At 41.3% G+C, this 64,436-nt stretch overlaps 5 protein-coding genes across 5 annotated transcripts in view; 3 read left to right on the top strand and 2 right to left on the bottom strand.

The window, feature by feature from the left end:
- Positions 1–22,774: 22,774 nt before the first annotated feature.
- tbxta (T-box transcription factor Ta) lies at positions 22,775–26,046 on the top strand. The gene is made up of 8 exons (XM_083925706.1): positions 22,775–23,006; positions 23,354–23,618; positions 24,011–24,145; positions 24,236–24,297; positions 24,376–24,437; positions 24,566–24,739; positions 24,893–25,016; positions 25,269–26,046. Exons 1-8 carry the CDS (start codon positions 22,822–22,824, stop codon positions 25,525–25,527), a joined length of 1,266 nt encoding a protein of 421 aa, XP_083781832.1. The 5' UTR covers positions 22,775–22,821; the 3' UTR covers positions 25,528–26,046.
- Positions 26,047–37,110: 11,064 nt separating this feature from the next.
- nudc (nudC nuclear distribution protein) lies at positions 37,111–44,988 on the bottom strand. Its single transcript, XM_083925846.1, has 9 exons — positions 44,827–44,988; positions 44,141–44,218; positions 43,840–44,049; positions 43,664–43,744; positions 43,461–43,574; positions 40,845–41,039; positions 40,643–40,726; positions 40,441–40,559; positions 37,111–37,823 (listed from the first exon to the last, which is right to left on the bottom strand). Exons 1-9 carry the CDS (start codon positions 44,899–44,901, stop codon positions 37,772–37,774), a joined length of 1,008 nt encoding a protein of 335 aa, XP_083781972.1. The 5' UTR covers positions 44,902–44,988; the 3' UTR covers positions 37,111–37,771.
- Positions 44,989–47,031: 2,043 nt separating this feature from the next.
- On the top strand, positions 47,032–47,892 carry LOC310955920 (nuclear receptor subfamily 0 group B member 2-like; the record flags this gene model as incomplete). Its single annotated transcript, XM_083926000.1, has 2 exons — positions 47,032–47,557; positions 47,651–47,892. 2 exons carry the CDS (start codon positions 47,032–47,034, stop codon positions 47,890–47,892), a joined length of 768 nt encoding a protein of 255 aa, XP_083782126.1.
- Positions 47,893–49,050: 1,158 nt separating this feature from the next.
- kdf1b (keratinocyte differentiation factor 1b) lies at positions 49,051–57,498 on the bottom strand. Its single transcript, XM_083925320.1, has 3 exons — positions 56,563–57,498; positions 56,363–56,449; positions 49,051–52,653 (listed from the first exon to the last, which is right to left on the bottom strand). The coding sequence occupies exons 1-3, from the start codon at positions 57,491–57,493 to the stop codon at positions 52,559–52,561; spliced, it is 1,113 nt and encodes a 370-aa protein (XP_083781446.1). The 5' UTR covers positions 57,494–57,498; the 3' UTR covers positions 49,051–52,558.
- A 4,219-nt stretch (positions 57,499–61,717) lies between these two features.
- zdhhc18b (zDHHC palmitoyltransferase 18b) overlaps positions 61,718–64,436 on the top strand; it is an 8,188-nt gene continuing 5,469 nt past the window's right edge. Inside the window, exons 1-2 of the mRNA XM_083925400.1 lie at positions 61,718–62,517; positions 63,179–63,339. Of these exons, the coding sequence (XP_083781526.1) occupies positions 62,243–62,517; positions 63,179–63,339 (436 nt within the window). The 5' untranslated portion in view covers positions 61,718–62,242. The remainder of the gene's footprint in view (positions 62,518–63,178; positions 63,340–64,436) is intronic.

The following is a 64,436-nucleotide window of genomic DNA, read 5'->3' as shown; positions in this document are numbered from 1 at the left end:
TTTGAGAGCCGTTGCAAAGCAAATATGGCGACATATTAGAGCGGTACCAGGCGCATTATCTATCTCCGGAGGAAGCCATGGCAAAAGGAAAGGAGCACCCACACAAGAAGGATGATAGGACTGGTTGAGGTCTTGGTTTCTTCTGTCCAGACTAAAATGTAACCCTGGAATTTTCAAAGTTAAACAGGCAGCGTTTCATAATGTCTTTGTTTTCGGGCTTGGAAACAGCGGAGTATGTGATGATGTGCGTTTTTAAAATAAATGGTAGTATTGTGGATTTAGCCTTGAATGTGATAAAGTAGTGAACATATCTATCAGAGCTGATAGGTCTTCAACTTGTACGGTTTTCCAACTCAGTCCAATTTGAATCAACATTGTCCAAATTGTTGAGAAATATTATGGCAATCAACCAATGCAACCGTGAACATGGCTTTAGACAATTGAAAATGACAGTTATAATGTATGTTTAAATCATATTCATAGTTAAATTAATATATTTGCAATATATTCAAATATTTATAGTCATCAGCCATGTAGAGGTCCCTTCAGAATCAGACAAGACTTGGATTAATAATAACAACTGATAATATATATATTATTATAAACATCATGGTAACATGAGGTATGCTGCTGGAATATATAAGTTGAAAAATAATGAATTTCATCTGAATACATAACAGTTATGTATAGATTACCAAACTATGTATAATTGTAAGTGTCATTTTTAATGGTGTGAAGGTCTTATGCCAGGGGAGTGTTTCTCCCACAGCCGCTCTGGTGACAGCCATTACCGGTCGACTGGTAAAAACGATTACAGTGCAATATATCATGCCGGGAACCCGCTACCTTTACTGTCACCTGGGATAAAACAATCTCCAAAGCAAATAAACAGGAGGCCTGCTGTGGTGATGTGAGCAGCCACTGAGCCCGCGGCCCACTCCCAGCCTCGCTGACTCCCCCTGCAACAAAAGAGCAGACGGTGATTCCGAACTGGCTCTTTTGTCGGGGTCCGCATGGGGCCCTGATTAAAACAGTTCAACTCACCGAGGGGGTCCTGTGGCCCTCCCCTTCCCTTGACAGCAGCACTACCTGCAGCCTTCCCATGGAGGGCCTCAGGAAACTGGGGAGACAGGAGTGTTTCTGCCCTGATGTTGTTCTTATCGGGGTGGAAGGACATCTGAGGCCACTGTGACACACAAATAAATCAAAGTGTAAGCTCCTCGTAGCTTTCAGGAGTTGCCTCTGCTGTGCAGGTATCAGCAGGATCCAGTTGTCCCAGCAAGCGTGCGCGTGAAACAACATGTTTGACTTTGGTTGTTTGCATGTATCCGCGCTGTTCCCGATAGGATTATTGACACGCTAAGGTTGTTGATCGTTCTCTCCGCATAGATGCATTCTGTTGTCGCTGCATTTACCTCTTGTCACCTCGGAAGTTCAAAGTGAGGCAAAGAAGGCCTGTGATGGGGCACAGCGTGGAAGTGTGAGAGAGTGTGTATCCTCTCCGGCCCTGCTTCTCAAGTGTTGATTCCAGGCACTCTCACTCCCAGTTTGTTTGATTCTTATTCATAGTTTATTTTCCTTGGCTCGACTACAGTATGTGCTGCCCACAGGAACTATTAACGCGTCCCCGTATTTTACTAAAGGATTTACCAACAGAGTCTCAAAATCAAAAGTCATCTGCAGGACAGCACTCACATAAGACAATGTTTCAATGCACTTACTTTACAGACAGAACTACACAGAGATAGAGTTTTTATTTGTCACTGTGTGTCACTGTGGTTTGTTAAGTTAAACAAACCATTTGATTTATCTTAGCCTAATGAAAAAGTTTATGTTTTGGAGATATGTGGTTTTCACAGCTATAGTTTAGATGCAAATACAGCAAATGGGGCTATTTCCATCAGCATTTCTGATAAATATAGACTGTATTCACTTTATTCATGTGTAATACACGTACAATGGGCTCATTCAAATACATAGCATAACAGTACTTTAAAGGGAACACCACCTAAATTAAGAAGAAGAAGAATCAGAATCAAAATCAACTCAATTGCTAAGTATGTAAGAGATTACATAGATTACATACCAGTAATCTGACTTTGTGCATAGCAGATACAGATACAAACAATAACAACTAAATAAAAAGAAGACATTAAAATGGTATAAATATATTTATATATAAAATATAAAATTAAAATGTGCATGTGTGCAAGTGATGGCGTTAATGTGACGCACCATGAGTTTGTGGACATTGGTTAATATAATGTGTAATGGTCAGGGGTGGGGCACTCAGGGGGCAGTGAGAGGTAGGGTGAGTGTCAATGGGGGGCCCGGGCCTTGGTGTTGAAGAGGCCAGTTGCAGAGTGGAAGAATCTGTTCTTGTGGCGTGAGGTTTTGGTCTTTACAGATCTCATTCCAGTATGTTATTTCCATGACCTAGGAATATTTTAATGTGAAATTCCTCCTCTTCCCCTCTTACCTTGCTGTCAGACACATTCACCCCGCTCCAGCCTGTACAGATCACTGTAAATATTGTATTATCTCCTCTGGCACTGGCATACAGTACACCTCATCTCTGCTAGTGTTCATTTTAAGTCAAAATCTTTATTTTCTACGCGGCACAAGGCTCTCGTTGTCAGTGTTTAATCAGGATTCAATCAGTACTGTCACTTTAGAGGAATTTCAGAAATATGAACTTCTCTCTCCTCTCCTGAATATAAGCAGGGGACGTATGCCCCTCAACATTTAGAGCATGTGAAGATGAGGACTTTTAATTTGTAGAGGAACCGCTAGAACACCACTCATAGACGCAATGATGCCTCTGGTAAAGTCGGCAAATGAAATAAACACATTGAAAAGCTACAAATACTGTTCAAATTAAAGTTAAATGGCCAAATTCTAGGCTTTCAACTACGTGGGGAATTAAGACTGCAATATATATATATAGAATATAGTCATAACAGAATAGGCTGCTTCGAGGCATATTATTACATTTTTATATTTTGAACTGGCACCTGTGTGTTTTCCTTTTCTTCAATGACAAAAAACACCTCCACCATAATTAGGCACATTAAAATCCGCCCAAATGCAGGAAATGAAGTGCTTCCCATGTGCCCCACGCTTCCTATGTGAATCAAATATTAAATTATAACTATATACTGTATGTATAACTGTGAAATCTGCCTGTACTTTTTTCTTCTCGTGACCTACTCTCCTATCAACCTATTCTCATCGACAAGTTTGTATGATATCTTATAAAAACGTACGCACCTTATGCACAACAAACAGTATGATATTTTATAAAATACGATGTTCTATTGAACGCTGTGACGCGGCAACCTGTATGTGACTGTGATGGTTAAGTTTAGGCACCAAAACGACTTGGTTAAGATTAAAAAAACAGGTTGTGGTTTGGTGTGGTACTTCCAGGACACGATCACCAGTCCCCTGGGTGAAAGTCTTGTGTTTTGGGACCCATCCACCACCACGACCCTTCCCATGAGGATTACAGCGCTCTCATACTACGTCACCTGATTTCCTTCTTTGATCCACACGTAATTTCTACAGTAATAAATACAAGGATTACATACAAGTTACAGTGTATTACTTTTTCTAGGTATATGTACAAACAGTGAATGGGAGACAGTCAGTGCATTTCCATGCGGTTTAAAAACCTGATTATAATCTGGTTAAGGGCTCACTCACGGGCAAAATCTGAGTTCTCATACCCAGTTAACAGACCTAGAGAACTCCTTTAGTAAACGGAGTTCTCCTGCATGTAAATGCTTTACCGCTTTAAACGCTTGATTGTTATTAGGTTTCTCGTCTGCGCATGTGCCCTCCTCACTCTGCGGCAGTGGCTTTTAACCCATAAATAGAATAAACCAGGAAGCAACTGCGCTGAAAACAATGTAAAAAAATAAATAACAACAATAGAGTGTTACCTTTAAACCGAGGGAGGAAGTAACATCACTACCAAGAAGACCCGTTTCTGTCGTAATTCTGTCCAAAAGTCGGCCGTTTGTGATTTTGACAAAGGGGAACCAGGAAATAAAGCTGTATTCAGTCCAGCTGTATGTTGGTGGAGCGCCACCTACTGAACCGGAGGTCCAGTTACTCCGTCATTTTCCCATTCAACCCCCTCTCATGTATACAAGGGGAACTTCAATAGACTGATTATTCCCTTAACCGGGGAAAGGCCATTTACGGGTTACTGATATGCATGTAAACACAAAGAGTTATTCTCTGCACTGATCAGACATGTCCTCCTCAAAGGTCAAAGGTCAGGGGAGTCTCAGACCCTGCAGTACACACACTGCTCTGATGCTTTGAACCTGTTGGAAAGTAGTGGATCCTGAAAATGATATTATTGTATATATATAAATGAGTCGTTTACACTATTTTCTTATACTGAAACATACATTTTAAAAGTGGATAAAGGGGTGTATAAATAAACAAGAGTTTGGTGTCTGCATTATAAAATCATTTACACACAGTCCCTACGTGTAAGTGTATTTACCGGTTTTTGTGAACATCTCAGGGACAGACAGCTAGAGAGTGATTGAGCAAGAGAAGTAGGGGGGGTAAAAAAAAAAAAGGAAAAAGAAGAAACACTCCAAGATGAAGGGCCAGCAGAAGAAAAGGGGCAATTACTGTTCCTTTCTTATGGAAATGGTAATGAAGTGGGACATGGGGCTCGGGACAATAGAGGGCCACAGGCAGGTTGAGCGTCACCGTGTAAACTGCTTCCTGTTAGGGAGCCATTTAGCCCTCACTTTTACTGACTAACAAGCCATCTCCAGGCCAACTACAAAGAGGCTTCCCCATCAAAGCTGTAGGCTGCTGCTGTCTGTGGAGTCCAGATAGGCTTTTCCCAGGCTAACGGCGTGCTGCTTATAAATGTGCGTGTTGTTTTTCCTTTTTGCCAGGACGAGCGATGATGTGTCCCAGCGTCCCACATCTTCTGACTGGTGCAGAAATGCGCGCACAAGTAATCCCCTGTGACTTTAGAAAGCTAATTTCCAATTCAAAGTTTACATGAGAGAGGCAGGCCCTCAGCGATGTAGTGGATACGAGGATGAGGAAGGCAGATATAGCACCGGAATGGGTTTTTGAAGTTGTTTTCCCTGTAATGATGGCTGGCTGCTCAGAGAGAAATTCTAATAATGACTTTATTACAACGCTGTTAACTTTGTGTATCATTACCATCAGCTGCACATCTGTCAGGCCTCCGCGCTGACAGCTGGGAGAGATACTCAGCTCATAGTGAGAAATAAATTGGGTGGATAGAGCTCCACCTTTGGTGTATTTATACCGAAGATGATTTTCTATATTTACCTAGGTGGTTTCACTGTGAAGAACATTTATTTTTCAAAAACGGGAGAAGAAAACCCTTCAAGGAAATGACAGGAAAATGCATTATGAAAATGAACTACAAAATAATAGTAATAAAAAAATGAGATACCATTTCAATAAGAAAAGGAGAAGCTATTCTATGTTCTTCATTCACGGGTGTTTGTGGGTTATTCCCCTATCTACAATTTTTTTCCCTGACCATTTCAAAAACATGCATTTTTATACAATTCCAGAGTTCTGGAGCTTTGATTTGTGAACATATTAGGGAACTCATGAAATGACTAGTCTGCTCTGCGTTACTTAAATAATGTCACTCACGAATATTAAAGGGGAACACTGCTGAAATGAAGAATTCCAAAATCAGTGCGTCAATATGCAGTTTAAAATCCTGATTACATTCAGGTAAGGGCTTACTCCGGTTTCTCAAACACCGTACCCCGGGTAAGAGTTTTCATACCCGGGATAATAGACCTTGATGACTCCTTCAGTATCCTGATTATTCATGCATGTAAACAGCCTTCTCGGGTAAATATCAGGTTTCTCGTCTGCGCATGCTCCCTGGGTTAGAACTCCCCCTCCCCACTCTGCGGCAGTGGCTTTTGACCCGAAAACAGAATAAACCGAAAACAACGTGAAAAAAAACAACGTTACCTTTAAACCTAGGGAGGAGTTTGCCATAGCAAGAAAAATTACTACCAAGAAGACCCGTTTCGGTCATAATTCTGTCCAAAAGTCGTCCGTTTGTGATTTTGACAAAGGTGAACCATAAAAAAGGCCAAGTCCGACCACCTGTATGTTGGCGGAGCACCACCTACTGAACCGGAGATCCAGTGACTCCGTCATTTTCCCATTCAACCCTCGCTCATGTATACGAGGGGAACGCACTCAATGTTATTTCCATGGTCAGTTGTGTGTGCTCTCATACTCAGAACATCACCCAGGCGGCTCTCGGGAACATCCAAAACATTTTTCAAAATTAAATGTCTACGGAGCAGCTCCAAACATAAACCTTTAAAAACAGGTCACAAACATTTACTTTCTTTGCAATAAATAAGGTTAAGGCATTTAGCAAATGCTTCTCAAATAGGAGGATATTGTACATTTGTGGGGGACTATTTTCACCAGTGGATTAATACATATTTATTGTTTGATAGTGTATGTGGGATTCAATCAAGATAACCTAAAGTGACATGGTAATGAAGTGCAACAGTGTGGCCCATTAATGTGTTTCTTAGGGTATATTTTTCCTTATTTTCTTCCACATCTTTACATAATGAGGTAAACTATGAAAAAGTTTGTCAAACCTTTATACAGTCCTCTGCTCCAGGCACATTACTGCAGTGTTTCCATTTCACCTACAATGCTACATGTAGCTACAAGCTAGCGTCAAGGAAACCTGTAGTCTTGGTTACAGATGTTAATTTCTCCCCAGTTTTAGATCACATTCCTGCATGTCCGGTTGTTTAGTTTTCGGTTTAGAAGCCTATATTTCAGAATTTCATTCCACCTTGCTTCCGCCTTGCGCCACTCATCCATCTGGGATCGTTCCATAGAAGAGGTGTTTCAGGAGGCTGGGCCTTATCAGAAATCTTTGCATATGATTGGATAAACCACTTGTCTGTCATCTTTATTGGCGTGCCACTTCAATCCCTCACATCAAAACCATATATATATATTATATATATTTTTTAATTTTTAATTTTTTTTCAACATATATATTTCAAGCTTTAGGAGGATTTCTTTTTTTTTATTTACATGAAATAATAAGATAGAAGAGATTCCCATAAAAGTTTCTGATTCCCATAACTCCTACCACGACACACTAAAGTATTGCACCAACTGCAAAGCTATGAAAACCAAAGACATTTGTAATGAATTTGATCTGTAATGATCTATGTACTTCAATGTTTTATTTTATTTATGATATATGCACTACCTCGAGCGATATTGTCATTGTTACTATTGTTATGCTGTTTGAAGATTGAACAGCAATCACTGTTGTAAGTCTATTCGTGTGAATAAAGTTACAAAACAAAACAAAAAAGAACCACGTGAATAAAACTATGCTTTTTTGCAGTGGTTGTTGCGTTAAATCTTACCTGATACAATAGTGATATTTTCTGATTGGCCATTGTGTAGCCCCCGTCTTTTTTTTGACTGGCTGGCTCGACTGAGCTCCAGAGGAGACGCGCTCGATTCCTGCCGGTTCTATAGTGAGAGCAGCGCTGCAGCTGGAGTGCGTGATAAAATACCGAAAAGCGTGACACTTGAGAGCCCTGACACTGGGCAGAAGGGGGCAGTGTGGAGGGAGGATGCGGTGCAGCTGGGAGAACTGTGTGTTGTGGTGAAAACCCTGGCAGGACTGGGTGGGGGGCAGGGGAGATGAGGAGGAGGGCTGCATCTATTGTCTTTTAATGAGAGCCTTTGATGTGGCCCCACTGTTTGCTGTTTGTACACCTGGGTCGCTGCGCCTGCATTCAGATTGGCTGTCTGCTGGTGGAGGGGGCGGCTCAGCATAATCCAGGTAACACTTTCCAGTCAGCTGCTGCTGCTGCCTGGCGTGGGAAGGCAGTAAAAGCTGCCCGGCCCCCTTTGTTTACCCCCCTCCAATTTACGGTGCAGCCCGCCCCCCCTCCCTATAGTCCTGCCTGGCCTCCAGACTCTGCAGGCAGACGCTGGCTGCCTCTCTGGGCCCCCTGGACACCCGTAGAGGTATAGCTGCATGCTGGGGCTCACAGGCAACGATACTTCCTTCCAGCCGAACAGGAAATGAGCGTAAGCTTACAACTGCTGGTCAACAGGGCTGAGATGTTTGAAAAAGATCAGGCCACAGATAGAGACACCACTACGAGAAGGAAGAAAGAAAATATTTCTGCGATTTTGCTGAACTGGACCTTTAAAAAGCTTCCAGTCAGACAAGAGTATTAAAACAGCTGGATTTTCACATCAGTGGACCCCAATCTGTTTAGCTTCAGATCTGATTACAGCCAAGTTGAATACTGCGATTTATATATTTAATTAATCCCCGACTTCATCAAGTGCTCTTTTTTGGAGAGTAACCCGTGCTTAAGAATCATCATTAACAGTGTACACATGGACTAACAAAAATCCACAGTAACAGACAACTCACACAGACAACAGACAACAGTTCTAAGAGCCGGCAGTAGCTCGGTCTGTCTGGACTTGGCTTGGCAACCAGAAGGTCGTCGTCTCAAGCATGGAGTGTGTACCGGTGGCTGTAGAGCGGGCAGTTCACCTCCTGGGCACTGTCGAGGGGCAAGGCACCAAACCCCCAAAGTGGTCCAGGAGCAATGTTTGGTTGCAAAAGATACATTTCAACTGTCAGTTACAACACATCTCTTTGTGACTATAAAAGTATAACACTAAGTGTAACATGTACAAATGAGATAAATATGACAAATTGAAAATTGTGTATATACAGAATAAATGAATAAAATGTCCAGTCCCGGCAGCAGTATTGCAGCATGGTTGGACAATTACTGAATAGCTGCGTTATTGCTCTGTAAAAGAAGTAGGATAAGCTTATTAAGTGTCACATTGATGTTGTAATCACCTTGTGTGGGTTGACAAATCTAATAAAAGTGTAAGTAACTGTATATTAAAGTCACCCTCCACTTGCATCCTCTTTTTCTTTTTGTCACTTCACTTGGGTGTGTGAGTTTCACTGTGCAGAATGACGCGAGCGCTGTCTGTTTTCACATTTATCTGCTGAATGAGGAAGGTTTAACATTTGTACATAAAAGCAGGATAAATGACATCACAACGAGTGTGGAAGCCGATCATCGTCCAATATGCAACTTATGTGGTGACCTCCAGCGCACATACACAAATACTCCAAGAGGTCCAACAGTCAGTGTGTTTACATGCACATTATTGAAGTTCTCCTGGTATACATGAGCGGGGGTTTAATGGGAAAATCATGGAGTAACTGGACCTCTGGTACTCCATGGCGGTTCTCCGCCAACATACAGCTGGTCGGAATACAGCTTTTTCTTTTGGTTCACCTTTGTCAAAACCACAAGCGGCCCACTCTGAAACGGGTCTTCTTGGTAGAGATGTTAGTTGCCATGGAGAAGTCCTCCCTCGTTTTAAAGGTAACGCGCTGTTGTTGTGTTTTCATGTTGTTTTCGGTGCCGTTGCTTCCTGGTTTTTTCTATTTCCGGTTCAGAAACCACTGCCGCGGAGTGGTGGTGGTGGGGGGGGGGCTTACAATCCAAGGAGCATGTGCAGATGCGAAACCCTATATTAATTCAGGAATGCTGTTTACATGCACGAATAATCAGGGTAATGAAGGAGTTCTCTAGGTCTGTTAACCCGGGTATGAGAACTCCAATTTTACCCGGGGTACGGTGTTTACATGGTGTTTCAGAAACCCGGGTATGCCCTTAACCCCAATTATAATCAGGGTCTTAAACTGTGTGTGCCTTTTAGGCTGAAAGAAAAGAGAGAAGAACTGTTAATGGTATTGCTTCACCCAAGAACTTCCTCCCTTTTTATTTTAAGTACCAGTGGAGAGAGCAGGAATGCTCCTAGACTGTGGTGAGGTACTGGGGGGACTTTAAGAAAGGTGTTGAAGATGGACACAAGTGTATTACCTGACCTTTCTTTTCACCATTGTCTTTGTAATGGGATGTAATGTTAAGATCAAGGCAGTTACAGGAGTTGGAAGACATGTCTGGATGAGACATGAAAATGTTTGAGTCAAACGTTTTAAATAATTCAACAGAAACGGGAGATTTTATTTACGTTGTTTAGATTTTTTTTAAATACCATTTGTAATGAGCGTGATGTTTTCCAAGCATGCGGCACAGGTTAAGTTTATCTGTGTTGTTATGAGAATTTGTATGATGAGTTTGCTATAAGTTTTCCTACGTTTTTTTCTAAATAAAAACAAATTTGTTGCGTTTTTATGTTCAAAATAAAATAAGTTTAAATGTCATCAATGTGACATCATAGTTATTGTAAAAAAACGTTACAATATATGATGTAAAAAGAAAACTTCACGTTGCGTTCTTACAGGAGTTGGATATCCTTCAAGGTTAGAAAAGTCCTTGGATTTGGGATAAAGTACCTAAAACTGCTTGAAATTTAAGTAATATAGTTATTATAATACCTTCATTTGTCACAAAACACATTGTTGGCTGTTTATAGCAAAATAACATCTGATTTGCTGCGATAAAGTCCAATAATTATTATACTGTTTATAAATATATGTTTACCACAGATGTAAGGTGAAAGCCTGAAAATACACCTTGAAATGTTTGAAAAGTGCTAAACCCTAAAGTTAGTGGGCAAAAATTGGGGCCATTTTGTCTTTCCTATCCTGTCGATCATCTCTCGACCCTGCATATTCTTCTTATGACTCTTGTGGGGGCCCCGACCCTTATGTTGAAAAGCACAGGTTTAAAAAGAAACTTTATGCACACTGTACAAAAAAATCTGTAATAAAAAGGTATAACGACTGGCAGCAGCGTTTCCAGACGGATACCGTGAAATTACAGTAAATAACCATATCACAGTAGTACATGTGATAAACTGTAAAAAAAACAAAACAAAAACAGAGCACATTTTAAAGTCAAAATCAGTTAAATTACATTAAATAAACTGTCATTTAATATGGGTATTTACTGCCATTTCAAAGTATCCGTCTGGAAACTTTGCTGCCAGACGTTTTACCGTTTTTTTACAGTTCATATTTTTACAGTATAATATTGGTAATAAATGCATAAATACTGTAATTTAACATGGTTATTAACTGTCATCAGAATCAGAATCAAAATCAAAAATACTTAAATAATCCCAGGGGGAAATGATTTAAATTGAATTTCACAGTATCTGTCTGGAAACCTTGCTAGCAGTTGTTTTACCGTTCATACTTTTACAGTGTATTGTGTCTGCGACGACAGCACAAAGGGCATCCAACATGAAACAAGAGCACCTGTAGTAAACACAGAGTACTTTTCTAGCAGTTCCCCACATATTGCATGATAGGTGCTATTACTGGTCCTCCATATTATTGCTCTGTGATGTGATGAGATGCAGGGAGCTCATTGGTCATGCATCAGAAGGTGCCGCGGTGTTGTGTGAACATCTCATTTTAATTGTGCATTTATAGAGAGAGGAAGTGCCGCCAGAGGAAGAGGGTGATGAGCTCTGAAGTCACACGTCCTCCGACTCTGGGTAAATAATGTTCCTGGCTGCACCTATCATTAATCCTCTGTCTTTAACACTTACTGTTTGTCAGTGGAAACCGGCCTCACTCCTTTTGATCTCGCCCCCTCCCCTCTCCTGCCCATTCAACCCTCCCTCTAAAAGACTCACCCACCCAGGTTCAGAGCAGAGAGACTGATGAGCCGCTTATAAAAAGTCTTCCCCAGCAGACAGCAGGGCCCGGTTATGACGACCCACCCAGAGCCCACCATCAATACCCACTAATATTTGCCTGTGTGGTTCCCAGCACGGCCAGGGCGATCCCCCTTCACGTCAGGAGTAGATGGGCTCAAGTGTGAGCTCACTCCACAAGATCTACTGTGTGTGTGTGGGTGGATGGGTGCCTGTGCACACAGCTGGGGGCTGCAGCAAGAAGATTTAACTGTGTTTTCTCACACACTGGTGTCTGCTGACCTCAGCTGCTCATATTTACATCAGGCCACTCTGAGCGCCGTGGAGGGAAAATAGGAAACAGAAAAACAAACCAAAAGGAAGAGATAGCTTCACTATCTATAAGGTGGAAAACTGTAAATGAATGTTTTCTGGGACTGTATGAATGTTTAGAATCAGTGCGAATTTATAGGAAACAAAATGCTGAGCTGTTGTGCCGTGAATGAGACCTTATCATATCTTATCTAATCTAAAAATAATATCTCCTGAGTATAAAAGGTTTGATGTCCAGCTCTCCAAAAAGTTTGATTCCATGTTTTAGCTGCATGTCTGTATCGTCATGTTTAAATTAAAATTTAATTATATTTAAATATATATATATATATGTGTGTGTGTGTTTGTGTGTGTGTGTGTGTGTGTGTGTGTGTGTGTGTGTGTGTGTGTGTGTGTGTGTGTGTGTGTTTGTCAACATGCTTTTTGTGATTGAAAAGGCAAATAAACCGATGCACAGATGACTAAAATAAAGTTACACACGATGAATAACACTGAAGCGTGGAGCAGAATTAAACGGGGACGAACCCCACCAACCTTTTCTCCAACAGTCAGCAAATTCCATTCAGCTTATCAGAATATATTTGTCAAAAAATAAACTATACATTTGTAATGCTTCTTATATTTCGTGCTTCTATATTATTGTGTTATATTGTATATGTATTTTTATATCTATTGGTTTTTCCTTTAATGGATATTATTGCCCCTGATATTAGTTATTCTAGGCTTTAGATACTTTTATTTTTATTATATTCATACTGATACTTACGATAGCCACTGTTTTTCTATGTTGGAGCCTCCCATCAAAGTATTTCACACGTTTGTACTTGCACTTCATTTATCTGACAGCTTCAGTTATTAGTTACTTCACTAATTCAGATTTTCACACACTCACCTTTCAAAATAAGATGCATTTGTTGCTGCAAAAATCTCCTTCTCATCAAGTCCTTTTAGCGTAGAATTCCCTTTGAACCTCATAGAATGAAAAAAATCCACTAGCACTGTAAGAATACTGTCCATATTTCATACGTTTTCTGCAGGGACCTGCCTGAAACCTTCTTTTATTCAAGACAAAGTGCATTTGAGTTAAAACAGACTTTTTACTTTGTATTATTCTACTTTTATCACTAGTGGTAACATTACTTAGATGAGTGTTATCGCTTACCAGTGATGGAAGTATTCAGATCCTTTACTGGAGTAAAAGTACAAACACTGCACCGTATAAAGTAAGAATGAAAAGTTAAAGTAAAGATAAAAATCTTGAAAATGCAGAAAAATCACATTTGCATAGTTAGAAAAGTTCTGAAATGCTGATCATTGCAGCTCTACTTCCAGGCCTATATATTAAATTTATTATACATTTATAATACATTTATAAACTATCATTTTTAAAATAAAGTCCATATGTTTGTGTGCCAAATCTAAATTTGTAAAGAATCCAGGAACTCAAAGTCTCAGATAAAAGTAGCGTTGTAAAAAGTATTTAGGTAGAAGTGAGAAGTACCTCAAATGTGTATTCAGTAAAGTACTTCAGTAAATGGAGCTAATGAGTTCCTTTGCACCACTGTTACTTAATACTAATAATTACATTACATTACATTTGATTCATAGTGTCAAATCATAAGAGAGGTTTGCAGGACGTTTGCATACAGACTAGAGCACCCTCTGCTAGTATTGTCTGTATACTCCGATCCCTCTGCATCTGCAGCTTAAAGAAGTCCACCATTACTGTGTCCCAGGTCAGAATAAATCCATCCCATAGTGGTCTGGACCTGCGTGAAGTCATGGTGACGGATGAATGAATGAAATTTGTGATTCTACAGTTCAACAGTGCAAATACAAGAGTAATCAGACCAATAGCTTATTTCTAAGCTCTCCCTCTGCTTCTGTAGAAGAATGGGTTTCCAGTAAACTTTGAATCTGATCAGATGTTACTGTTTCAGACATACACTGGTTCTGTTATTAACGGTGCAACACTGAACGCCGGAGGAAGTCTTTCCTTCTGCTGGCCATCAAACTCTACAATCCATCTAACCCCGGTCAGGTAAGGAACAGTGGAGACACTGTGTCCTGAGCAAATGTCACTTTATATCATCACTGCATCACTTTATATCATCACTGCATCACTTTATATCACTTTATATCACTTTATATCATCACTGCATCACTTTATATCACTTTATATCATCACTGCATCACTTTATATCACTTTATATCATCACTGCATCACTTTATATCACTTTATATCATCACTGCATCACTTTATATCACTTTATATCTTCACTGCATCACTTTATATCATCACTGCATCACTTTATATCACTTTATATCATCACTGCATCACTTTATATCATCACTGCATCACTTTATTAAGTTGTACTGTAACTTAGTTCTGTAAGAAATGCTGCTACATTTTTAACACTGTTATCACTTATCGCTCCTCATCACTTATTTAGTTTGTACTTATTTTATTTCTATATGCTGCTAAACTGCACGCTGCGTATTGTTGTGTATTGTATATACCTACAATGTCCCTTGCACTCTGTCACATTTAGTTAATTGTTTGATTTATTTTATGTTAGCTTTATTTTGATTTGATTTATATTTATGCTTATTGTCACTCTGATCCTTTCCCACCTTTGTATTGAAACTGTTGCACAATAATTTCCCTCGGGATAAATAAAGCTTCTTGAATCTCGAATCTTGAATCTTGAATCTTGAACAGCAGTGTATGTGGTTTTATATGTCCAGTGAAAGAGCTTGGATGAGGAGATTTTCAAATTCACTCGTTTATTATCATTTCTTTTTTCAAAATCCGGGCATGTCTGCACCTTTACTCGTCCATTCGAGTCATGCCTGGCTCCAGATCTACAGCGGATCAGTCTCCCACAGGAGCCGTGCTTGGATTCTGACCTAACAAATCGTCCTCCTCAGCAGATGTCCTCCTCCAGAAGTGTCTGGCTCAGTCCCTGTAGTGTCGAAGCTGAGCCTCCTCATCATCATTAGCATGCCAAAGGTCTCAAGGTCTACTGTAGGGCAGCGAGATGAGGGCCGGCGGGGAGGGGGCGAGAGGGGGGCAATTACTGTCCGCGCTAATTCTTTTTATCCCTTTCAAAGGGACGGGTGATTAGAAGAGGAAAGTTTAGATTTCCTGAACTTGAAGTGGAAACGCAAAAGTGACAGACGAAGCTCAGGGCTCAATCCACATCAGGGAGGGCTGTGTGTGTGTGTGTGTGTGTGTGTGTGTGTGTGTGTGTGTGTGTGTGTGTGTGTGTGTGTGTGTGTGTGTGTGTGTGTGTGTATGTGTGTGTGTGTGTGTGTGTGGGTTTTTGTGGGTGTGTATCTTAACTGGTGTAGCTTACTGCTGCCGGTAGTCTCACTTGCTGCTTTACATGCACACACTGAACCACTACAGTTACATAAATACAATAAAACATAATATATTATATATATATAGAATATACTACAGATAATTCAGTGTTCTTGCCATTAAATATCTGTAGGTCAGAGATCAAACATAACACCCTCTATGTTCAGTTTTACACTTACTCAAATATTTCCACTTTATTCGACTAATACTTGCGTAACTGCATTTCAGAGGGAAAGATTATACATTTATACATTTATCTGACATATATCATCCTGCAAAGTAAGATCTAACATATGATAATTGAATAGAATATAATGCGTTATTACAGATGAATCTGTCCAAGAGTATGTTTTAGCCCCATTAGCTACAACATTTCAAGGAATACTTTAACTTTTTTAACTTTTATTTGAAAGATAAGCAATTAGAATCATTTTGAATGGAGGACTTTTTGTCCTGATGATATGTTTTACACTAGTATTAATACTGTTACTTAAAGCAAGATTATATCACTTTTCAGGCTGTCCTCACTCACTGTTTGTACAGGTACTGCACTGTAATCCCTGTGCAATCCATTTATTACTTTAGACATGTCCAGAGCAAAGAAGGAACTGGGACGAGGTTGTATTAAAGTGACAGACTATGTACAGGGAGGGGGGCTGGGATGGTGGAAGGGTCCCAAACCATAACACCTGAAGTCTTTCTGATGCCTGACTCTATCCGTCAATAACCTGACTCCACCAGATGGATTGATTCTAATTTGCTCATTAGCATATCCATCTGGGAACTCTCGTTTGGAGATCTTTTGGGAAAGGGCGAAAATACTTTTTGCTGATTGGATAAACCCCCTGTCTATCACCAACATACGGGCCAAATCAACCAATCAGATCACTGAAGCGTATCACATGCTAACAGCATCGAGGCAAAGCTCAGAAAGTAAACAACATGTCGGTAAAGGACATTTAGCGTTTTTGTAACTTAAATTTACGGATAAAAGACACAATTTCAGGAGCCCGGTCCATATTCAACAGAAGGATCCAAGAGAAAAAAGTGTTAGAGAGCAACTTGATTGTTAGCTGCACTCATCTCATCCGCAGAAGCCGCCATGTTGTTTGCACTGAACAACCGCTTCTCGTTTCCTCACACTTAAATCCGCCTCAGAACAAAAATAAAGTAAAATACAATGGAGCTCAGAGATCAGGACGGAATCTTGAGGCTAAACCATCACCTTCTGTTGCCCAAACTGCCGTATTTCGTGAGATACCATACAAATTTTTGTTCATAAGTTTTCCTAGGAAATCACACAAACCGGTTAATGGGAAGACAGTGCAATTTTAAAGGAAAAAACAGCACAATCTTCCTGAAAAACTGAATTCATACACAATAAAACCCAACCTCCCAGCAGTTAACGCACTGGGGAGTTGTGCTGCTGCAGCCTTATGGTGGCTAATGTTAGCTGAGGTAGACGCTGCAGAAGCTTCTGGATCAGGTTGTTATGGCTATTTGTGCACTTCACTTATTTCTTTTAGCCATGTTTACCATCTGTGTTTATTTTTTTTGGTCTTTTTTTTTTTATATATCTTGATCATTTTTGCATATTTTATGTGTTTAGCTTTCATAATTTCTTGTACTTGTAGTTCCAAGCAGCAACATTTCATACTTGTAAGTATATGCGACTTATAGAATCTCTTGAATCTACTGCTATATGGTGCTTTATGCTCTACAAATCTGCAACAAACTCCCAGAAAACTGCAACTCTCAGTTCTTTTAAATCAAGACTGAAAGCTTTTCTATTTGCCGCTGATTTTCAATATACTAAAGTAGTAGTTAATTGACCTTTTATATGTTTTAAATGTATATGTGTTATGTGTTATTTCTCCCAATCTCTAATGTTTGATGTGAAGCACTTTGAATGACCTTGTTGTTGAATTGTGCTATACAAATAAACTTGCCTTGCCTTGCTACACAGAATTTGAGCTCAGTCAGACCCCTAATGATGGCGTCTTTGATGAAACGCACTGGAAAATAGTCAAAGAATTCTACATGACGTTGTTTCCTTACATGCATCTTGTGGAAATACTGTTCAGCAAGAGAGCTCACTTCTTCTGTCTCATACTCCCCATATAAGGCTTGGGATTATAGATGTATTCATATTAACTGAGGAGACAGAAAAGGAGGAAGAGCTTTTATTTTGACGTTTCTCTTTAACCCTTTATTTGTTGTTGAACCTTTATTTAAGCAGGGGAACCTCGCCTCTTTTTCATTCATCCTGATGCGGATTTCTTTTCAAATGTTTCAAGGATTTTGTTTTTAACCACGTTTCGTACAATTAAAGAGCTCCATATGGTGGACATTTTATAGGATGTTTACAGGTACTTATTTATTTTTGTCTCAGGGTTTCAATTTGACTACTTTTAGGCCAAAAATGAATAAAATCTTATGTATTTCTCCAGAATGTAGGGACGTTAAGAACATTTGAATAGAGGAATAAAGCAGTGTGGTGTCTGGTCGGATGTTTGTGCGGGTAATAAGGGGCGACACCCTGACAGCAACAACAGAGATACACACTAATAACACAACACAGATAACACAAAATAAAGTTATCATCACTTGTTTTATCCATTCTGCTCCATTTCTTCTCACAGGATCAGAGTGAAAAGTGTGATTGAAGAGCAGAAACAAAAATGCTGAGAAGAATCAGAAGAGATCGTTGGTCTTAAATAAATGTTTAAATATACATATTTGATTGATTCCTGAGTATGATATCACTTTAAGCTGCACTGAAAATCCTGACTTTTTGGTATAGTAAAATATATTAAATTAATCTAAGTCATCTATACAGAGTCAAATTAAAATTCAGTGGGAGCTAGAATATTTTAAGTAAACATTTTAGTATTTAGACATTCAATACATGTAACAAATTCACTAAATAGGAAGTGTACATTTGATTATATATCTACAAATACAATTAAAATGATTCATAAGTGATTGGTGAGTGACTTGTATTTGATATTCAGCAGTAAAATGTACTTACAAGGATTTTATGAAGTAAATCCTACAAGCTTTCCTTTTCCACTGTGCTTACACCTCTGACACTTTCTTATTTTTGACCCTTATCAGTCAAACGTGAGCTGGATGTGTTGTTTTGTCCCGTAACCAGCTTATGTCATAATTCATGAGAAAAATGACTTTGTGAGTGTTTTTTCTTCCCAGGACTGACTCATCCGCCTACTTGTGTTTACTTATTTAGGCCGGCAAAGTCCTCTGGAAAATATGCATCGTTATAACTGTCCCTTTGTGAAGCACCAGACCTCTGCAATATTTCTCACCTAGGTGAGTGTGTGCTGATGCCAGAGCGAGGCCTGCGCCGGGGTTAACCCTCAGCTCGCTGAGGCGGCGGCAGTGAGGAGAGAAGCTGTGGGAAACCTCAGCTGGCTCTCCAAGTAAACTTCATATTTCAGAGCAGACATTCGCTCACCGTGTGGGACGGAGATGCTCCTCCTGTACCTCCCGTTTGGCCCGTCAGTCAGACCGTGAGGATGTTTTGTGCTTTAATAAATCTCACCGGGCAACACCTGACGACCACGACACGCAGCTGAGGCTCAGGCGAGGGAGTGTTTTGTTGCTGCAGCTCCACACGACGACTGGATCCGGTCTTGATCTGGAGTTATGATGCAGCTTCCTGTGAGTGGAACAGAGCCTACAGGCCCAGTCTGCAGTTTTTTTTGTTTTTTTTAACACTCCTTGTCTCTTTCTCTCTGTCTCCAAAATGAAATAAACACACACACACACACACACACACAGAGAGGGGGAAAAGGAAGAGGCTGCTGAATGATACGGGATGGAAAGGTGTGAGAGAACCCCTTTACATTTACGGCCTCTGTAGAAGTGGAGGAAGTGGTGTAGTAAAGTGGAGTCGCGCTCCAAAGCCCTCACTCAATTCCAAGTACATGACAGACAGTGGAATCAAACGGGAAGAAAAGCAACCAGGTTCAGAGAGGTGAAACATAAAAAGCTTCCTCAGGATCAGTCAGTGGGGACAATGTGAGCCTTATAATGAACACTGAGAGTCAGGGAGCTCAGTGTCAGCGCCAGGCTGTAACCACAGCCTTTTTTTTAAGATTCTTGCATTTTTTTTTGCATGACTGGGCCTTATTATAGATTTATAGCGGCTTATTCTACTGTCAGGAGTCAATAGGATATAAAAGCACACTGTTCAGTGGTGTCTTTGTATGTCAATACACGTATTAATGTTACAAATTGTGTCCCATATTGCTGTGATATTGTGGTTTGCCCATTTAAAGAGAGTTAGTTACGAGTTACTTACTGTTTTGTTAAAGGTAGAGTATACAGTTGTTAGGGGTCCCCTCTCAAACACTCACAGCTTCTCTCATCGCAGCGCTCTTCTCAGTAAATAATTTTATACTGTATTTCGCTGCCTATTAATAATGAGTTACAGCAATTGTTTCAGCTATGCAGCGGTTATGGCGGTGTATGAAAGATTCATATCATACGGGATATTAAAAGCAACACTAACACACAGTGGCCTGCAGTGGTGGAGGAAGTCTTCGGCTATGTTCTTTACACAAAAGCGTTACCATGTTGTAGAAATATTCCGTTACAACATTGCATTTATCATCACAGCCCGATAAAAACCACACATCTCACATTTAAAGTGGAAAAAGTGGGGAGTTAAACGTGTTGTTACAAAGTCTTTCTGACAGTTTGGAGAGACGTGGTTTTCACAGGGCAATGAAATGTACAGAAGTATAAGCGACTTTCGATTTCCATTCTTGGGTTATTAGAATTCTAAATGCATTCATGTGTAAGAAGCATTTTTATGTGAAAGCAGACTGAGGTGGAGCTGATTTAAAGGGCACACCACCTTAATTAAGCATCTCAGTACACTGTAAAAAGAATCTGTAATAAAACGGTAAAACTGGCAGCAAAGTTTACAGACAGATAGCGTGAAATTACAGTAAATAACCACATCACAGGATGACATGTAAAAAAACAAAACAAACAAAAACAGAGCACATTATAAAGTCCAATGAGATAAATTACATTAAATATACTGTTATTTAATATGGTTATTTACTTGTAATTTCAAGGGTAAACCTCTAAACTACAGCATTGTATGGAAAATGGTGATTAAAATACACAATACATTGTAAAAAAATAAAATATTAATTTACTAATAAATGATGATTAATTAACTGTAATTTTAAGAGTACAATTTAAAATAATGGAAAACATCTGTAAATCTACAAGGATTTCGCTGTTTTATCAGAAAATGGGGAAAATCTGTAAAACAAAAACAGAATATAACCTGTAAAACATTGTTTTTTTACAGTGTATGTTATGTCCATGGTGCCCCGTAAAACTGAATTAATATTTGTGAACATGAGCTCATCGCTCTCTCTCAACCAGACACCAGAGAAAGAAGTCTCAAATGGGAGAGTGATTTCGTTTTCTTTATTCTGTTGTGGTGTTGTCAGTTATGAAACAGAAAATGTTCCCATATACTTGGAACATTCCCCTGGGTGCTCTCAGCGTCATCTAGAGCATCTTTCACTATTAATTATCTATGGAGCGGTTCAGACTTTATACTTGGTGACATCCCAAAGTTGAGTTTTAGCACTCTAGTTTTTGGATTTGGGAGAGTTTTTCACGTTTACTTATGTTTTTGACAATCTTAAATTCACAGGAATAACCTGTATAAATTCTAAACATTGGACTTATTGACCCTTAAAGTTTTTGATAACATGTCTTCAAAGCATTTCTGAAACTAAACCATTTAAAAATCCGTTGGATTATCTGAAAAAAATGCAGTATGGCAATGTCTTTCTGATAATTTGGAGATATGTCACAGGACAATGAAACATGCACAAGTATGCAACACAAGTGATACTTATGATAAATATGTTATATTAAGTTATATCAATAGCCTACATTTAAATTAATTTAATTTGAATGCTACAGCAGGCCGAGGTGGAGCTGATTTAATAACACACTGGTCGTGAAATATGTAACAACGCATCGTATTGAAAAAACTCTTTATTGATTTTGCTTATAAATGATAATAACTTACAAGTTTAACTGTCAATTAAAAATATAGGTAAGTGAAAAGTAATCAGATAATTAGGAAAAAATATAACTAGGTAATATAACTAGCATATAAAAAGATAGAAAGATAAAAACACCCACGATGCAGCTGTGTTTTATTATTATTGTTATTATTATTATGATTATTATTACTGATGCATTCATGTGTCAGCAGCATGCCACTGTTGATGCAGCTGGAGCTGGTTGTGTAGTTCAATCTGTAACAATGTGTCCTAATCATAAACTCATTATAGGCTTTGTTTATGAAAGAATCTGCCAAGTCACTCTCTTTGGTTTTGGGCTATAGCAATACACTTGAATCATCATTTACTTATGAAGATATTTCTATATATTTCTCACGGGTTCGTCTCTTTCTGGTTATGCTTGTTTTATAAAAAAAGAAAGAAAAAAAAAAAGAGAGAGAATGGCCACTATAAGAGGAGAATATAAACAGTTCAACTTGCTCAATAAGGAGAGGGTTACCACTGTCCTGAAATGCAACCATTCATAATAATAATAATAATAATAATATAATAATAATCTTTATGCTTATGGAGCACTTTTCAGAAGCAGAGTTAGGTGTTTTGCAGATTCCTCACACTTTGCTTCAGTAAATGAAAGTTTCTGTTTGAATGGTAGACACGGCCTCTGAGCACTCAGCCTCACACTGGCTGAAATATTTCATATGGAGACTCGGGCCCATTATGCAAATGCCGGCATCACTTGTGGGCCGTCCACACTTTGGCACAACAGGAACACAGAGTCTGCCCTAATGGCCCATACTCAGTAAACACAAGCCTTCTCCCATGTGGATTTGAGACAACAAAAGATTAGCACTATTTGCAAATATACAACTGAGTTCAAAGGCACAGCTCTGCTCCCCGGCTTCCCTTCTTTTGTCTGAACGCAAAGCTTTGAATGCGGAGGACATCTGTAATAGATCCGTAGGTATCAAACTAAAACTCTCCAACTGCAGAGTCATTCTTTCAACGGGGAAAAGCAATTTATTCTGAGTGGAGTTTGGTTGAGAGAAGCCAATTTAAAATGGAAAAGTTGATTTTTATTGATCTAAATAAATAAATCTGATATCGTGCAGAGGGGTACAGCCTGGTAAGGGGGCGGCGTTTGGAGACGGTCAGAGAGGCGAGATGTGCGCGCACAAACCACGCCCCGAATCCCCATGAGGTCCCTGGGGGCCAGTTAAATGATGAGGCCTCAGGATTTAGAAAGGCAGTATCCCTCGGGCCTTCTCTCTGTAAGAGTCACCGAGCCCCTGCACTAAAACCTCTTGGATTTCACTTCTACCCACACTGTTTGGAAATATGACTTCCTCCAACACTGACCAGCGCCTGGAGCATCTCCTCAGCGCCGTGGAGAGCGAGTTCCAGAAGGGCAGCGAGAAGGGAGACGCGTCCGAGAGGGATATTAAACTGACGCTTGATGATGCAGACTTATGGAACAAGTTCAAAGAGTTGACCAACGAGATGATTGTCACCAAGACTGGAAGGTATGTCCAATGAAGCGATAGCAGCCCTGTGGAAAGGCCACCGCGGTGCCGTTTTGTAGCGCACAGGCCGGGCACATTTTACGCGCTTTTTACGCACGGGTGTTTCAGTGTGATGAGCTTCATTTAATGTATATAAATGTTGTTGATTTTAACATCTGTAAAGCGGGTTTTATTTTGACACGAGTGCTCTGTCAAAAGTGCTGCTCCTGAGGTCCGAGCGGCCTCGGGAGGTTTCTGGTCGCCTAACGAGAGCTGGTTCTGTGATTGAGCTCAAATAAGATGATCAAAGTTTGCCAAATGCTTTCACCAACGCCTTAAACAAATTCGTAACTGTTCTTGTTTCCCAGGAGGATGTTCCCGGTTCTCAGAGCCAGCGTCAGCGGCCTGGACCCCAACGCTATGTACTCGGTGCTGCTGGATTTCGTTGCCGCGGATAACAACAGGTGGAAATACGTGAACGGGGAGTGGGTCCCCGGCGGCAAACCGGAGCCCCAGAGCCCCAGCTGCGTCTACATCCACCCGGACTCCCCCAACTTCGGAGCGCACTGGATGAAAGCGCCTGTCTCCTTCAGCAAAGTCAAACTCTCCAATAAACTCAACGGGGGCGGACAGGTGAGGAGATGTGAATAATGTTAGTAATTATGGGGAAAGTCTGACTCTTTTTATACCGTTTCAGCTGCGCCTCAATGAGGCCCCCGGGATTAAAACTGGAAGATATAGTCATGTAATATAAAATAATTCTTCCAACGTTACCTGTGGAATATGAAACAAAGCCCAGTTCCTAAGATCCTCAAAAGTTGGATTTCTTCAGTACTTTGACACATGACAAAAATAATGTGGATCATTTAAGGCAATTCATTCAAGGGACCACTGGATTTTTCCCTTGACCACTGGATAGTTTCTACACTCGATCTGAGAAAAGCCCCATGGTGATTGTGTGAAATAACAATCCTTTTGCATAGTATAAAGCTAAACACTGACATTCATTTGTTGTTTCCCCTTAGATCATGCTGAATTCTCTGCACAAATATGAGCCGAGGATACACATTGTGAAGGTTGGGGGCATCCAGAAGATGATCAGCAGCCAGTCGTTCCCGGAAACCCAGTTCATTGCAGTCACTGCTTACCAGAACGAAGAGGTCTGCTTTGCATGGAGTAATTTCGTCATGAAACCTTATGAGCACTTCAAGTGAATGTCTGGAATATTAACTTTCATGTCCTCCCCACAGATCACTGCTCTGAAGATAAAACACAATCCTTTTGCTAAAGCCTTCTTGGATGCCAAAGAAAGGTACAACCTCGACGTCTTCCTCAAATGATGAACTCAGTGTACAGACAGTATGGAATCTAATGTGGTTTGTGATTGCAGGAGCGACCATAAAGACGTCCCCGACCACAGTGCAGACAGCCAGCAGTCTGGCTACTCTCAGCGTGAGTTTCATTTATTCATTCACAGTTATGAAATGGTTTAAAATCAGGAAAAAGTAAAGCTGTATGTATTTTCATACAAAGATCTGTGATGTGTTAAATGACTTCATTTTTTTGATTGAATCCCACAGTCGGAGGTTGGTTCCTCCCGGGCCAGATTCCTATCTGCCCCAGCAGCAGCCCTCCTCAGTTCAGTGGCACAGCAGGCCACTCCTCAGGCTCCTACTGCGAGCGCTACTCCAGCTTGAGGAGCCACAGAGCGGCCCCATACCCCAGCCACTACCCCCACCGTACCTCCGGCACAAGTAAGACCTCAGACTATATATATATATATATATATATATATATATATATATATATATATATATATATACACACACATATATTTCATTTATCGCGTCAGGGACAGAAACAAATGTGAGAATTTGGATTAATTTGTGATCTGTACATGTTTTCAGACAACTACATGGACAACACTTCAGGGACTCTGCCCACTCATGACAGCTGGTCTGCACTTCAGATCCCCAACTCCACAGGCATGGGCACTCTCTCCCACTCCACCAACTCCACATCTAACTCCAGGTGAGCCTCTTTACCATGCTGTCCAGCCTGCGGCATGCATTCGAAAAAGGGAGATGAAGAATGGCCGCAGAAATTCTTGCTCTGATGAAATAAATTTGTACCATGAAAAGCTGTGTGAACCCAGTTAACATGTTCATCTCCTGGGCTGGGATGGTCTAATGATCCACGATGTCAACAGCTTTGTCAGTTTTTGAGCAGACATTATCGACTGTCGCCACATTGATAAAACCCTCTTGTTCCTCTCGTCCACAGTCAGTACCCCAGCCTATGGTCAGTAGCCGGCACCACCCTCACCCCTTCGGGCTCAGCCTCAGGCTCCATACCTGGAGGTTTGACCTCCCAGTTCCTGAGGGGCTCCTCCTACACAGGCCTGACCTCCTCGCTGCCCGTCTCCTCGCCTTCCTCCATGTATGACCCCAGCCTGAGCGAGGTTGGGGTCGGGGACGCCCAGTTTGAGAGCTCCATCGCCAGGCTGACCGCGTCCTGGGCGCCTGTGGCTCAGAGCTACTGAGCAGAAACTGGGGGCTTTAGGAGCGGGACTAAAGACACAAATAAAAGGTCCTGGAGAAGATGAAATGTCACAAGACCTGCAAGGATCTCTTCTGGCTCCTGTTTGTGATAACGCTTAGATCATTCATTACGGAGCCTCTTATTTATAATAGGTGTACAGTTAGGTGGGAGTCATACCGAGCAGTTGACAGAATTTAAAAGACAATCATGTTGGACACACAGAATAATAAGCCTTAGAATAACTGCATGGTCAGAACTCCTTCTCTGCTCTTAGTCATTCCCAACATGCTTATTACACATTCATAACGTGTTTCTTACACTTTTTTTTACTCCTTTAGCTTCACACAACCAAACTCAACTGAGAAAGTTTCATTTGTGTTTTTATTCTTTGATATGTGAGATGAGAAAAAAATGGTTCCGCTAACATCAATGTGTATATGTGTGTAAATAGAATAAATTAACGGCGTCCAGTGTTTTCCATATAAATGTGCCTTTTCTGAATGCAATAAATGTTTCCAAATCGGACTGAGAGAAATAAGTGCCTTCTGCATCCCGGCAGAGTTTCCTTAAGACAGAAAAAACAAGTGTAAATAACTATCTATTTGTATTTGAACTCACTGTGAGTTATTATTTATGTCATTTAATAATAAATTAAAATTGTTTGTTTTCTCAAACATGGGTTTCATTTTGTCTCTGTGCTGCGAACATAGTACCTAAAATGATATTAACTGGAGGACTGAATTGTTTCTCTACTTTAAGTGCTATAATGTGGTATTTTTTTGACCAAAGCTTTAGATACGCTGAGATGCGCCATGTACATTAACACTAAAGTGCCATAATGTGTAAGGTCAAAGGGCAAACGTGGGCTACGGTGGTTTAATCAAGAACAAAAACACTAATAACATTTATTACATTCTCATTTTGAACCAACAGGTTTAAAGTTGAGGTGTAATTCTCACATCGCCCTTGTGCATCAAACCTCAGTCATCAAACTTTTGGCCCCACATTATGAGCTTCTCTAAATAACAGCGTCCGCACAGCTACGCTAAGTGAAAGTGGCTTCTCTGACATGTAACTGAAACAACGAGGTGATGGAGAAGTGTCCAGTTTAAGAAATCCATTGGGGTACTTTTCCATCACTGGCACCCTTTTGTTACAATCTGCGTTATGGTGCGACATACGGCTAACACATTCAGATCTGCATGTGAGGAAAGTCAAACGTATTGAATACAGACCCAAAATGCTTACACCTGGGACTGAAAATAATAAACTCAGATGGGCCCATCAGCACAGCAGCAACAGTGAACACAAACCAAACTCAGTTCACGTTTTCAGCCTTTTTATTTGCACAGCACGACTTTAAACGCTTTGTTGTAATGTCCTAATTCGTTCTGCACTGTGAAGAAAGCTGAAAAATGTGTACAAGTTAAATTTGAAAAGGATTTTAAGGGGGAAATCAATAAGGTTTTAAAATGATTCATAAATTAGATTTAGATTTTCGTTCATAATGGCAAATTTCAAGGTCATATTTTACACAACTTTTAATGTAACACTATTTATTTGGTTAAGAAGTATACAGGTGAATCTCTAGTATTTTCCAAAAATTAGCACAACACGTGTTAAAGTAAAAGTTTAAGTACGCATATAAAATCAGAGTAACATAGAGTAACTATTGTGAATTCCAGAAGACAAAACTAAAAACATTAAAACAAATGTAATGACTAAAGTTCTACGTTTTAGAAATATAAACAATTGATAACAAAAAGAACATGATAAGAAGATAAAAATCATAATTTTCAGTACCAAGCCCAAAGAGCCCCAAAGGCAAAAACGTCTAAAACACACAGTAAAAGTATGGTTTGGTGGATTCAGCTCATACCTGAGGCCAGTGGCTTGGCCGTGCACTCATGATGTCAGTGGTGTGATGTGTGTGTCAGGCCCACAGAGGTCCGGCCCCTGAGCGGTGATGGAGTGGTCCTCACCGAGGTGCAAATGAAGGCTGGAGGGTCACGGGGCCTCTGGCAAACAGTAATGAAGCAGCAATGTGACCTGCAGCTGGCGGGGCCGATCGCAGCGGAGCAAAGGTCCCCTCATGAAACGCCAACGTCTCTGGAAACCGTCACTTTACTGCCTTTCCAAATGAAGGGATTTTATCTCCGTTAGCTTGAGCAAAATACAGAAGATGTCTTGTTTAAACTGTCAAACGAGATGTGATCGTCTGTCATACACCACTGTTGACACTATGGATAAATTGAACATTTTTATAGTGTTGTAATACAGATCTCTTACTTACATTGTAATTGTTTTCAAATTCTTATTGATGTAAAAGTACAGAAGAAGTATTCAAGCGTCAAGCGTACAAGTACTCATTGAGCAAAACTGTGGGTGGCATTTTCGTTTGGCTCGGCGTAAACAGAGGACGCAGACACCCACGTTCCCTTCCTAGGCGTGTCTTATCAGCCTTATTGGTTAAGTAGAGTGGCATACCTTTTATTATGTCGTCCATCATGGAGGTACTCCTTTTCTTCTCTTCTCTTTTGGCTTCCTCTGACGATGGATAATGCTCCCACTACCGCTCTAAAATGCTGTATTTGCTTGTTCAACCTTGTGGTTACCGAAGCGAAGAAATCTCTTGTCTTACTTTCCGCCATTGCTGTTCTTCCACCATAGTATTTTCTGTATTTTCAAAAACGTGAGACAACTGCTTCCTGTTTCCACAAGCGTGGGTGGAGATCATTTTTCGCTTTGATACAAATACGTATTACAGCCAAAATCCATGAGGAATTGACGCGCTGCATACGAAGACAGGATTTTATTTTAACCTGCTAGGTCAGGTGCGTGTGGCTGCTGAGTTTGTGTATGTTTCTTAACAGATTGTTTTTTTAAGATTATTTTTTTTTCGCAGTTTTTTAATTATATAATAAAAGACAGAAAATGGGGTGAGAGAGCGGGGGTGGGCATGCAGCAAAGGGCCGCAGGTTGGAGTCGAACTGCTATAACCACTGTGCCACCGGCCGCCCCTCCAGATTGCACTTTTTTTACACAGTTCTTTGTAGTTGTTTACCTGTTGGAGGGTGTGTAGAGAAAGAAAATAGTTGTATAGAAAATAGAGTAAAAGTAGAGCCACGCGCCACCCACATCGCCCTGTAGCAGCCTCATGTTAATATATGGACGCACTCTGCTGCGGACATGCTGTGGCAGCTGCGTCGCACCATGTATGCACCCCGTGTATTTTGGCCGTTAGTGTGAATGTAGCCTAAATCTACAGCTACGTTAGCATCTCTGTGAAGCTGTACTCTAACACAGAAGTGCTTTGAGCTAAATGCTAATATTAGCATGCTAACATGCTCCAGTGACAACGCTAACATGGTGATGCATGGCAGGTAAAATGCTTACAATGTTCATCATCTTAGGGCGCACTAACACTGTCCATCCGTACCGTGCCACGTACCGTGCCACGCCCCCCCCCCCTCCCCCTCTGCCCCCGCGGGCCAGGCCCGTTTGTACTCACACTACCTGGGCCTCAGCGAATGCTTCTTGCTGCCTATCCATCATCAAACCGTAACACATCACACGCATTGATTGACGTCATCGCGATGCGTCGCTTTGTTTACAAATCTTTCCATAGACCTCGGAGTTTTTGTACGTCTTGTCGACTGTTTTTGAATCTTTTCATCGACCAAATCGGCAGTAAACACTCCACCTCCGCATCACACCAACGTGAACCTTTCACCGCCATTGTTTTAAATGTCCGCGCATGGTCCGTCCATCTTTTTTCTATGTCCCAACAGACGCGCATAAAATGACGTCAGAGCCGCCGTAGGCCTTGCGCTCGTGCTCATACACGCGTGCGCGTTCGTGCTCGTACATGTGCAAACGTGCTTTACAAAAGCCCACCTCTCCAAAACCGGCCGTGGACGGCAAGCGTACTGCTCTTAGGCGCGGTACGGTTGCACTCACACTGGTCAAACGAACTAGACTCTAGCCATGAAACGTGCTTGGGAACGGTACGGAAGGACAGTGTGAGTGCACCCTTAGTTACGCTTGTTAGCAAGCTAACATTTGCTTTACAAAGGCGGATGGGAATATGTCATTAGTTCTAATGGTATTTGGTCGTCATCCTCTAGTATTGGACAAATTAGACTTTTGACACAATGTTGGTACTGATTTGTCCTGAAGGGAACAAAAGTGTCCATTCCAAATGTTACCCATCCAACAGTCAATCCAAATTTCTGTCTGGACCAAAAATGGACACAAAACCACATGAAAAAAAAAATAGAAATAACATCGGACGCAATGAACAAAAAGTTTAAGCAGAAGAGTTGTGTAGCAGCCAGAGCCTTGCGATGGGCTCTACGGAGACGGGACCTAAGCTGCTGGATGTTGTTCACTATGCTGTTTTAACCCGCACACCCCCCTGCTCCTGCCCATAACACGATTTTGGTCAGGTCTAAAATTCTGTCCATCTACATTTTTTAGTAAAGGGTCTCAAGATAATTATTTAAAAAAATTCTGAGGTGAACTCCTCTTCCCCGCATGTATGGGAGTGAATGGGTGAATGTGCCTATGGGAGCATTCGAAGAGAGCACAGTGTCCTGGGAACCTGGGACCAAAAGTGGCGGTCTCAGCGACCAACCGATAGACAGAATTCCTGCTCGCTGCAGAGGAGAGGAAGCTGTGCGGAGGCTGATAAATGGTGTCACTTGAGTCAGCGTCAGTTTGTAAAATAAAAACAACCCGGAGTTAGAAAGAAGTGAGCTAACCAGATCACTAGCCCGTCCCTCATCTCTGCTGCAGGCTAGCAGCTCGAGGCTACATTAGCCACTACTAGCGTAGCACACCCGAAACTCAGAATGAACTACAGGAGACGGCATCTCTGGTTCTATTCAATTCAGATTTTCATTTTGACAGTCAATCATGAGCTGGTGCTTTTAATCTGAGCTTCAGCTTTTGAGATTGTCAACATTACAAACCAATGATTAACAAAATTATGTTTTCCAACTGATTTGTATTCATGTCTAAATATGCATTTATCATATCTATATGATGAGCGTCATATTTGTAATATTTGATTCATTGGACCAATTGACATTATTAATTTGTGAATCATACTGGCTAATCATCACTAGTATGTAACACTGCTGTGTCTATAATCTCTACCTGATATAGTACAGGGAGTATGTGAGGCACTTTTTTATTATAGCTATAATTCATAGAACTGGAGCTGGAAAGTGGAATCACTTTATTATGTTCAATGAACAACAAAAGCCCAAAAATAAAAGAGTCACCCTTGTCACCCCCTGTTTAATCTCCAGTGTATGTGTGTGTGTGTGTGTGTGTGTGTGTGTGTGTGTGTGTGTGTGTGTGTGTGTGTGTGTGTGTGTGTGTGTGTGTGTGTGTGTTTGTATGAGTACCTGTTTATGAGCAGTTAGCCAGACCTTGTGGGGAGGATGTTTGCTGATGATCTTTGCTCAGTCTGGAGCGATAAACAGGTCCTGCTGGGCCCAGGGCCATCTCTATGCTCTCTCACTTACGATGTGTGTTCGTATGTGTGTGTGTGTGTGTGTGTGTGTGCATGTGTGTGTGTGTGTGGATCTGAGAACCCTGAGCTCACTGAAGCCTTTGTTCTCCAAGATGGCTGATCTGTTCAGTACACCCCAGCCTGCAGCCTGTGTTGGCCTTCACTAATTGACAATTGGAGTTTGACTTTGCACACTGGCCTCCTCTCCACCCCTGGAAGTGTGTGTTCCAAATACGCTTTACAGAGTGTGCCCAGCACCCAGGTGTGGAGGGCTCTAAACAGCAGATGCAGATGTTGGGCTGGGTCACTGTTGCCTTATTGGGGCTGTAGTTTTAGTTGTAGCAGGGGGGTAAAACACGCCAAAAAAATACACTTTCCGCCTGTTTTGACAGAATTCGAATTTATAAATTACATCAATGAAAAGTTAATCAATAGTTGAAAGAAAGAATGAAGACAATGGCAGGGACTGAAGCAAGAGTTGTGTATAAATCAGTAGAGGGAGATGCCAGTCTCCTGTCTCATCCTTGTCCTGGTGTCCCCTCACGTATCCCTCCTCCACTTCCAGGAATAAGCCACCGAGCAGCCTCATGGAAGAAGACAGGAGGGCGAAGCGGCCTCCGCAAACACCACGATTATGATGGTGAGTCACATTGTGCAAGGCATTGCGGCTGATTTACGAGGGGCCGCTGCCAAAAAACAAGTTGTCAAGTCTGGAACAGCGAGTCAGCGCAGCGGCGGGGAGGTGTGTTTGCAGACCGCCTCCTCGTCCACCCCCAAACCCCAACCCCGTTCCTCTGATGTCTGTGTGTTTTCGTTAATGAAGAAATTCTGGTACCTTGGTGAGACATTGCTCTCAGCTGAGCAGACTCTGCCTCCTTCATGCCCTCAAACCCCGCACAGTCATACAGCCACCCCACCCATCCGCAATCCCATCAGGCCTCTGGCTTCCCCTCCCTTACAGTTAAAATTCCAAAAGTTTTCAGTAGGCTGATAATATTTATGATCATCGTTAAGTTTGTTTGTGATTATTAGATGTCCTGCAACCTCAGCCCGAAGGTTTACACAAGAAAATAACCATAAACTGAAACAAAACCTGTTACATTATACTATAAACGTATAATAACAAGCTGTTTCTCTCATTCAGATATCTTTAGAAAGTCATCCACACCTTTATATCCTTTCGCTTTGACTACTGCAACTCCCTATATACTGGGATCAGTCAGTCGCCCCTGTGCCACCTGCAATGGTCCTGAACGCCACAGACAGACTCCGGACAGGTACCAAGAAGAAGGACCACATGTCCCTTATTTAGGCCTCTCTCCACAGACTGCCAGCACAGTTCACAATTAATTTAAAGGTTCTCCTGTTTGTCTATGAAGTCCTAAACGGTCTGGCCCCTACCTATATCACAGACCCCCTAATCCATTATTCTACCTCCAGGTCTCTCGGAGTCAACTGACTTGGGGCTCCTGGGTGTCCAACAATCTCGATTTAATCTCACAGGTGACCGTGCCTTTGCTCTTGTCAGCCCCTAGACTGTGGAACACCATCCCATTCCCGAACAGATCTGACAGGTTGCAGGTAAAAGAAGCCGAAAGGCTACTGCATTATTTAATGAATGGACAGGATTAGAAAGCAATGCAATAATTTGTAGTAAATTGGCGAAAACATGAGAAATAAAACTGGTATGGTCCTTTAAATCAGCTCTCCAACCGGGGGATGAAGACTTTCCAAGGGCAGCTGAGATTAATGTCAGGGCTCACGAGATGAATACAGGAACAAGGGGAAACAAACACATTTTGTAAGACCTTATTACTGTTTGTTTATAACTTCTGTTTAATTTCTTTTCTCTCGTGAAAACGGAAAAAGTGGATTCTTTGAGTCAGCCTGTTAGGTGGACCACAATTACGACTGGACAGTACAGCGAAAGAATACCCAGGCAGAATTGTCGAGTGTCACAGACGAGTCTTTCTTTTGTTCCATCTTCAGCAACCTGGCAAACACTCTCCACATAATGCAACAACAACCCACTGATGACAAAATGGCGCCTTATATAGGGTCTAACTAATGAGGGAAAGCCCATTTACCATGCTGACATGCTCTCCTTGCTCCTTTTTTATCATTATCCCCATAAGTTTCCTACACACACACACACACACACCCCAACACCCCCACCAACCACCACTTGGATGCCCCTGGAACTATATGGAACTATAAATATGGTGCTTGTTTCCTGGGGAGGCCTTCAGCATGAACACCCTGGAGACGAAGGAGACCAATGAGTACATTTCTCACTCACACTCACACACACACCCACACAAACACACACACACCCACGCGCACGCACACACACACACGCGCACGCACGCACGCACACACACGCACACACACACACGCACACACACACAAACACACACACACAGACTATGGCACAACATACAGTATATTACATCAGTCACATCATGTCATCTTAATGTTAATTTACCACACAAGTGCAGATTAAATCTCATGTCCCTCTCTTGCAGGTGGAACCATGTGGCCATCACAAAACCTACCAGCACAGATACGATTTTAAAGGACAATCAATGAATATGAAAACTATATTTAAGTGTGCACATATGCAATGTGCAAACTGCAAATCCAATAAAGTGCTTTACAGAAGTATCTGTGCAATTATTAAAGTGCACGTATCCCGGTTAAAGAACATATTCCATATTCCCCCCACCCGAGCTGAAGCTGCAGGGCACTAAGTCCTCTTTGTTACACAGCAGTCTCTGAAAAGGGATCATTTGGATGAACTGCTCACAATTAATGTACACACTTAACCATAACCTCTGACAATGGGTCACAGATCAAAAAGTCTGGGAACCACTGCTTTTAGCCTGCTTTCCTGTCCCCTTTCCCTACTTCTAGACATTTTGTGACTCAAGCTTGAGCCTGTTGTGTTTGCTTCGTTAACATCTGTCCGGTAATATACCCTTTGTGGTGGCTGATACACTTCACAGCCCAAAAATCAAAGTTCAAACACGGTGACCTGCGAGTCAGCCTTTACAAAAACACAATAGTCCCAGTGACACAGATGTCCGAGGAGTGTTTTTGAACTACACGAGCAATTTCACACATTAGGAGGACTTGCTAGCCAGCATAAGCTAATGTACGTTTCCTCCGGTCACCACAGTGACAGTGACAGCCTCTCACCATCCTGACAGGCCAGTCCAGTTAGCTGTGGACAGTCACACGAGCAGGAAAGACTTGTAAGCAAACTGGTCCTCACTGAAGTAACATTTAGCAGAGGAGCATGATATCCACTGTGGTCTGAGTGAGAAACCGTGTCTTTCGCTCATTGGTGGCAGCATGCTGATTATCCCCAGGGTTCAGACGGCGTGTCAATCACCGCATTCACACATAGCAGGCTACGGTCAGAAAAGAAGCCTGGTGTAGGTATGTTTCTGAAGGATGATTACATTAAACTTCACCTGATTTCTTTCTGGGTAGCCGGGTAGTTTCGGTGGAAGATATGTATAATAAAGCATGTTGTGTCTCCAGAGGACTGAAGTTTGATATGTTCATAAAGTTTGGTCTTAAGACTACAAGTTTGAAAATAAAAACAATCTGGGAGTGTGGAGTTATCTCTGGTTGAGGCTATACAACAGCGCAATAACACAACCAAATGTCCCGCACTCTCTGCGTTTCTGCACCGGGGACTGACTGTAGCAGCACTTTCGACCTACACAGGGTGTTCCAAAAGATGTAGACACACTTTAAATAATTAGGTAAGTGTCTGTTAAAATTCATTTCATTTTCAAAATGTACTTTAATTTACAAATACCCTTTCATTGTTTTGTCATCGCCTGTTTTCAAACTGACATCCAGACACTGCAATGGAATCGCACACATCACAAAACAATTCCCTTGGTATTTCGCGTGCATTCACGTTCAATGTGCTAATCTCAATTCAGCGACTGTGGCAGGCCTCATAGCATAGACTGCATATATATATATATATATATATATATATATATATATATAATATATATATATATATATATATATATATATATGTAGTTATCAGCTGCTAAAGTGTGTATCCCTTTTTTTGGGGCACCCTGTACAGAAGTCCTGACGGCTTGTTTAAGGCACAGTGTCTGAACGGGGGCTGTGTGCATTTCTCTGAGGATTGAGCTTTTTGTTACTTCCATCATATTCCTATCGCACCATGACCTGCCTTATAATAAAAAAAAGACAATAAAGGACCTTTAAAATGTAGTTTAGTTATAATCCTTAAGTTTTTCATGAAGCCAGGCCGTTTTTTATACGATATATAGTCAACATTTTTCAGCAATACTCATTTAATGTATAAATATCCAGTAATTACCTCTCTATATTGTCATTGTAAACTGCCTACATTTGCACAAGGGACTCATAGGATATGGTGAATGCATGTAATCCAGCCTTACTGTTTGGCGGCAGTAGCTCAGTCCATAGGTGACTTGGCTGAGAACCGTAGGGTTGCTGGTTCTAGTCCCTGTGTGGACCATGTATGGAGTGTGGACTGGTGGCTGGAGAGGTGCCAGTTCATCTTCTGGGCAATACCGCGGTGCTGTTGAGCAAGGCACCGAACCCCCAACTGCTCGGGGCGCCGGTCACTGGCAGCCCCCTCGCTCTGACATCTCTCCTTAATTGCATGTATAGGTCCTGTCTGTGCGTGTGTGTGTATTTCGGGCCTGTGTGTGTAACATGATTAATAATAATCCCGTTGCAGGATAAATAATGTAATTCTTCTTCTTTCTTCTTGTAATTTTACATCCATGTTAAGCTTGACATTTGGGCCCACTGTTTCCTACTACTGCTGCTTCAAGTTTTGGGGTAACATTATACTATATTACTGGTCATAATCTGATGCCAAAGAAGTTTTCTTATTAAATGCTCAAGTCCACCACTTAGTGCATTAGGACTGTGATAACACCATAAGACTTTCCTCCGTGCTCTAATTTTTCTTCCATTGCAACAAAATCCCTATAATAACACCAGTGTATGCATTACACTGGAGATCAAGATTAGAGAACAAATGAATCCTGGATTTATTCTGAACTAACGTTGATTTTTGTTCTTCAGAATTTGATAGAACATCTGCTGTGGCTATACCACTGCTGTTTGAGATTATGTTGGAGTACCTATGTGAGCTATGTCACTGTACTCCAAGTTTAAGTCTTCTGAGTAATGCACCGTATCGCCCGCTTCAGGTTTTAAGAACCCTAGAGCACGTGGAAACTACTCAACCAAAATAAAAAGACTCCACAGGCTGTCCTAACCTGTACTCATTCTCTTAATGGCTGAGATACACTGTCATTTCTCCAATTTCTCTTATGAGGGTTATCATGTACAACTTTGCACCAGATGCATATACGTGCATATGTATGTCTCATGAGTACAGAAACTATACAAGACAACACTCAACCTCCCAAAAGCACTCGTTAGAAGGGAAACACTGCTCCCTTGTGGCTCAAAATGAAAAAACTTTCAAACATGTACATGGTGCATTCTACACTCCCCGGCCACTTTATTAAGCATATCTGGTGCTTAATAAAGTGTCAGTGTGGTCTTCTGTTGTTGTTCCCTATCCTCTAGAAAGTAGGTGGTGGTGTGCGTTCACAGATGCTCTCCTGCATTCCTCTGTTGGAACCAGTGGATATTTGAGTTCCTGTTGCCTTTCTATCAGCTCCAACCAGTCTGGCCGTTCTCCTCTGACCTCTGGCTAAAACAAGGCATTTGCGCCTACAGAACTGCCGCTCACTGGATCTTTTTGGGACCATTCTCTGTAAACCCTAGAGATGGTTGTGTGTGAAAATCCCAGTAGATCAGCAGTTTGTGAAACACTCAGAGCAGCCCGTCTGGCACCAACAACCAGGCCACGTTCAAAGTCACTTCAATCACCTTTCTTCCCCGTTCTGATGCTCGGTTTGAACTGCAGCACATCCTCTTCACCATGTCTACATGCCTAAATGCATTGAGTTGCTGCCATGTGATTGGCTCATTAGAAATTTGCATTAACGAGCAGTTGGATAGGTGTACCTAATAAAGTGGCCGGTGTGAGTACCTTGTCTAAACATTTTATTGGTACTAGTAAATGAAATGCAAATATTTTTTACATCAAATAAATTGAGAAATATTTACCACCACATCAGAACTTCCTGTATTATGCAAATAACCTGCGTGGTGACAGCTCTAGGAAAACGTGTCCTCATTGTAGCCCAGTAGCCTTTGGACACACGGCTGAGTTCAGTGACTTCGACTGCTGGTAAAATCCCTTGTTTTGGCCTTGGACTGTTCAAGGTTGTGAACTTCCAAATTTATAGGCAGTAAAAATAAGCAGGAAAAAGGCTACAAATGTAAATTACACTGTTGCATTCTGACACTCAGGTCACGCTCACAGTACAGTAAAACATAAGCACTCTTGCGTCACATCACTTTGATTTTATATTCCTTTATAAAAAAAAAAATATCCAGACACATCTTTAAATATTGTGACATGTAAAGGGAGAACGTGGGCATTTCAGTCACCGCCCATGTAATCAACGACAGAAAACATAAACCTATGCACTTAAGACAACAGAACCGCGTGTCTGCATGTATGGAGAGTAGAGACGAAGCAGGGGTTGGCTGATGCCTGACGTCGGCTCCGATGTGACGCACGTGAATGGGGATGTGGACTCTACGGCAAGTCTCAGCTGAATTTGGCTTTAGAGAAATCCATCTCCGGGTGCTGAGCCATGAACCTGCAGAGACGACAAAACAAGATACGGGCACAGTGAAAGATTTGATTTGAAATCCCGTTTCCAACTGCTTTATAATCATCTCATTGCATTTGGATTTAAATTTGATAGCGTTCTTCTCTCATCTCTCTCCACGTGTCTATTCGTTTATTCATTTACAAAAGATAGTGTATTTCTAAACAGTCAACATCTCCCTTCTGGCCACAGACAGAACATATGTTCTACATCCATCTGGCCAAGGAAAGACATTTTTTTTAAATGCATCAACAGAGAAAAGATACATGGTGACACCATTAGACAAGGCATTTGATTGGACAGGCTGAACTTTAGTGTCAATGAAACCTTTCTGAGCAGCTCTCCTGACTGCAGTCACCTCAGTAGTATTGTTCAACCCTTATAAAACTATACGGGAGCTTTAGAGGCAGCCTTAACGAGCGTAGAGAGGAAGTGGAGGTCAACGCGACTACAGACATGTCTCCTCTGGTCTGAACTGAAAGCTGCAGGAGGAATAGGAGGTCATTTAGTGCGAACGGTGAAAAGAGTGCGTCGCTCTCACGGCTCTGACGTTGCCCCCGCCCTCCAGGTCTCATCTCAGTTAACTACTGCTGTGTGTAATATTTGACATGTCGTGGGGTGGACCGCTGACCCAGTGATGCAAGGAGGCCACTATTTCCTAAACTCACAGTGCTCTCATCGTAGCATATTGTATGTTCATGAGGTGAAAGCCCCATTTTAATGTTTTAACGCATTAAAGAGTTGTCACATCAGGGTTTCCCCCAGAGGAAAAAAACTCTGCCGAGATACGTTTTGCTGTCATTTACTGAGCGGTTCTCTCTCCGTCTTTGTTGGAGTTTAATACAAACACACAGTCGGCTGGAGTGAGCGTGTGAGAAGCAGAGTGTGAAGTTAGTTAGCAGTAACTTTGTAACGCAGCAGTGTGTGTGTGTACGCTTTGTCGGTGAATAAAGGCTTCTCCTCAAGACCCAAGCCGAGCCCCTGTGTCATCTACGAGAGAAAAAGGGAGAGAGGTCTTCAGAGATCCGGCTCAGTTCTTCTTTCTTTTCAGCTAGTGCTGGTCATGATTTGTGCGTGACAGAGACAACTTAATATAATATACGCGATGACGCAGACAGCAAACACAGCTGATCCATCATGTGAGTTAAATTTTTCCCTATGTTAGTTATTTCAGCAAACGGGTTTCCGTTTCTTGTTTAGCACATCAGCTCTTTTTCAACAAAGGCAAAAAGCACCTCAGGTGGATGGGAAAGCTTTTCTAGTGCATAAAAATTTTCCCCTTTAAAAGCACCACCAGGACTCATTTGAAAAGGCGTCAAGAGGTTGAACTAACTATCTGACAAAACCTTAGCGAAAAGAGAATGCAGCAAGATATTCACTGTGACATTTCTCAGCGCTCAGACTGCAAGAATTTTATATATATATATATATATATATATATCACTAATATGAACTGAAAAGTAAGGATAAGAATTGAATCTACACATTTTAAACACCGCATAGAAATGGAAACTTCTTTTTGTAGTTAATGGAATTCAACATACAAACACTTAAAAACCAAACTGGATCAACTGCAAGACCTGTAGTTTGAATTAGGCATTTACTTCTATGTACCGTATTTTCCGCACTAAAAGGCGCACCTAAAAACCTTCAAATTTCTCAAAAGCCGACAGTGCACCGTATATATGGACCAATATTGAGCCACAACAGGTCTCGCAACTACGGTAAGCCGCCGCCGACTCTATTTTCCCCATTAGAAGAAGTAACGCGCGGTGCATGTTGAGATACACGACTGAGCGAAGCGTGTCGTTTCATTTCCATTTGTGTGTTTGTGTAAAGAGCCCAAAATGGCCCCTATTAAGAGACACGCTTACGACGCAGAGTTAAAACTCAAGGCGATTAGTCACGCAGTAGAACACGGGAATAGAGCAGCAGCGAGAGAGTTTAACATGAACCAATCAATGGTGCGGAAGTGGAGGAAGCAACAAGATGACCTCCCCTGACTGTTTTGTTGACATTCCCTTTAGCGCAGCTTCATCTAATGGATGCAGAACGTAACCCCAGCCTCCACTGTAGCATCTATTCTATGCGCCTTATAATGTGGTGCGCCCTATATATGAAAAAAGTTTCAAAATAAGCCGCTCATTGAAGGTGCGCCTTATAGTGCGGAAAATACGGTAGTTATGTTCTTTAGTTAACAGATACCGACATAAGGGGGAATTTAAGAGAAATAAGTGTGAAAAAAGATATTATGGCAGTTTACGGTACTGCTTCCTTTTAATTGTGAGACAGTAACACGAGATTACTGGGGGCTGGTACAAACACTATCTTTTATTACCTGCAGTTAGAGCGGGTGAGCCTGGCCTTGAGCACAGATAGGTAACATGGGGGCAAAACTAGAAAGGCAGCTTTCAAATTCACTCTTCTTATTAAATCTTTATACATCATAAAGTGTCTGTTAGACTGACTGTCAATAAAGTGTCTGTTATGGCAGGTCAGCCAGTAAAAACCCCAGAGAGCTGACATAATAAAAAGATCATCACGACACCTGAGCTAAACTGAAACCTGCGTATTATCTTGCTGTGACGCAACGCTCGAAACCTACTTTTGAAGAATGTCTTGTTTCTTCTGCTCTTCAGATGTAGGCAGGCCCATTGATTTCTGCCTTTGGTCATACATCATTTTCTCCACCATGCCGCGCGTCTCTCCGTCCAGGTCTGACAGCTGCTCGGGAGCAAAAACACATGGTTTGGTAGGGCAGGAAGTATGGGGGGGTGGAATACACGCGAGGGCTTTACATCGGTTACCTTTGAGTTCTCCGGACAGACTTTCTTGGTGTTGATTTCTGGATCTGTGGCAACCATCTTGCTCCACCACTCCATTTTATTTATCTGAAATTCAAGACCATGATTCAGCTCAAGCAGTCCTTCCATTCACTGTGTTACTGCTGAAGAGACAGAGGCCAATTGCAACAACCCACACTGACCCCCACACACACACTGTTCTTACCTTTTCAAGGTGGACTGTAACGACCTTGCCGTCGTCGAGGAGCCAGGAGCTTTCCTCGACCTTCACCTCGTTGTAAAGCTGCCCTTCAATAACAGGAGGGTGTCCCTTCAGGCCCACCTTGATGGAGCGCCGCTGGATGTCCACCACCACATCTCTCCCCTTGATGCGGAACTTCACGTCAAAAGGCACGACCAGCTGTGGGAGGATGTTCAAATGGATATGTTTGTTTGTTAGATTCAGTTTTATTCATGGCTATCAAAACTACAGTAACGAGCAAAAGAGGACACTGGAGACGAGTATATACTGCTGGAGGATTAAAAAAAAGTTGGGGCAGTAAGTTACATAAAGTTCATATCCAGTGTGATGATGTTTGACATTGCAAAAAAAGGAGGAACATAAAGGAGGGGAGGGTGTATATGGTACACAATTCAAACTGATACAATTAGGGTACAGTCACATTTGGCCCTTTGATCAGTCCCGTGCTTAAGCGTGATTGTCCCCCCTCCTCCGTTGTAAAGGTACAGCTTGCACTCACACTTCTTAAAATGATCCGAGCCCCGGCATGACTGCTCTTTGCTTCTACGTCATCTTCCCTCTGGGGTTTTGTTTTGTCCAACTGCTTTTGAATATTTTCATCTGACAAAATCTGCAGTCAACCCTTCGACAGCATCTTTCTAAATGTCCATTGTGGAGAACAGTCGCATATAAATAGTTGTGAGGACCGCCGTCAATGCTCGTGACCGTACCGTGCCTGGGCAATCGGCCAGATGCTCGATCTTGGAGCGGCCGGTGGAACAGTGGTTAGAGCTGTCGCCCCATGTAAAGAGGCTGAGGGTCTGTGACGCAACGGCCGCGGGTTCGACTCTGACCTGCGGCCTTTTGCTGCATGCCACTCCCCTCTCTCCCTCACCCCATTTCCTGTCCGTCCTATATAACATAGGCTTGAAAAACTGCCAAAAAATCTTTACAAATGCTGGATTTTAAGTCAGTTGTCTGAAACAATTTCCCCCTGGGATTATTAAAGTATTTCTGATTCTGACTTTGAGTTGTGCTTAATTTAAATGTATCGGTCACTGTAAGGATTTTTCTCCCCCTGCAACCCAAAATCTAATTTCTCTCACAATTTAGTTAGATTTTTTAATTTATAAAAAGGGACACATGTAACATGTTATATATATATATATATATATATATATATACAAACACACATACACACAGTATATATTAATATCATATTAGTATATATTCCAATTAATAGTATTTCCATATATGTATATATTCTATGTATATGTGTGAAAACCTCTCTGTGGCCGTTTTGATGCATTTACCATAAAGGTCAGAATATGGGGGCACTCCAATTTTAGCTGCAGCTGGTTTAATGGAATAGAAATACTTTATTGATGACAGAGATGCGAGAGACTGCAGCTTCACCAGTCTTTTACTGCGTCAGCTGCCGTGCTTATCTGGTGGTCCAGAAACAGTGTCAGGGTTTTTTGTCTTTCAAAAGACTAGAACTACAGTTCTTCGTAGTTTGTTATGCTACAGCTGAAGTGAAAAGTGCACAGCACAACAATCTAAGTTAATATTAAGAGCAATTAGTTATGTAACATTTTAGTGAAACCATCTGCCAGTTTTATTTGTTCAATGTATTTATCTTCTCCGTCTTTGATGGTCTGCAACCGGCGTTTTACATCCGCGACATTACCGCCACCTAATGGTTTTCTTGCATCTCAAAGGATAACTGTAATGCATTGTGGGTGGTATCCACTCTGGAGTGACCATTATTGTTCACTCACTCCCTTAGCCCTCCAAGGGTCGATCTCACTAAGGGCCTACTCACACTGTCCTTCTGGCTGGGGCCAAAACCGTTTTTTCAGCTAAAGCCTAGTACCTTTAAGCAGTGTGAGTGCACCCGCTCCGCGCACAACTGCGACCAGCGGGCCGTCCACGGCCCGCTTGATAGAGGTGTGCTTTAGCGGAGCCTTTTGCACATGTACGAGCACGAGCGTGCGCACGTGTGCGAGCACGAGCACGAGCCCTACGGCAGTAGCGTTATGTCCGCCTGTTCGGACATGTAAATAGAAGGACGGACCATGCGCAGACATTTAACAACAACAACAATGGCGGTGAAAGGTTCACGTTGGTGTGATGCGGAGGTGGAGTGTTTACTGCAGATTTGGTCGGATGAAAATATTCAAAAACAGTCGACAAGACGCACAAAAACTGCGAGGTCTGTGGAAAGATTTGTAAACAAAGCAACACACACGCGATCAATGCGTGTGACGTGTTACGGCGTGATGGCGTATGGACAGCAAGAAGCATTGGCCGGCCCTGGCAGTGTGAGTACAAACGGGGCTGGGGCGCGGGGGGGAGAGGGAGGGGGGACAAGTACCCTAAAGCCCGGGTCGCTGTCCGGAAGGACAGTGTGAGTACGCTCTAAGTTCACACCTCGATTTCCAGACAAACACAACAACACTTATGATGGCGAGGGGAAGTGAAAGAAGGCACGTTGAACAACTGATGAAATGCAAGCTCTACTCTGAGATGTGTGGGGAAACACGCGGTGGTGATGCAGATGTATTCCACAGAAAGTATCTCCGGTCAAAAAGGACTCACATCAACTTCAGACAGGGATTGTGTCCATTTGTAGTTTGGCAAGTCAGCTCCGTTTCCTGCGTTGGGCTTCAGTTTACCTTTGTCCTTCTCATCCTCCTCACCTTCGGAGTCAGACTGGGGAAATGGAAGGTAAGGTAAGTACGTCATCAGAAACAGATTTTAAACTATCTAACCAGCATTTCACTCCAGAGCTGTGCACTCACCCCCTTCTCTTTTTCTATTTTGTCAGATGACACGTCTGCAATTTTTGTTGGACTTTCCTTTTTCTCCTCTTCTTTCTTTTTCTGAAATATGTGCATTTAACACAAAGAAATGAATTAACGTTTTGTAATAGAACATTGGCAGTGACTCACAGGTAACAGAGCATCGCAAGTTCCACCTTGTCAAGTTCAGACTGTAGTTTCTCTGCTTCTTCATCAGTCAGTTCCTGAATTTTGGGGCCGTCGTCATTTTTCTTTTTGTTCTTTTCCTCTGCTAGCTTGGCAGCTCTTTCAGCTTTCGCTTTCTTTTCCTTCTCCTGTTTCACTTGCTTCTCTTTGTGAGACTTCAGCGCTAGCTGACTGTGGTGGGCGCAAGAATCTTTGACTAGCTGAAAAGAAAGAGATGGCCGGAAATTAGGCATCAGTGGAGCACAGCCGCACGTAGTCTCAAACGTCACCTTGGCTGAAGACAACGCTCACCTTCTCTGCAGCACCTGAATCCCCACCGGTGAAGAAATCAGTTTTGCGTCTGAGGAAGCTGAAAAATGTGTTTACTAACTGTTGAGAAAAAAGGAGAGTTTAGTTTGTACTTGCACACTGTTGGCATAACTGGCAGTATAACAGCCACTATATATTTATCAGCTCCATGGCTAGTTTGCCTATCAACTCCTTCCTCCCATCCTGCATAAACCCCAGTTATTTATTGATTGATGTGGAAATGTATTTTCTATGATGTGTTATAATGCACTACTGCACCATTCATCCTTTCATTTACTCAACTGCTTCATAATGAAACTTTTCCTTTATTCTAAGGACCAGCATCTCAATGCTAAGTTATAACGTTTAACTGTAACGTTGTCACCAATATTCATAACATCTTCAAGAAAGATAGACCATCAAGAAAATGGGTTTAACCAGGACTAAAATGAGAATTTACTGAAATATCATGCTGCTTTGTTAGTCACATTTATGCCGAATTCAACTCCCCCATTGGTTAAAGACGTTCATAATAACAGAATTAGCTCAAACCTTTAAAATAGTTGAGAACATTAGCTTTCTCTGAATATCATGTTTAGAGGCGAGGTGCGCCTCCTAGCTCACATGCTAACTGTTTTAGCTTCAACATTAGCACGGCAGCTGTATCACGTTAGCGACGGACCCGTTACCTCTTGTACGCCTCCTTCGTGCTGTTGCGCCATACCAAGCAACATGGCGTCATACTTTTCATCATCGTCGCCCATGATAGTGGATCAAGAAACGGCCGAATAAAATGTAAACTGCGCGAATGACAAGCAAAAAGTTGAGTTAGCGACAATGTGGCCCGTAGTCACACCACGCACTTCCTGGAAACAAGCCCCGCCCACGCTAGATGTGACCAATCGGAAGAGTAGCATTGAAATGACAGTCCAAATATCCAATAAAGTGAGAGCATTTGTTCAGGGGCGGGTTGAGGTGCACAGGGAGAATTAGAATTTTCTAGAGAAAAGGCCAAATCATTTTATTTTTTTCGTAAATAGTGAATAAAATGTTAAACCGCTATGTTTTAAAAAAAAGTCATACAAATACGTGAGTTTATTCAGTGTTTTATGGATCTAATGGTCAGAAACCCCACTGTTCTATTCTGGAGCTGGAATTATCAGCTGTTTTTTAGCCAATTTTTTTGACAAGTATTCATAGTTCAAGTGGTTTAATCAAGAAAAGATTTGCTGCTTTTATCTGTGTTCATCATTTTGAAATTATAGTCTGATAAAGCAATATATTTAGAAGTCACATTTTGCTTTCAGAACATTTTGACATCTCAGGCTAAACAAACTACTGATACGTCAAAAACATAACATACACAACAATATCCACATACAATAAAAACGAAAAAGATTTTTGCTTAATCTATATATATATTACAGTATATCATTTATTCATTATTATTTCTTTGATATTGAATACTGTGGGACTCCATAGCTGTGGGTCTGAGCAGGTGGTAAATCATCAGTATGTTTGTATTAGTAGGTGAATTTGTCATGTAGTTCAAATGTTTCATATTAGACATGTAGATTGACTTCATACTAAAATAGACTATACATTTCTCCAAAGCCTTCAAGCCATAAGGATTTTCAAAATATCTGCTATTTCTGATTTCAAATTCTGTGCATTAATATTGTGTAGCCTAAATTACAATTATGGATGCAATCACCAAAGGCGGCTGGACACTTCACCAGTTTAAACCAGCCCCTAACCCATTTCAGACCTTACAAGTAGAGACAGACTGATTTATCGGTTGGCTGATATTATGATATCGGCCTGTCACAGACATTTGAGTATCTATTAGTATCAGCGTGTATTTTTCTGAAATGCGCAGATGAAAACCTTTTTTACAGAATGTATAATGCAGAAAATTATGCTTGGGATGATTTAGACATTGTGTTATATAGCCATTTAATTTATTTGAGTTCATATGCAATGAACTGATACTCACCATGATGTTTAATGTGCTATTTATTAGATTTTTTATACATTGATATATTGATTTTCTCAGTGTTCATTTCTAGAATTGGTTGACAATGTAATAAATATGTATAACAATGTTAAAGGTTCTTTAATAAATCTATTTGAAAGTATCTTTGCAGAGTCATATCCACATAAAAAAGGTCTATTTTCATTACAGCTCATAATTCACCATGTTGGAGGCCCTATCTGTAATTGGTAAATTTTCCCCTGCTCAAATCCCATCGGGCTATAGTTATAAGTAAAAAGGTGTTATTCAGTAAGTATTTTTACTGGTATATCCTCATTTTACTAAACTACATCGCGTTACTGAACAGAAAATCTGCAATTACTGCAGTCAGGTAAACCTGATAAAGGCAGAAGTGATTTAAATAAACTAAATCAAGTCAAATAACTGGTCAAATAATCAATGTGTCCTTCCATGTAGTTCCAAGGTGTAACTGGGGCACAGGTCAGCTGGCAGCCTGTGCGTTGACCCTGTCAGTCCTTGATAGACTGGTACAGGCCGACTTAATGACTGAGGTAAACATGATAAATGTCATTCACCCCACCAGCTTCTGCGTTTCCCTTTCCCGTGCGGCTGTGGAGTTTAACTAGTCTTATCGTCGCCACGTGGAGGGAACTAAGATCCATCTGCATTGGAAGTCCAGAGTCACTTTTTTTTCTCTCTTCAAATGCAGGGTCTTAAAAAGGAGGCTCAAGGCTGCGTTTGTCACAAGCAGGTGACGTCCTGGATACAAACTGTAGGGCCTGACCTCGCGGAGTCCACTGGAGGGACACTGATCATGATTTCTGGGGCTTACTGGCCCACTTCTTTGTTATTGGAGCGTTCTGCGGATACCTTTTCCTGCACGTTTCCTCTAGAAGAGATGACAGACAGCATTTGCTTTGGTTACCGGGATCAGAACTCTCACACTATCCTTTATAACATCTTGAGAGGGAGGGAGGGTGGCTACCTCGACAGCCACCTGAACTGTAACGCTGCGGCGCACGATTGCCACTGTAAGCAGAGGAGGACGGTTTGCCTCAAGGACCCAAAGACCACCTGCGAAGTGGCCTCCGGCGTGCTGCTCAAAACCATCTGCTTTGTGAGAAGTTTACCGTCCTTCAGTCAGCTTCCACCCGGAGATCAGTCATCCCTGTTGATACACTGTTGGGTTCCTTTATTTGTTCTGGGGCTCGCCCAAGAAAAGATTGTGTTTGAAGTGACTGATGTCCCAGCTTTAAGTATCCTCAGACAGATTCTACTCGGACCAGGACTTGCTGAAAAGGAGGCTGACCAACCAACTCTGGCTGGAGTCCATAATCTAACATCTTGCTTGCATCAGTTGTGGAACCTGGATCTCAGTCCAAAGGAATATGCTTACCTGAAGGGTGCTTTGTTGTTTAACCCAGGTAAAACTCACGTTATTAGTTGTTTCAGTAACTCCTTCATTTGTTAGGTATGTGACACGAGCTTAAACAGAACCTTCTTTTTATCTACTACAGCTGTTCGGGGTTTAAGCGCCTTGTTGTTCATTGAAGGCCTCCAGCAGGAAGCTCAGAGAGCTCTCCAAGAAGTCCTTCACCTTGTACACCCGCAAGACAGCGCTCGCTTCAGCCACATCCTGCAAGCAGCTTCCACCGTTCACACCGTCAGCCACAGCCTGGTCACGGAGCTCTTCTTCAAGCCAGTTATTGGCAACACAAATATGTTCCATTTATTAACAGAGATGTTGTTTGTGCAATGAGATCCCAGTGAGGAAGCCTTATACGGAGCGTTGTAATATGTCATTTTATACGGTGAACCCTGCTGAAATAAACCTTGAAATATCTTCTTCAGCTTGATGAAGTGATGTTTTGAGAAGGGACGCAAAAATGAATAGATCAATTTGTAAATTATTATATGAATCACCATTTATTTTGCTATTTGATTAATTGGTTTGCATGTTTTTAGTCTATATTTAAATTAAAAAAAATAATTAAATGTGAATATTTATAACAGTAAATTAAATAACTGAGTATTGGAATAAACAAAGATATTTTAGGACATCATCTTGGGCTTTGGGAAACACTGATCCACATTTTCACCATTTTATAAACCAAACAACTTCATTTAATCAGGAAAATAATCAACGGATGAAAGTGAATCTAATTGCTAGTTGCAGCCCTGGTTTTGAAAATTGCCTGACTTCTGTGCAAGCATAATAATCAACCCATGAAGAATTTTAATTTTAAGGAGAACACCACCATAATGTGATATTTCCATAGCCTCGGAAAGTTCAATCACTATTAGTGAACATGAGCTCCTCTCTCTCAAAGCCAGAAACCAGAGAAGGAAGTGTCAGACTTGTGATGTCATTAAGTATAAAGTGTGAAACTGCTCCAGAGAAAATGAATGGGAGTTTGTTTTCTTCATTCTATTGCGGTGTTGTCAGTTGTGACACAGAAAACGTCCCCATATATTCAGAACATCCCCCTGGGTGCTCTCAGCGTCATCGAGAATATCTTTACCAATTCATTGTCTATGGAGCGGTTCAGGTTTTATACTTGGTGACATCAGACACTTTAGTTGTAGCACTGTTTTTTAGAGCTGGGAGAGAGTAGTTCATGTTTACTATTAGTTTTGGACTGTCTCAGACAACAGGATTAACATGTATGGATTTGCAGCATGGCCCGACCTTGAAAAAAGATGCATACTTTGACTCCCTCGTGTGGCCATGTGTGGCGGACAACAAGCAAACAAAGTTTCACTTCATATCCTTTATTGTTTTCACAATGAGACACGAGTTGACAATTGCACATGTTTGTAGAAAATACAAAGAACCATACCGCGGTGACAGGCCCAAGAGATACACTTTGGAATTAAGGAAACCTGAGAAAATCTAATGTGGGAATGAAAAGCAGACAATTCAACCAGCTGAGTGGAATAGGAAGTAGACTAGAATGGTTACAGTACGACGCAGACACATTAATCACTTTGTCAACAGTTAAGTTGTGTTTATGCTTCTTGGGCTGCCAACTTCTTTATACTTAGCACTGAAATGGGTGAAAAAGAGTAGATCCTGTGAGACAAACAGTCAAACAGAACATTTAGAATATGAGGATCAGTCCATGTTTGATAAATGCAGGCACTACAATAGGGTCCATAAGCTAATGCTGATAAGAACGCTGGTGAATAAATTCCACTGAGTCAGCTGGCCAAATTCCCATCAGCACCCAGGAGCAAACACAGCAATCATGCTCGGGTGAGAAAACGGACATTCACTTCATGAGTCACTAAGAAGTTAGAGTACATGACACAATCTTAAGTCTAGCTGCAGCTTTCACAGCAGCTTGCAATATGAAACTGGATTTACAGACAGGAAGACCACAAACCAGAACACATAAGACACCCGGTTCACTTGAAGCTTCAGACTTATCCTCTTCATTTGATCTTCATGTTAATACACTACCAATAATCTGCTTTGAAGGGGAAAAAAGTCACTCCATATAGTAAGGGCATCATAAATGTCACAATAGACAATAACATTTTGACATTAAAACATTTTTTTTTAACTCAAGGTCCACTTACTTACATATTTCCGTAGCTTTAAACCCAAAACAGAGAATAGCATTCCCATGTCTATATACAGTGTTTCCCCTAGGATGGAGTAAGCTGAGGTGAAGCGCGCGTGCAGAGAAACAAAAGGGCGCCCTGCTGGGAAGGGCTCTTTGGACCTTTTGTGAACAGTTACTCGTCTGGAAACTAAATTTGATTTGACAAACACGCAGTTACGAGTGATCCATATCAGCCAGTTGTCATTTGGACAGCTATTTTGAATTTAGTCAGTCTTTTAGATGAAAATGCAAATGACAAGTCATTTAACACACTCCTATTTTAGTCTGGTCTTCTCAACATTTGTTCAAAATATTTTAAATGCATTGAATGTTTGGTTATCATATTAAGACACAATATAGGAAAAAATGCCTATATTTAAATGCATTGTTTATTTTTTTAAACCAGATATTATTGATCAAATAAATGAAAGGTGTCTTCATGAATAAAACCAGTCCCTTTATGTTAACATCAGATCACTGCATATCATTTCACACAGCAAACTAATGAAAAACAGAATGCACTGGACTTGTAACAGTGTTATTGTTGAGAAAAAAAACGTATGTTTAGGCTGTTTCTTTAATTACGGTAATGTGGCCTAACTAAGAGAAAACGGTTTCCGTTGAACTGTTTCCGAGAGAATCCGTATTTTGTCTGAGATAAACACTTTTGTGTATCAGTCTCTTGTTCCAATCAAGTGGTTCTATTTGTGTGTGACACAAATGAAAATGCAGAACTGTTTTCCCTTCTGCAAATGATAATATCTGTGACCAGCAGACGGTGCAGCTTGTCCAGTGTCCTAACAGCAAACGGCACGAGCAAGCGCCAAAGTGTACATTGTTTTTGATTGTCCTAACTGGCTGCAAGTGACGTTAAAAGCGCCGCAGACCTAAATAAATGTGTTGTTGTAGGAAATGAGGGTCTCTGCCTGTGTGTGCGCGGGGAGCTTAGGGGAGTCGGCGGACGTTTGAAGTGACCGTGCTGCTTAGAGTCCGCTGGTGCACGAGACGTATACCTGTTTTCCAGGCCGCATATTTTACCGCTTGCTCAGCTTGCTCCTCACATTCTATGAATATGTGGATAGACAGCAGCATTGAGATGCTCACGTGCTGTTAGGATACGGACAGAGACCAATCTCCTTGTTTAAAAAAATAAAACAATTATTTATAATTAAAATAATTCTGCATTGGCGATCAAATTCCAGATGCGGCACACCTCCGCAGCTGGCTACATGTAGGGGAAACACTGATTTAGCCCCATTCACACATGCACTGTAAGCCTGAACCATGAACCAATATTCACGTTTAGTGAGTGGGCATGTTGATGATGTTCCTATCATGCACTCGCCCAAACTGGGAGAAAACAATTTACTGGGGATTTACACAAAGATGGCAAAGAAAACGTCCAACTGGAGAGACAACAAGATTCAGTCACTTCTGTTGGTATGGGTCAATGCCAAAATCATCAGACAAATTCAAGGAATGGCAAGAGAATCGGCTGTGTATGAGCAAATTAGGAACCGGCTCTGGTGTAATCCGCATCATGTCCTGCCTCCTGCATGCTCTACCCAGTGCCACACCTCACCTAAACTGGAGTATTTCCAGTTAGTAAGAACATATTTGACAGAATCTCATGTTGTGTTCATATGTGAAAATGGCTTTGTGGTCAATATGAAGTTACTGTCCCCAGCCAATTCGCTTAGCTTAACATTAAGAAACTGTGAGAAACAGCTAGCCTGGTTCTGTCTAAGGGTAATAAAATACTCCTGTAAACACATTTGAAGCTCACTTATTAACACGTTATCTACAGTATAATCTCTAAGTACAGAATGAAAACTGTAAAAATTACAAGTTGTGGCCAAGAAATAGCATAACTTCCTGAAAACCCACAACTTGTCAGTTTTACACTTTGGTTTCTATATGGAATAAACAAAGAAATTATAACATGTTCCACTAGTGAGCTTTAGAGGTGTTGCTAGGCAGATTTTATTACCGTCGGACAGAGCCGGGCTAGCCGTTTCCGCATGTTTACAGCCTTTGCACTAAGCTTTAGCAGGTTACTGTCCACAAGAAAGCAAATAGGGCAACTTCACAAAATTTCAAACTGTTCCTTAAACAGAATCCAATTCTTAGACTTAGAGGATTTGAGCCATCATATAAAACTGACATTTTCTTCATGCCAAATATTCTTACTTCATCCTTTTCGCACGCTTCATTAATATGAAATATGGCAAAGAGCAGAACATCATTTCTGATCGAGAATCAATGACTGTAAATATATGATACATAACAACTGAATTGAAAGCATTGAATACAGCAGCATTGAATTAAGTTTCAAATCTAATCTATGATGATAACAACAAGATGATGAAATGTAACAACAAAATAAAAACAACTTACAGAATTAAGACAAATGTCCTTTGCACAACAACAGCAGAATAATCTGACCAGCCAAACAAGTCAGCTTTCATGAACATAACTCAGTTCTCCTTCAAGGACGAGGGGACGGTTAATCGTAATACAATAACAGCGATGAAGAGCTGCTGGTGATATCTGCCTTCAAGCGATCCTTCAAATATACACATAATATTTATCACCCAGAAATATCTACACACGGAGCCCTGAGTTCACTGAAGTCCTTCAGACAATGTGAATTTTCACATTTTCTTTTTCCACAGCAAAGCCATGGTCTCTACAAAGAGCTTGGCTCAGCCAGAGACTCCTGTGCAAGTAGTGTCGCATTTCGGCTTCCCATATGTGACCTTGTGGACACAATGTGGCAAATAATTCCGAGCACAGATCACCAGTGTGGAGCAGGAATCATGTTCTCACAGAGGTGCAAATTTGTGGGACACCTGAAGAATGAGTTGCTGTGTGAGAGGGTGAGTACGCTCTTGATGAAGTAGAAGTATGACCTATAAAAAAAGACAGAAAAATCATGATCACTCCTTAGCATTGATTCTGCTTACTGCCTTCCCTATTCACAGTGGACGGCAACTAGAAATAATTTCACAGCAGACTCCATTTAGCCATCACTGTTGGCGAGCTGAGAGGCGAGGGACTCGGGAACTCACAAAACGTCACATCCTTTGGAGTCTCCTGGAAAATCCGTTCTGAAAGTTTTATATAAGTCAGTCCATAGGCTTTTAAAGGTAACCAAGAAAGTCGGTGATGGTCTCAATTTTTAATTTAGGTAACAACTTATTCATAACTTTGGCACTCACTGTTGAAGCTCATTAACAATGTCAGAAATCCCAACTCAAAGTGGGCTAAATACGTCACATTGTTCATTGCTCTGATTGGTCGTAGTCGGTCGTGATGCTATCCAATTGCGTGCAATGGTATTTTAAAAAGGCCCTTGCTGATTTTAATTAAATCACCCTAAAGCACGGGGCACGGTACAAATGGACAGTGTGGGTGCGCCCCTTTTCTTCACAGTACAGCGCAGATCTGATGACATGTCCCAGAAACACATGAACAGGTTGCATTCAAGTTGAATCAAGCTAGTTTGTGTAGTGAATCCAATTTGTATACATAGCATACAAAAATGCTCTTGCATGAGGACCATTATTGTTTTCTCATGCATATTTGCATCTACAATCCCAGTAATATGATGTTAGAACAGTTGAGATGTGCACTTCAGTGTCCAGTCTTTACAGTATCGTATCCATATGCAGTATGTGACCTGTGAGCTTTGGCTCACTTCACTGGTGAAATGATTTACGTGTTCAGTTTGTCATTGGTGCATAGTTGCTGGTTGTCCCTGTATGATATGGTGGACCCACTGAATTTTAACAAATGACACAATGGTTTACATGGAAGAAAAATGGCAGGTCTTTGCGCATATTTCTATTTTCTTCAAAAATGCATGGGTGCAAGCCGCTCTGTAGTACTTGAGTTTAGACCCTGTCTCGAGTCCTGACTCCACTTTTTTGAAGTCTTGAACTTGTCTCGTGCCTTGTTCGACTTAGCTATTGAGAACTGGTCAAGTTGTTCTTGGCTGCTGATTCTGGATCAGTTTTGCCCAAATTCAACACATTGATTAGCTCAACGTCAGAAGATAGATCCATCTTGTTTATAGATCTATCCTTAATCACTATATTAGCATTGGAAAGACACTATTGTCTATTATGATCTTAAACACGATTCAACAGGAGTCAGTCATGACTTGGTCTCAACTAACTTTGGACTTGGTCTCCATTAGACCTGATCTTGAACTGGACTTGATTAAGGCTGTAGTTCTTGACTACAGCCATGGGCTACAGACGGATTTCCATCAAAAGTGAATTGTTTTTTCTATAACAGTTCAGTTATTTTTGAACCACTAATGTTATTACAGACCATTATGTGTGGTGCCACTTGTGAATGGTGCTCGTTCCTGCTTACCCGTTATATGCATGGATGCGTCATTTTCTCCAAAACTGTCAAAAGTATGGCAATTAAGCCCACTGGGTTTTCTGCCTCTTCCTGCACTGTATGTTATTTGTATTCTTTGTCAGTATTTGTGTATTTTTTTTAAATTGTGCTAAATAAATAAAATATATTTTTTTATGTACTAGTTTCATAGGGATGGGTACTGCAACCATGTAGTAAACTGGCCTCCGTGATTAATTATTAAGGCCTGTAAAGTTAAGATAAGCTCTGACGTAACGTTGCAGAATCTCCTCTGCTTTCTCGGAGTTAAACTTCTCCAGCTACTCTCATTAGATACTTTATCAATACACCTGTTCAAGTTGTTTGACGTGTTTTAGTTTGCTCTGTCCGTAGTGTGTCATCCACCACCACTGTTTTACGAAATCACAGCGAGCTTAATAGCCAATTGTTACAAGCTGAAACAAAAGCCGTCTGTTTATCTCAGTTTGCCAAATCTTGGCCAATTCTTGTAAACTTAACTGGCTGGCTGAGACAAAACAGCCCCTTCTCCCTCTATCAGCTGCACCCAGTGCCACACCTGTACATGGCTAATTATTATGCAAGTCAATGACATCCACGGACCTTGGCGGTGATGGTAAAAGTACCTGATTCACGTCAGCAGAGGAAGGAGGACGGGATGAATGATACGGACTGATGTCTGTGTTCTTCATCCTTTTTAAATTTCAAATCAGAATACTAATATTTTTTTCTTCTAAATTATGTTTTCTATTCTAAAATGCAGTTGGATAGTTACAAGTACAGGTTTTAATCAGTAAGGAGAGGAAAGGGACTCCACCACTAATAGCATACTTTTTGAAACTAAAATGTTTGTTTTTTAGAGTATGGCATTTTTCATTTAAGTGTTTTTAGGTTATACAAAAAACTGTTTGAGATACAGACATTTGACCAAGATCCCATCTAACATGTAACTCTAACCTATTGCTAAACTGTTTATTTTATGCATAAATTGGTGCCTCTGCCCGGGATAAAAATCCTGGTCGAATGCACCAAAAACCTTTTTTCCCCCTCACCATCACCCATGAAAATGTGTTGAGTGTAACATAAAATGTCTTTGAATAGCTTGCTGTAATCACATAAAAGTAAACTCTAAAATAACACCAGTAGTCAAACACCTGCTCAGGGCTGCCATAAAGGACACAGGGTCACGTCCTCTTTATTTAACAGTATCCAGGAGGATAAAGGTGCTTTAGAAACATGGGCGGGCGGGGGGAGTTTATATTCTACAATTAAAAACGGACATATTAAAAAGGTACTTTATAGACCAAGTCCAGTACTTTTAGGATCAAAGTCTTTCAATCTAACTACTTTTAAGCCAACAAAACGTGTTCTGATGTTTAACAGGAAATCAAAACTCAGGTGTGCATTTCTGCACAATGACAGGGAAGAAAAACACGTCAGTCATACCTGAAATATGACAAAGAGGATATTGTTCTCAACTTCAACATAGTGAAAGAGATTTGTTATTTTTCAGTGCACAGGGGGCTTGACTTTTTCTTGTTTTGGCATGACGGATAAAGTTTGATTTAAACCTTACTTAACGATACATTTTTATAGAAATTAAAAAAAGGAAAGAAAATGTATCCATTAAATAAGAAAAATCCGAGGCAGTGGCTGAGTGATTAGAGCACTCGCCCCATGTAAAGAGGCTGAAGGTCCAGGAGGCAGCAGCCGCGGGTTCGACTCCGACCTGCAGCCCTTGCTGCATTTCTCCCCCTCTCTCTCTATCTAATCAGGAGATCAGGGTGCAAAATACAGGTTTCAGTTATGAACCTGCATAGAGAGACATGCTATCACCAAAATGATTTAATTAAAAAAATAAACACCTTAGAAATTAATTTTACTGCAACATCTGGTGAAACAAAATTCTTGATCTCTGTAAAATTTCCGCTGATTTGTGTAAAAGTAGATGTTAAAGGTTTGAACCTAATTCCTCAGTTAGTCAAACAGGTGTTTCTCATGAAAACATACTCTGGTATAAGCTGCTTGATCAGTACTATGTGTGCCTCTGTTGGCACATGCAGGATAGACTTCCCCTGCTACAATTACCAAGTCATGGAAAACGAAATGTGCACATTATTCACTGCCACTAACCAGACTACTGGGAAATAAGTGGATGACACTTTCAAGCTCCATCCCATTGTCATCAAAAGTATGAAGTATGTATCAATGTAAAAGTAGAAGTTATTTTACCTCCATTGTTCCTCCACATGTCTCTGGCACACTTGTCAGAGGAGGTCAATTCTGATATTTGGATGTTTGGATTTGATTTGGAGTCATCTTGAGGAAACAGAGTCAAAGAAAATGATGGTTACTTGATGGCAGAAAAGCAGCTCTATGGCGTTTAAGAGGCAACGCTGACATAAGTTAAGATGTGAAAATCTGTGACTTACTGTTGTTGCTGAATGAAAAAGAGCCGCTCTCCCTCATTGTCTCATTCCCGCTGTCCGACAGCGTTCTCTCCATCCTGGAGGTTTGCGGCCTCCTCTTCGTGCTCTTCCTAGTACTGATGCGGATGATGCCGCGCACCAGCCGACACTCTGCCTCCTGCTCACCCATTTTGTGCTCCTCTGCCAGTGAGTTGATGAGCTGGTTAATGGCCTTGCTCTTCCTCAGAAACACCGAGTCGGAGGTGCACCTGGCCAACTCTTCGATCTGATATTCAGAGTACAGCTCCAGCAGCTTCTTAGCAATCAGAGAGTCCACATCCTCCTCGCCATCCTCCCAGTCATCGAACCTCATAGACTCATGCAGGGACGGATGACTGGGCTGTGTTTGACCACCATGCCAAGCCACATATGATGGAGATTTGTTTTCAACATCTAAATACTCTCTCTGACTGTCAACTTTGACTCCGGCGATGCGGACATCCCCTAGCCAGTCTGTTCCGTCTTCCTCTTTGCTGTGTCCTTGGTTGACGGACCGGAGGCTCACCTTCTCTGGTTCGTCTGGGGAGCTCTCGTTTGGCGGCAGGCACGGAGCGAGGATGGAACACTGGCAGACCCTATACAGGCCGCAGGTGAGCACGCTGCACACAAAAGTCCTACAGCTACTCGGAGGAGCGCAGGGATTGCAGGTTTGTGTCGCAGAGGGTGGATCAGCTGAGCCAGGAATGAAGCCAATGGTCTCAGACTCCTTTCCATTGGCATCTTTCAGGTGAACTTTGTGGACTGTCTTTGGCTCCGGAGTCGGGAGCCTGTCTTCCACCGGGTCCACACAGCGCTCCTCATAGGATGACCTCTGGCTGCTGCTCTGGCTGGGTCCATACCTGTAGCTGCCAGGCCCCGAGCTGCGTCTCAGACTGCCAGCGCTGCCGGCGGACATGACTTACTGCCTCCAAGATCTGAAGAAAATCAGGTAAATTTAGGTGTAACTAAACGACAGTGTTGAAATTGCAACACTAAGCAAGTTATCAAAGCTTGTAGAAGCTAAAATCACTTGAAGCCACCTGAGGGCATCTCTCCGCATAACAAATGTGAAACTACTATCCCCAGGTGGCAGGTACAGTAACCCAACTGGTTCTCTGGAGGATGTGTGAGCACAAAGTTGAAGACAATTAACTATTCAATGCATGATGTCATGGGGATTTCTAAAATTGAATCAACTGCAACTGACAAAAAAGACACAAATATTACCTGAAAAAGGTTAACAAAATCTCCCCTGCACGCACAAGCAAACTGCTGCGTGTGAACCCATACCCCGTGTTTACACTGTGAGCTGAATCAACAGAGCAATTACACCGGGTCCAGGTAAAACAATCTTGTAATGTAATGCCACCCTTGCTTGTTCGATGACAGTCACTATTGGAGCAAAACGCCATTTTCATTAGAGTACGTAATGCATGCACCTGCTTAGGTCGCATTAATGCTGAGTTCAAGAACAAGTCCCGTTGGATATGAAGTTACCTTAGTTGCTTTGCCGGCTACACATATGCATTGGAAACATTAGCTTTAAACAGCTAGCTGTACACAAACACTCTGAAGCCCCGTGACATGACGACATGTGTTGGCACTAATGTTTACAGTAGGCAAAAGATGAACAAACAAGTGAAATGAAAATAACAGTTTGCTGTCCCCCCCCCCCACATGTTCACTATCATAATTACACGTCACCGTTCGTCACACATTAAGTGCTGTAATGTATGAACTAAATTTCACTCTCATGGCGACTTGTCATCGCGGCTCTTTCCTCCATTAGAGGACTAAACGTTACTCACAGTATACACGGTGCGTCCACCGACTCACTTCAGAATTAATGTCGTCTTCGTCACTTTAAAACACTTCTGTTTTTAATCCTCTCATATATATCAACTTATATATATATCAACTCCGCTCAAAAACTGTCACTTTCAGTAAAGTTTTCGACCAAATCCGTACCTGAGCGTCAAGGTGGAGGAAAAGCCCCAGGTAGCTACAACAAGAGGCTGGGCTTCCGGTCAGCACTTACAAAATAAAACACAAGTTACATTGCCACTGTGATTTTAGCCTTAGAATTGTATATTTTACGTGTCTGCAATGGAAATAACACGCTGTAAAGATGTTCAAATCACGTAGCAATTTGCCGAGAACGTCACCTCTATACACACTAAAGTGTTTTTATAACATAGCTTCCAAAACCAAAAGTCCACCTTAATTAACTATTATTTTGACATGATTTCCGGTGTTATTCCGGAGAATAGCATACTCATAGAAATAGAATTAGAGTAGAACGGACATTGACCTGTTAGCCATGGCCATTTGACTAGTAGTTCGTGAGAAAATGGTGATTGTGTTATGGGGACAACACAAGTCAGTGGGCCGTAAATTTTGTCACTCCCTTGTTTGAGAACTGTGTTTTCTTGATGACCTATCAATTACAAATATGAAACAATTTAATCTAGCAAACCTAAGCTCCTCTCTGGCAGCAAGGCAAATGCACAAAAGATGTATTCAATTCAATTACATTTCATTTATAGTACCAAATCATAACAAAAGTTATCTCAGGACACTTTACAGAGTAGGTGTAGACCACACTCTATGACTTATTTATGATTTACATAGACCCAACAATTCCCCCGTAGAGTACGGTGGCAACGAAAACCTTCCCTACTACAGGCATGAACGTCGGACAGACCCAGCTCTGTGGAGGACGGACATCTGTCTGCACCGGTTGGGGAGGAAGAAAAGGAGAGAGAAAGAGAGAAAAGACGGAAAGATGGACAGAGAGAGACAAAGACAGAGACAGACACACTTCCAGTAACTATAAAAATGTCTATAGTAATGTGAATATGACTTATATGTTATGGCAGTTAATACAGCAGAATAGTAGAAAAACTGTCACAATATGTAATGGTAACCATAGGTGTCATTTACGCTGGGGGCGCTGTCCCCACCACCCTTTGAGTGAGTAGTACTAAACAGTTGTTAGTTGCGTCCCTGCTAATAATATTAGCAATAGATGTGGCTGACAGACAAACAGATCTGTTTTATCACACACATTGTAATACATACACATATAAATAAAACGTTAAGTAACATATACGAGAAACTGTAAAACTTACAAGAACACCTTTGGTTGGCCTATCCGATCAGTGATATTTCTGCTGTGTGTACTGTAGCTGTCTGAATGGATGCATGAATTCCATTAAAGAATCACGTACCTGTATCTGCATCTCGTGAAGGGAAAATAATATTCTACTGTGCAATTATTCCACCAATCAAAATACCAGAAATACCGTTCTTCTTCAGTCTGTTCCACAGTTCACTAATTGTAGTGGGTTTCTTAGACATTACTTTGTCTCTTAGGATTTTCCAGAGATTCTCTATGGGGTTCAGATCTGGACTCTGGACTGGCCATTTCATTGTTTCAATATTCTTAGCTTCAAGGAACTGTTTCACCTGTTTTGCAGTGTGACAGGGGGCATTGTCTTGCATGAAAATTGCAGCTGATTGGGAGACACTTGCAGTGAAGGTATTGTATGTTGCTGAAGGAGGTTCACATAAACATTTGCATTCACTCTGCCATGTAGCTGTACCAGAGGTCCAACTCCTGCTGCAGAAAACATCCCCAAACCACGACACTTCCTCCTCTAAATTCAACTGACATCTTCACACACTTTGGGTTCAGTCTTTCCCCAGTCCTACGCCAAATAAATTGAACGTCCTCTCATCACTGAAGTGCACTCTGGACCAGTTTCCAACATGCTCCTCAGCAAAGGCATGTCTCGTCTTTTTAGGTTTGAGGTTTGGTCACTGCAGAGTGGGCTTTGAGTGCAAATTGTCTTAAACAGTGACACTGTGTGCAGAGAAAGATCCTTGCCCTGTTCAGCACAGAACTGGCGAGCAACTCCAGCTGCAGTGTTGAACCGATTCCTCATTGAGTCTTTGCATAGTCCTGTTCTCTCGTGCACTTGGACGACCTGCCTTTTTAAGGGACTTAATTTAATCTGTGTCCTTGTAAAGTTTCAAAATTCTTGAAATCACAGAATGTGAACGCTCAACCTCTCTCTGATGGCGGAGAGGGTCATCCCTTTGGCCTTCATCTGGTAAACATGCTGTCTCAGGGTTTCAGTCACCTTAGAGCAGCTTGTCTTCTTGCAAAGTAACCAGGAGAGCTGCCAGATAAATAGGGTGTGTCCAACAATGAAGTCAACTGTCACCAGGTGCCAGATTAACACCAATAACTGGGAGGTATCTGAAAGTATTCTATACAGCAGTGGTATAGCCATAGCTAATATTCTATCAAATTCTCATAGGTAAAAAATAACAGTATTTCAGAAGGAATCAAGAATTAATATGTTCTCTAATTTTGATCCCCACTGTCTGCAGTTCTCAGCAGGCAGCAGGACTTGACATAACCCCTCTCTTTGATGATAACAGCTGTCCCCGCTTGGTGAACCTACGCCATGTCACCCACAATTTGCAGACATTTTGCATATAAGAAGAAAATATAATAATGAAAGGGCGAAAATATAACATCAATAATAATAATAATAATAATAATAATAATAATAATAACAATAATAACTTTATTGATATAGCATATTTAAAAACAAATGTTAACAAAGTGCTTTGACAGACAGAGCGTACATACATTTCATTCACATATACATACATACATTGGAGTCAGAATCAGAAATACTTTAATAATCCTAGGGGGAAATTATTTTCGTTACAAAACTATACAAACAACAAATATTATGCAGACAACATATATTAGAAAAACAGAATATAAATATAAATATTGAATAAATATACACATCAACAAGGTGACACAAACGATAATACGTGAGTGATTAATAAAAATGTATAACATAAAATAAGTGAACGAATAAAGGAAATAAAATCAAATAAACGATATATAAAAATACGTATTCCACTACATGTCGTTGTCATCAAAAGTATCCTACCTAAAACCAAAGAGGTTATGACAGTATTATAACCTCTTTGGTTTACAGGATATTTATTGTGAAAGAAAATTAACCGGAAATGCATATTTCCTTTGTGTTGAGTTTGACAGAAGCTCGTTTGACCGGACGACTCGTTTTATGGCAGCGCGGCTAACCAACACTAGTGACAAATGTGTCGGGACTCTTAGTAGAAGAGCAATATCCATCAACTGTAATGAAGTTGCTCCTCTTAATTTATGCATAGGACCTCTGGGGATATACAAAAGGTTCGGTAATATGTGCAATACGAGCAAGCTAACAAGCTAACACTGTTACGGTATTTTTGGTTTACTGATGTTAACAGTCCGCAGCTGGCTGGTTTGGCTGGTCTTGGTCTGGTGCAGTGAACAAGCTAACGATGGCTAGCGGGTCAACGTCTGGATTTATGGGAGCACTTTCTGGAGACAGACTTAAAGAGCAATAAGTGAAGGGGAATGGAAAGTACCAGGGAGGCAATTTGGAGCACGGGCACTTTGGGTTACTTACACCTTTATACCCATAGTCTATGATAGGCTTTTCTCCGCGGAATGACGACATTTGCTCCATCCAGCTGCCTCAAACACGGGCGTCGGTGATGCTGTGGACCGCTGAACAAGTACCCCGGTTCTCCGAATTGGGAAAGAGCGCTCAAACTTAATTATAAAAACATGAAAAACTGCGAGTATCAACAAATCGACCCACAGGCACTCCCGACGCCAACCCCGACCCCGACCCCGACACCTCCACCTCCACCTCCACCCCACCATGGAAACGACAGTGACAAGAGAGATGAGCCGAAGAAACCGAGGAGAAAGTGGCAAGTTTTCCCCGGAAAGAATCGTTTCTACTGCGACGGACGAATCATAGTGGCCCGACAGAGTGGGGTCCTGCCCCTCACCCTGGGCCTTATTCTCATCACAAGTGGATTATTCTTTATATTTGAGTGAGTTCGTGTTTTATACGAGGTCCACAGTTCTGCCTTGTCACCTTTGAGTTCAGTCGTTTCCCTCGCGAGTATAACGGACGAGCAGCTTCCACAGCAGAACGGCAATATGTTGTAAACTAGCTTTATAAATGAGTATTTTATGGAAAGGACACCTGTCTGATGTATTAGATCTGCGCCGAACCGTAGAGTAGGTTCCACTGATTCATAAAATGTCCTTATTCATTTTTTCAAAAGAACAATGTATTCAGAATACTCAAATCAACTTTAAAAGGTCAGATTTCTTAATGTAGTATGGTAAGATTTGACATTTTGCCTTTCAATGGGTGGATATCATCTCTTTTTGCCGTATGTGAACGAATGAATCGCTCTTTGAAGCCACGATAAGACATGATATGAACTATGCTAAGGAATATTACTTGAATATAAAAATGGGAATGCTTCTCTCACAGCACAGCGAAAAGTGTGTTTTGTCTCCATGGATTGACATGGTGATTAAAGGCAATGAATGTTAATTAAAAGTAGATACCCTGATGGGCGAAACAAGATGGCTCAGTCATATGAGACAAAAGCTGTCTCTGTATCCTCTCCCAATCTTTGATTTGGTTTGCATGTCTGAGTTATTCATCCTCTCTCTGTCTGTGGCCGCCCCATATCACAGCTGTCCCTTCCTGGTCAAACACCTGACCAGCTGCATACCTGTTATTGGAGGAGGCCTCTTTGTGTTTGTGGTCATCACCTTGCTCCAGACCAGCCTCACTGACCCCGGCATCCTGCCCAGAGCAACGCCTGATGAGGCTGCAGACATTGAAAAACAGATAGGTAAGGGCCAACTCAGTTTCAACTCAGTAAGAGCCAAGTGGGGTCAGAACCATACGGTTGTCTCAAGCGCTTTTGACTTTAATATTCAATATCAGAAAAATGTAACAGTTTTCAAGTGTTTACTGTTGTCCTCCAGAGTGGTATTGCTGCCAGACACTGGATTTGGACCACCATTGGCACCAAAACTCTCCATGTGTCCTTTTCTATTTCCTAAAGGATATGTGATCCATAAACAAAAACTGCTTAAGCTCAGCTCATTTCTTTACAGCTTACCATCCGCTCCGTGGCATTCAATTAAGTCAAACTTCAAGGACATACTATATTTGTCACTGTCATACGAGCATTCACATGGTTTGTTTTGCTTCGGAGCACAATTCACAGTGGAGATTGAAGGCATTGATCTGCTAGCGTTAGCTATTTTACTCTGAAACTGAAACATACGGCATTCTAATGGACAGTCACCACATATTATGTTGCAAGTTCATTTTAATGATGATGATGAATCCTTTGACACAATTAAGGTCCTGTGTAGAATGTAAGAAAAGACTGATTTTCCATGACCCGGTGTAATTAATGTTGGCAGCCATTAGGGCATTTTTTTGTGGAAGAAATGTGTCTTGTTGACTTCTAAAGCTTGGAGTGGAAGATTTTCAATCCCTTAATTTGTCCTATTTTCACAGTTCTGTTCAAAGCGCTCCATCAGTTATATTCACTGTCAGTTTTTAAGTCTTGCCAACAGTATCATTCCTTTTCATATGCCATGCCTCAGTAAAATGACCTTTGCGTCTAAAGTTGTCTCATGTGCACCCTGTTAACTCCTACTCCTACCAAAGTTTAGCCTGTGATGATATAAGATGTTCATATTACCCAACTGTACTGCTTTTTCTTCCAGCTATTTTTGCATCAAAGACCGAGACATAAGAATTGAGTATTTACCTAGCACCCTGTTTTTAAGGAAATACGTCGGACATTTTGTTTGACTCAGTGTAGTTTTATTCTTAGGCAGAATGTAAGTACTGATCTAATTTAAAAATCATTTAAAAGGCACAGCTTGTGGAAGTTGTGTAAATTCAATCAAAACTAGAGCAGCGTCCCAA

This window comes from Echiichthys vipera, assembly GCF_963691815.1.
Source record: "Echiichthys vipera genome assembly, chromosome: 13".
Lineage (NCBI taxonomy): Eukaryota > Metazoa > Chordata > Actinopteri > Perciformes > Trachinidae > Echiichthys > Echiichthys vipera.
The sequence above is the reverse complement of the archived record's forward strand: the minus strand, read 5'-3'. Positions and strand labels throughout refer to the sequence as shown.

What these genes read in the sequence shown, in the direction of transcription:
- tbxta (XM_083925706.1), top strand. Translation starts at nt 22,822, where the DNA reads ATGACTTCCTCCAACACTGACCAGCGCCTGGAGCATCTCCTCAGCGCC. An exon ending in ATTGTCACCAAGACTGGAAG is followed by an intron (nt 23,007 to 23,353) that starts GTATGTCCAATG and finishes CTTGTTTCCCAG; the next exon opens with GAGGATGTTCCCGGTTCTCA. An exon ending in CTGCTTACCAGAACGAAGAG is followed by an intron (nt 24,146 to 24,235) that starts GTCTGCTTTGCA and finishes TCCTCCCCACAG; the next exon opens with ATCACTGCTCTGAAGATAAA.
- nudc (XM_083925846.1), bottom strand. Translation starts at nt 44,901, where the DNA reads ATGGGCGACGATGATGAAAAGTATGACGCCATGTTGCTTGGTATGGCG. An exon ending in ATTCAGGTGCTGCAGAGAAG is followed by an intron (nt 44,050 to 44,140) that starts GTGAGCGTTGTC and finishes CTTTCTTTTCAG; the next exon opens with CTAGTCAAAGATTCTTGCGC. An exon ending in TACAGTCTGAACTTGACAAG is followed by an intron (nt 43,745 to 43,839) that starts GTGGAACTTGCG and finishes CACATATTTCAG; the next exon opens with AAAAAGAAAGAAGAGGAGAA.
- kdf1b (XM_083925320.1), bottom strand. Translation starts at nt 57,493, where the DNA reads ATGTCCGCCGGCAGCGCTGGCAGTCTGAGACGCAGCTCGGGGCCTGGC. An exon ending in TTTTTCATTCAGCAACAACA is followed by an intron (nt 56,450 to 56,562) that starts GTAAGTCACAGA and finishes TGTTTCCTCAAG; the next exon opens with ATGACTCCAAATCAAATCCA. An exon ending in CATGTGGAGGAACAATGGAG is followed by an intron (nt 52,654 to 56,362) that starts GTAAAATAACTT and finishes CTTTTTTTATAG; the next exon opens with GTCATACTTCTACTTCATCA.